Source organism: Ochotona princeps, chromosome X, assembly GCF_030435755.1.
Source record: "Ochotona princeps isolate mOchPri1 chromosome X, mOchPri1.hap1, whole genome shotgun sequence".
Lineage (NCBI taxonomy): Eukaryota > Metazoa > Chordata > Mammalia > Lagomorpha > Ochotonidae > Ochotona > Ochotona princeps.
The window spans coordinates 31,338,302-31,399,249 of NC_080865.1; the positions used below are offsets into that span (position 1 = coordinate 31,338,302).

Consider the following 60,948-nt stretch of genomic DNA (forward strand, 5'->3'; position numbering starts at 1 on the left):
GCCTAGTAGATGAGTGAAAGCACAGGTCCGAATTTGAAAAGAAAGGGAGCAGCTGAAAGTTACCAGTCTGGGAGTTCTCTGTGTAGAGGAATTGGTTGAAACTAGGAGTCAGTAAACTGTGGCCCAAGGGTCAAGTCTAACTCACCACCTGCTTTTGTTATTTAAAAAAAATTTTTTTTCAGATGCAGAGAGACAGACACAGACAGAAAGAGACAAATAGACACTTCTCATCTGCTGACTCACTCCCCAAAGCCCACGACAGCCAGGACTGTGCTAGACTGAAGCCAGGAACAAGAACTTAATGCAAGCCTCTCAAATGGCACATTAGAAGACCAATCCCTTTGGCCATCATTTATGCCTCCTTTGGTCTGTATCAGCTCTGGGGATGTCCCCTCCCTCCCTTCCCCATGGGATTCCCCTATTTATTTATTTATTTATTTATTTATTTGAAAAACAGAGAGAGTGAGTTAGAGATACTAGCTTTTTTAAGGATCTATTTATTTACGATGATGATTTTTACATAGTAAATTAGGATGGTAAGGGTCAAGGGCTACAGCAAGGTGGATGAGACCATTATTTTCACATTCTCTTTTTTCCTTCCTGTATCTTGGGGAAGGAGGAAATAAGGGGAAAACCCACACCCAGCCTCCCTAACACCTCTATATCCTGGGATGGAGGAAAGCCACCCAATGCCATCCCAGGGTCTCCAGTGTGGAGTGTGCTTCAAAGGTCCTGTTAAAGAGACTTTGATAGTTCAACAGTTATGAATTACTGCCGATCTAGTCACTCCAAGCACGATTTAATCTCTCCAGAATACACTAGTTGACACAGTCCAACTTAAGAGTCTCTGTTTGCCCATGTATTCACTGCCAACATTTGGCTGGGGCAGCTGATTGATTTGTTCTGTCCTCAATCCTCTGTTATGGTACCAGGTGTCCTCTGCAGGCTCCAATGTACTGCCATATCCTCCATGTGCAACTGGATATGCTGTCCACTGCTCTGTCTAAGCCACTGAGGAGGCCCAACTTTGACAAATGCATTCCAAAATCAGACCATGGAACCTGCAATTCTCTCCATGTTTGGAATTCTGAGTAAAAGCATTTCAGTTGGGAAAATCACCAAAGAAACTTCTTCTGAGGTGATCCCAGACCTGATTCTTGTGTGTGCTTGCCAACACAGGATCTGGCATAGTCCGTCGCCCAAATCCACCTTTGTGCACATGCTGGTGGTTGCAATTGCTTGGCCAGCCCTATCTTCTACACAAACCAATGAGTGTTGCAGTCCAGTCCAATCCTGTCCACCACATACTCATCCCTCACACAAACGAGTGGGAGATGTAAACTAGTCAGAGCGACCCACAGCCCCACCTCCTGCCCTGGTTCCTGTGCTTGCCAGTATGTACAGCAGACTGGTCCAGTCTGTCCCACATCCCATTCAGCTCTCGCATGTGACAATGGGCATTGAAGCTTAGTTCAACCCAACCAGCCCTGCTATTCAGCCCGCACATGTGCTGGCAGGTGCCACTCTCTGTCTAGTCATTTCTGTCCCAGTCCTGGTTCTCATGTTCACCAGTCAGAGTGGCAACCCAAGAGGAAGGTACCCACTGTTTCCCTAATGAGCCCACTCCTACTCCCGGATCATTCACTCACCAGGTGGTTCTGGAGTTTAACTTGACAGAATTAGACCCCAGTGCCAGCATCTGCCAGCTGATAATGTGGCAAAGCCCAACCAACCCACACCCACTCTGGCTTATGCATGCACCAGTGGGAACAATCTGCCCAGCCTGACTTTTCCCTGATCTAGCTCACATGTAGGCCAACAGGTGTTGTAGCCCTGCCCAGCCTGTTCTGCCCCCATTCCAACTCTCATGCTATTCAGTGGGAGTGGTGGTCCAGCAGCGGAACCCCATGCAGACCCCCTACTGGGTTCACCCTTTCTCCCCCCTCCCCTGGGTCTCACATGTGCTGGTTGGGTGCTGCAGTACAGTCTGGCATGGCCAGCCTCACTTTGGCATTTGTCAGTGGGTGCTGTAGCCTGGCCAAGTCTGGCCCTCCCCTAGTTCCAGCCCATGCTGGTAGGGGCGGCAGCCTAATCCACCCTAGTCAGGCCCCAGTCTTGGCCCTTATGTGAAGTGGCTTGTGCTGAGGCCCAACCCAGCCTTACCTACACTCTATTCTAGTGCTCAGAATTGCCAGCGGGTGATACAAACTGGTCCAGCCTGGTCTGCCCCTGACCTGTGCCAAATGTATGCCAGTGGGTACCTGTCTTAACCTGATCTGGGTTGCTCCCTGTCGTAGTTCTTGTGCTCACCTGCAGGAACTGTGTCCTGCCAGAGGAGTTGCCCAGTTGCCTCCATCAGAACCTCTCCCAGTGCCAGATCTTGCGCCCTTGGTGGGTCCATGGATCAGCTCTCCTTAATCCAACACCTCCTATCCTAGCAGGAACAGTGGCCTTCTTGACAGGCCTTAATCCATTCTGGTTTTTACTGTTGAGTGTTACAGCCCAGTCAAGCCTGATCCACACCCAGACACTGCTCACACATGGCTCAGCAGGGGCAGAGACCTAGCCCAGCCAGCCTTACATCTACCCTGGCTCTCACAATCACCAGCTGGTGCAGGAGTCTAGCCCAGTATAGCACACCCCAAACCCAGTACATACTTGTGCCGAGGGAGACTGAAGTCATGTCCAGACCAGATAGTAGGCCTCATTCCTGCCATTGCACTCACCAGTGGGACTCGCAACCCAGCAAGGGTGCCTCCTTAGCTCCCCAACCAGGCCTGTTCCCAGTCATAGATCCTGCGTGTACCAGTGGTGGTTCTGACCCAGTCGGTATAATCTCTCCCCTGTCTTGGCCTTTGGATGTGGTAGCCTGGCCTGACCCAACCTGCCCTCAGTCCCAACTCAGACTGGTGGGTGCTGGAACCTGGCCCTGCTCAGTCTGTTCCCATCCCTAGTTCATGAAAATCCGTAGGTGAGACAGCCTAGCCTGGCATGACCTGCGCTCCAGCCTGGTTTCTGCACTTGCTGGGGAGCTAAGGTTTGCTCAGCCCTGCCCAGTCTACCCCCTTCCAAAACCAACCCACACATTAGCCTACAGTTGGAGCTACCTTGCCCAGCTAGACCGACCCACTGGCCTGGACCCTGTACTCACCAGCAAGAGCTATGACCCACTACATGAGCTTCCCATGTTCCCCCACTTGGCCCACTCCCAGACCCAGATCTCATGCATGCCAGTGGGTGCTATGCCCTTGCTAAACTTAGCCTGCCGCTCCATTTTGGCCTTGTATGAGCTGATGAATGTTGGGGCCCAGCCCGCCCCACACCCTGTTTTAGGATGCACATTTGGGTGCTGCAGCTTGGACCTGCCCAGACCATTCTCTGTCCCTGTACCTGTGAGTGTTGGTAGGTTCCATGGTCACACCTAGTTCAGCCCATCACTGCCCCAACTCTTGAGCTGAGCAGCAGGACTTGTATTTCCACGTGGTTTGGCCCACATATCCTCCACAGAATCTACACCCCACACGACCCGGTTCTCATGGTGGTGGACAAAGCCATGGTCCTGAACATGCCCAGAGCCATCCGAGATTTTCCTACAGTATAATCTCTGTAGACTGTGGGAATTCTTGGATTCCGAGCTGGGGCAAGCCCAGGATTCTCTCACCACTTGGCCTTTGGATGTGGACAGGGAGCCAGAATCCCCAGCAGGAAGCCTGAACTGGCATAAATTAGAGATTTAGACATCCACACCTCTGAGAAGACGTATTTGGACTCCCGAGATACTAACTTTTCATCCACTGGTTAACTTCCTAAATGGCTACAGTAGCCAGGACAAAGCCAGGTTGGAACCAGGAACCTGGAACTCCATCTTGGTCTCCAACATGGGTGGCATAGACCCAATAATTTAGGCCATTCTCTGCTGCTTTCCAAGGCACATTAGCTGGGAGCTGTATCAAAAATGGGACATGGGCCAGTGCTGTGGTACAAGTTAATCCACCATCTGCAGGATCAGCATCCCATGTGGACACCAGTTCGCGTTCCAGTTGCTCCACTTTGGATCCAGCTCCCTACTTGTGCCCTGGGAAAGCAACAGAGGACGGTTCAAATGCTTGGGCCCTAACACCCAGATGGGAGACGAGGAAAAATTTCCTGGCTCCTGGCTTCAGTGAGGTCTAGCCCAGCCATTGCAACCATCTCTCTCTCTCTCTCTCTCTCTCTCTCTCTCTCTCTCTGGTTTTCAAATAAATAAGATTATTTAGAAGAAGAAGAATAAGAGGAGGAGGAGAGGCCAGCACTGTTCTGTAATGGGTTAAGTTACCATCTGCAGGACCAGCATCCCATATGGATGCAGGTTCAAGTCCCAGCTGCCCTGCTTCCAATGCAGCTCCTTGTTAATGCACCTGGTAAAGAGGTGAAGGATGCCAAGTGCTTAGGGCCCTGCCACCCATGTACAAAATCCAGAAGTAGCTTCTGGCTCTTGGGAGTGAACCAGCAGATGGAAGATCTCTTTCTCTCTACCCCACCCCACTGGCTTTCTGTCATGATGGCTTTCAAATGTTTATTTACTTAAATAAATATTTGAAATACAAAACAAATAAAAATTTAAAAACAAGTTAATCTCTCTACCTCATATTTATTTTTTTTTAGGATTCAATTATGTTTATTTTGGTGCAAAATAATTTCAGTTCCATGCATGTAAAGGATATTCAAAGTTCATGAAAAATACATATCATGAAAAAGGAAATACATACACTTCACAATTTTTGCACCAAAACTTTTATTTTAAATTTTATTTTTCCTGGAATGTTTCGAAGTACCAATATACATGTTCAAATTTTCCTGGCTGTTGCATATGCAAAATGTCTTTTACATATTAGCTGATTTCCCAGTGAATCAATATGGGACTACTGATTAGAAAAATAATAGATATACATTGTATAATCTCTAAAATATATAATGGGTAATATATGAATATAGATGAGTTCATGGTTCAGCATCTGAAATGTGATTCACATATCTGGTTCTGCATTTTCAAGAAATTGCAAAAATTAATGGCCACACAACCTCATATTTAAATCAAGAATATCATGAGTGGCAAGAGAGGAAAGCATCAGGATTGAGGAAGGGACTAGAAAAAGTTAAAGCCACATACAAATTTCCTCAGTTTACTACATACTGAGAAGAAGACACAGAAAGAACAACTGAAGAGGTGAATGCTATTGAGAACCACTGTGTTGCAGAAAGGTCTGGAAGACAAACAACGGACTGGGAATCACGGCACTGGTCAGAGGTGAACAAGCCTTGCTTAGCCATGGAAAAGCAGTCCAGGGAGGGACAGAGACTTTTTGATAATGAGGCTGCTCCCATAGCACGGAAGGGAAGCACTTTTTCATCTGCAAACTTGTATGTTTGGAAGCCATCAGAATAAGCAGAGAGTTATCCAGTCCTGGAAATCATCCAGGGGAAGATAGTGTAGAAATGTACATTGGCAGTGAGCGCATGGTGAAATGGCTCGCAGTGACTTCTGACTTGGTCGAGGCATGACTGAGACCAGACAAATATGGGATGGGAGAAGGATGATTTAGAGACAGAGTGAGTAATATTTAACCGAATTAGAAGTTACACTCAGAAAACAGAACTTCCAAGATTAAAATCTCGAAAATAAAACTGATTGAGTGAGGGCAGTGACATCCTAGGTGTGATTAAGTGTGTGGGAGGCTGAATGAGAGCACAGATGGAGATGACTGAAATTGAAAGGAACAGTTTCATGTGATCCTCATCACATACCTGGGAAATAGAAGGTGAAGAAACTGAGGCATTGAGAAGTTTAGTAACCAGTCCAAACACACACAGGTAGGAAATGGTAGAGGTGAAATTTGAATACATAGAGCTACAACTCAAATATCTGGTTAATCATGTCATTGAAGAAACTTGGTGCATTGCTGGCACTGACAATAATGGGGCTGGAGATGGGGCAGGTGACAACAGATGGCACTAAGAAAGGAGGTCAGTGTCCTACATGTGAAAGCTCGTTGAGGCAGAATTAAGCAGCAGGTTAGTTTATACACTGGGAAAAGGATGGGAGATTTTAATCTTTGTGGACCAGGTTCCTTTTTTATTATTTTATGATTTTTTGACAATGGGAATTCTGGGTTTCTTTTAAGAATTCATTTATACTTATTTGAAAAGCATAGTTACAGAGACAGAAGAGGAGAGAGAAAGGTCTTCTATCCACTAGCTCACATCCCAGATGGTCACAGCAATCTGGGCTGTGCCAGGCCGAAACTAAGATCCCGAAGCCCTACCCATGTCTCCTACATGAGTGCAGAAACTCAAGCACTTGGGCCTTCATCCACTGCTTACCCAAGAAAATTAACAGAGAATTGGGTTGGCAATTGAGTAACTAGAACATTAACTGTTGCCCATATAGGATGCCAGCATCGCAAGTAGCGGATCAATCCACCACACCATGACACTGGTCCCCCTTAATTTTTTTTTTTTTTTTTGTCTATGCTCTGAGCTACTTTTGACTAAAGTGGTTCGTTGGAGGTTCTTCATGTGCTGCAGAAAACCAATTACAGAATGCTTTAGCAACCTCTCTCAGAATCCTCACAACTACCTCTGAGAATGGCTATTATTAATTTGCACATTTTCCAGTGGAAGAAACAGAAGCTCAAACATTGTGATTTGTCCATGACCACACAGGAAGTGACAGAGACATGCAGTGCGGAAATCACACTTCTCTGTTCAGCCATCTGAGTGGAAGTAGGGGTTACTGCCCCTGCCACCCTTCTGCTCTGGTTCCAATACCTCCTGCCTAAGACCAGAGGGAAGTGGTTTACAAAAACAAGGAATCTCAACAGGGTTTTGCAAAGAACTTCCAAATCCTTGCAACAGAGATATCAGGTAGAGCCCCTCTCCTGGGAAAAGTTCTAGAAATGGAGGGTGGCAATAAGCGCTGAACAATGTGACGTAGTTAATGCCACTTCACTGTACACTTACAACAGGAAAGACGGTTAGTTTTAAGATATGTGTATTTTATCACACACAAAAAAATTGTTTGCTGGGGGCATAGTGGATAAAGCCACGCTGCCTGCAACACTAGCAGTTCATATGGGCACCAGATTGTGCCCCAGCTGCTTCACTTCTGATACAGCTCCCTACTATTACTCCTGGCAAAGCAACAGAAGATGGCCCAAGTTGGTGTCCCCTTTCACCTACACAGGAGACCTAGATGAAGCTCCTGGCTCCGGGCTTAAGTTTAGTCCAACCCTGTCACAGTCAATTAGGGAGTAAACCAAATTGTGAAAGACACACACTCTCTCTCTCTTTTTACCTCTCAACTTTTTGTTCTTTTTTGTTTAAGATTTATTTTATTTTTTTTTATTAGAAAGGCAGATTTCCAGAGAGGAATGACAGAGAGAAAGATCTTCCAGGCCCAGTGCAGTAGCCTAGCAGCTAAAGTCTTCATCTTGCTCACACTGGGGTCATTTATGGGCACCAGTTCATGTCCTGATGGCCCATTTCCCATCCAGCTCCCTGCTTGTGGCCTGGGAAAGCAGTAGAGGACGGCCCAAAGCCTTGGGACCCTGCACCAGCTTGAGAGACCTGGAAGAAACTTCTTGCTCCTTGCTTTGCATGGGCTCAGCTCTGGTCATTGCAGCTACTTGAGGGAGCGGACCAGCAGATGGAAGATTTTTTTTTTTAAGATTTATTTATTTTTACTTGAAAATCAGATATACAGAGAGGAAGAGAGACAGAAATATCTATCCACTGGTTCACTCCCCAAATGGCCAATCTGAACTGAGACAATCTGAAGCCAGGAGCCAGGAGTCTCTTCCAGGTCTCCCATGTGGGTGCAGGATCCTGAGGCTTTGGGCCGTCCTCTACTGCTTTCCCAGGCTACAAGCAGGGAGCTGGATGGGAAGTGGAGCAGCCAGGATTAGAACTGGTGACCAGATGGGATCCCCATGGATACAAGGTGAGGATTTATTTATTTCATTTATTTTCTAAATGAAAAAATGTTTCAAAAACAGTACATGTTGGCTGCCAAAGGAAAACCACTTGTCTTAATCTCAGTGTTTGAATTGTATGACTCAAAACAAATAATTCAATTCCGGATTAATATACAGTCCTTGACCCATTCCATAATTGTGGGGGAAGAAGGTAATGTCCTACACATAAATTTCATATGGTATGAAAATTAGCAGTATATGTTTCCTGTTATTTATCATGATCCAAAATAATTTCAAATTTTCTAAATTTTTATTTATTTTTTTTTTTTTTGAGAGATGGAGAGAGGGGAACAAAAACAAATCCTAGCAACTAGTTTACTCCCCAGATGTCGCAATAGCCAGTACTGGTCCAGGATGAACAGAGAAACCAAGAATTCAATCCAGGTCTCCCACATGGTCACAGAGACCTAAGTACTTGAGACATCACCTGTTACTTCCCACAGTGTGCATTAGCAGGAATCTCAAATCAGGAGAAAAACAAGTACTCAAATCCAGGCACTCCAATAGAAAATAGGGAGTCTCGGTTGGTTTGTTTACCACTAGGCAAATACCCCTAGAATTTTAAAGTTTATAAAGCAGCTTTAAAGCCATCATCCCAGTTTATCCTTTCAATGTACTGAAATGATTTGATTTGGAACTGGTATATTAAATGGGGTAAGCTGTATATAAAGAACACATTGTCTATCACTAAAATATGTCTGTGATCTCTTATCCAAATAAATTGCTTAAACTGCAAGTTTTGTCATCTGTATTTTATCACAATAAAAAGATAAAACGTAATAATAATGTCTTTCTGGCTTACTTCCTTTGATGTTTGCGGGATTTAGAGAGATAGTGGCTAGGACAGTTCTAGATAAAACCCAACAGAAGGGGCTGACCTAATGGCTCAGATGGCTAATCCTCCATCTCCAAGTGTCAGCATCTCATTTGGGTGCCAGATTTTCTCCTGCATTCTGCATTTCCCATCCATCTCCCTGCTTATAGACTGGGAGGGCAGCAGAGGATGACCCAAATCCTTAGGACCTTGTGCGCACATGGAAGGCCCAGAAGAAGCTCCTGGCTTCTGGCTCCTGGTTTTGGATCAGCTCAACTCCAAGTGTTGCAGCCATTTGGGGAGTGGATCAGTGGATGATAGATCTTTCTCTGTCTCTTCTATCTATAAGTCTGATCTGCCTTTCTAATAAAAACAGATAAATCTTCTTTAAAAATAGACTATAGAGAAAGGAAGAATTAAAGTAATCCCCCACTACAGTTTCCCTTTCTGTGATTTTAGTTGCCTGTAGTAAACTGAAGTCCAACAATATTAAATGGAAAATTCCTCAGATTTAATTGTGCCCCTTTATAAGTAGCATAATGAGCTCTCACACTGTCTTATTCCATCCTGTCACTGATATGAACCATTCCTTTGTCCAAAATATCTACACTGTGATGTTACCTGCCTGTTAGTCACTTAGTATCCATCTTAGCTATGTCTTTTCAAGTAACCTTTCTTTTTCTTAATAATGGCCTCAAAGCCCAAAAGCTAAATACTGGCAAATTGGATATGCCAAAGACATGCTGTAAAGTTCTTCCTTTAAGTGAAAAAATAAAAGTACCTTAAGATAGTTTCAGAGGGAGGGGGCAATCCTTTTAATTTTATTACAATATATTTTATACTTGTTGTATTTTATTATTAGTTATAGTAAATATTTTACCATACCTAAATCATAAACTTAATCATAGATATAGGGGAAAATATGAAGGGGAATATTTTAAAAAGTTTGTGGAGGGGCAGGCATCTGAGCTAGTGGTGAAGACATGGATTAATATATCCGTGTCCCCAGAACTTGCTGACAAGCACTGGGGACTGAGATCTGGTGGTTTGAAGGGGAGAGTCCATAAGATCTATTTGGGCCAGACTGATGCACCAGCCCACATGGGAATCCTGAGATGGGCTGTTAGTGTAGAGCATCACTGACTGCCACACACCAGTCCACATGAAAGCTATGACTGGGGGCCTGTCTGGCAGTGCTAGGTACCAGCACCTGACTGAGTGGTGGAACAGGGGACAGGTCACACTCAGCAGGGTCAAGACACTAACCAGCACACAAGAGAATGAAGTCTGAGGGTAGACTCTGTGGGATTGTGTGGGCCCAACCCTGTGAAAATACAAGTCCCGCTGGATAGCTCAAGAGTTGGGGTGGTAATGGGCTGAGCTAGGTGTGACCATGGAACCTGCCCTCACTTGCAGGTAAAGGAACTGACAACAGTCTATACCCAAGTACTTGAGCCAAGTCCGTAATACCTCCCAGGGTACGCATGAGCAAGAAAGCGGAGAAAGTCAAAACTCAAATCCAAGGACTCCAATATGGGATATAGATATCCCAAGCAGCATCTTAGCCAGTGGGTCAAATGTTCTCCCCTTCAAAAGATTTTAAACCAATCCTACATGGGGCTTCATTCCAATTACAACGAACTTCATTCACATGTCCATTTAATACTTTGGCACCATCCTAAGGGTCACCTTCTCTTTTGGGCTGATGGAGCATTGTTGTAGACTCCTAACCCCCGGCCTTGGCCATCGTTGCGACTGTGCTTGTTATCCTGGGTCAGAAGGTTGAATTGGCTCATGAGCATTGAGCCCTGACCAAGAACTTTCCTCTTGTCAAAAAACAGATAAGGAGAAATCTTCCTTTTTTATTTCCAAGGTAACTCTTGGCAGTTTTTGCTTCTACTGCTTCCCTGCATCCCTTCTCCCTGGCTCTGCCATGTGTCATCTGGAGGCTGAGGCAGCTTCAACGATGCATGTTCCAATGTGCTTTCTGCTGCACTCCAAGCTTGCTAAGAACCTTCTCCTGGGTAGCAGCCGCTATTCTCTGGCTCTTTCAAGTTCACCATTATCTCACTGAGAAGGTCAAGAGGACTAATTATTGATGTCAATGTTATGAACCCTGTTATTACTCTTACAGATAATATTCATTAACAGCTGTTTTGAAATCCTTGCCTCAACACCATTGTTTAGTGGTTTTCTACTCTTCATGTGCATTACAATTACCTGGAGAGCTCTTGAAAACCACCCATACCCAGGCACCCTTCCTGGCCTAATTAAATGAGAAGCACAGCTAGTCATTACTCTCCATCAAATGTAATTACCTCTCCACATCTTTGTGCATGGTGGGTCCCAGTACTTGACACATAAAAAGAATCAACAAAAGAGCATGGTCAGTATCCAGTCCCATCTCTTCCATTATGAGGCAGGCCTAAAAATGGTTGCATTCTGTTTTTTTAATGTGTTACTTGGCCACATGTTCATTTTAAAATCTTTTTCTTTATTTGAGAGCCAGAGAAAAGACAGCAAGAAAGCTTCCATCCCCCTGGTTCTTTATTCAGTAGCCCGTTACAGCCAAATTGGGCTGGAGCCAAGGCCAGGAACTCCATCCCGATCTCCTGTATGAGTGGTGAGGGCTCAGTTACTTCAGCTATCATAGCTACTCCCAGGATCTGCATTTCCAGAACCTGGAGTCATGAGCCAGAGCCAGGAATCAAATCCGAATACTCCAGTGTGGGACATTGTTATCTTAACCTCTACGCTAAATATATATTCCATGTAATATCCTTCCCAGTTTTTCAAAAACTCGTTTCTTCTTCTTCTTCTTCAAAAAAAGATTTCTTCATTTTTATTTGAAGGGCAGATCTTCCATCTGCTGCTTTGTTCCCCAAATGGCTGCAAAGGACAGAGCTGAGCCGATCCAAAGACAGGAGCCAGGAGTTTCTTCCAAGCCTCTCATGTGGGTGCAGGGTCCCAAACGCTTGAGCCATCCTCCACTGCTTTCCTAGTCCATAAGCGGAGAGCTGGATCAGAAGTGAAGCAGACAGGACTAGAACTGACACCCATAGGGATGCTGGCACTTACAGGTAGAGGATTAGACTGTTGAGCCACCAGGCTGGTACAAAGAAGTTATTTCTTCTATACTCAAATCTCTACTATTACTCTTTCTACAGGACAATTTTGGAAGTCATTTGACCTCACTAGGCTGCAATTGGGATGTCCACATTCCATATCAGAATGCCCAAATTTGAGTCCCAGCTCCACACACAATTCTGATTTTCTGTTAATGTACACCTTGAGAGATAGCAGATGATGGCTCAAGTAGTTGTGTCCCTGACAAATGTGTAGGAGACTTGGAATGAGTCCTCAGCTCCTGGCTTTGGCTTTGCCCAGTCCTGGCTATTGCTGATATAAAAGCCCATTTTCCTCAATTCACCATTTTTCAAAATATGGTCTGTACTAATAATAAAACAAATGTGAAAAACACAGAAGTAAGTGACTATGGGTGGCTGATAATGACATCTAAAGATAAGCAGTGACTTCAAAAACGTCATGGATAATTGAATTTAAAATAATTACATTTTGTTTAAAAAATTGAAATTCATGTACAAAAGTTCTTAAAAAGCTTGTGGAGATACGTGTTATTCAAATAAAAGTATTGTGAATTCCAACCTTTTGTGCCAAAACAAACATCTTTTTAATTCACTTTTCCATAAACTTTTTGAAGTACCTTATTTATTTAAAACATGTTTTCATTTTATTTGAAAGGCTAAAAAACAGAGACAGAGAGAGGGGGAGAGAGGGGAGAGAGACCTATCGCCCGCCTTACTCCTCAGATGTTCACAAAAGCCAGAGCTAGGTCAGGCTGACTCCAGGAGCCTGGAACTCAATCTGAATCTCCCACATAGGTGGAAGGACCCAAGTACTTGAACTACCATCTGCTACTTCCAAGTATGTACATTAGTAGAAAGCTGAATCAGAAGTGAAGCAGCTAGGACTCAACCCAGATACTCTGACTGGGATGGAGGTGTCCCAAGCAGCATCTTAACTGCTGTACCAAATGGCCACTCCCGAACTATTCTCTTAAGTCTAGTCCTGATCTTCATTACCTTATTTAGGAAGAAGTCTCTTCGGATGTAATTAAGTTAAGGATCTTTAAGGCCAGCACCGTGGTGGCTCAACAGGCTAATCCTCCACCTATAAGTGCCAGCATCCCATATGGGTTCTGGTTTGTGTCCCGGCAGCTCCGCTTCCCATCCAGCTCCCTTTGTGTTGCCTGGGAAATCAGTGAGGGATGGCCTAAGTCCTTGGGACCCTATATACCTACATGGGAGGCTTGGAAGAAGCTCCTGACACCTGGCTTCAGATCAACTCAGCTCCAACCCATTGTGGTCATTTGAGAAATGAACCAGCAAATGGAAGATCTTTCTCTCTGTCTCTCCTCTCTATAAATCTGCCTTTTTAATAAAAGTAGATAAATTTATTTATTTGAAGGTAAAAGCTATAGAAAAAAAGAGGGAGCAACACAGAAAGCCATCTTGCATCTACTGGGTCACTCCCCAAATGGCCAGGAGCTCAGAATTCCATCTGGATCTCCCTTGTGATTGGTAGGAGGCCTAAGTACTTGGGCCATCTTCCAGTGCTTTCCTAGATGCATGAGCAGCGAGCTGGAATGCAACCAGCATGTCTAGGACTCAAACCGGCTCTCCCATATGGAATGGCAGTGTTGCAGAAGGTAGCCTAATGTGCTAAAAAAAAAAAAACCAGCCCCCAGATGATTCTGTTAACTTCATTACAGAAAAATATCCTGAAATCTTTCAGTTAGTGGGCATTGTTTCCCAAACACAGGACCCAAATAATTGCCCCGCAGGGCCCACCTTCAAGTGGGTCCCATGCTAGCCAGCAACGCTTTATTTTTTCTTTTCCGTATTGTTTCCTTCATATATCTGATGTAAAAGGTGATTTTAAGGGAGAAGCCCCACCCAGTTTCCCACCCACCCCAAGTCCCAGATGTGGGGCATGCTCCGAGGATCTTTCTCAAGTGGTTTTAATAGTTCAACAGTTATGAATTGCTGCCAATCTCGCCACTCCAAGCACGATGAAGTCGTTGAAAAATCCACTGGTTGACATAGCCCATCTCAGAGTCTCCATTTGCCCAGTTTTTCGCTGCCAACATATAGCTGAAGTGGTTTACTTGTTCTGTCCTCTGTCTTTTCATGGTTAGGGTTCTGAGTCCAGCAGTTCAATTGGAGGGATCCCCAAAGAAACTTTATCTGAGGTGTTCCCAGACCAGATTCTCGTATGTACTAGCAAGCACAGGGCCCAGCACAGTCCATCTCCCCAATCAGCTGGTGATTGCAACTGCTGGGTTGGTTCTGTTTCCAGCCCTGTCTTCCACACGAACCAATGGGTGCTGCAGTCCAGCTTGGTTCTACCCAGCATACACTCGGCCCTCACGCAGACCAGTGTGGGCTAAAGCTTAGTCGGAGCGACCCACAATAACCCCCACCAGGCCCGCCCCCTACCCTGGTTTGCCAGTATGTGTCGCAGACTAGTCCAGTCTGTCCCCCATCCCATTTGGCTCTCGTACATGTCAATGGGTATTAAAGCTTAGTTCCATCTAACCAGCTCCACTACCCAGCCCACACGGATGTTGTTGACTGCCTCTGTCTAGCCACCCCAGCCCCTGTCCTAGTTTTCGTGCCCTTCCGTGGGGATGGTAACCCAAGAGGGAGGAGCCCTCTATTTCCCTCCCAGGCCTCTCCCACTCCCAAATTATGCACTGACCAGGTGGTTCTGTGGTTTAACTTGACAGAACTAGCCCCCGATGTCAGCTTCTGCTGAGGCTAAGCCCAAACAACCCTCGCCCACTCTAATTTTGTTTGCACCAACAGGAATAATAAGCCCAGCCTGGCTTTTCCCTGATCTAGTCCACATGAGGCGCACAGGTGTTGTAGCCCTGCTTAGTCTGGTCTGTCCCCATCCCAGTTCACACTCTCCATTGGGAGTAGCTGTCCAGCAAGGGAACCCCCCCCCCTTATTCCCCCTGCCGGCTCTGCACCCTCCCTTCCTGGCTCTCCCGTGTGCTGTTGGGCACTGCGGTCACATCTGGCACAGGCAGCCTCACCTTGACATTCCATATTGTGTACTGCTTTTGTCGCGACCGAACCTGGCCCGACCCACACTGCTTTGGAGTCCGGATTTGCCAGTGGATGACATGTACTGATTCAGCCTGGTCTGCCCCCAACCCTTGCCAAATGGATGCCAGTGGGACTCCCTCCATGACCTGTTCTGGGCTGTTTCCTTTCATGCTTCTTGCGCTTACCAGCAGGGTCTGTGTCCTGCCAGAGGAGTTGCCCAGGCTCCTCCATCAGAACCTCTCGAATGCCAGATTTCCCGCACACCAGTGGGTCCACGAGCCAGCACCACTCAGTTCACCTCCTGTCCTAGTAGGAGCAGTGGCTTTTCCTGACTTAGCCAGCAACCCTTAACCAAACTTCCCTACAGATTACATGTGTGCAAGACCTTTATTCCTGAGACAGACAGACATCAGTAGTTACAGCTCTATCCCATCAGAACCTACTATTCATTCATTTTCAAACTTAATACGGACTGGTTTACGGGATCTTTAAATAAATCTTTGTTTATTGAATGAGCACCTACTCTGTGTCAGGAGCAATTCAAGGCCCTGGAGATATAATTAATGAACTTTTTTGAAGTACTCTCTGATATTTCCACTTTGCAGATAAGTAATTTTGGGCTCAGAGAAGTCAAATGACTTGCTCAAGGGCAGGCGCCAGCACTGTGGTATAGTAGGCTAATCCTCTGCCTGCAATGCTGACATCCCATATGGGCACCAGTTCGAGTCCAGCCTGTTCAATTTCTGCTCCAGCTTCCTGCTAATGTGCTTCAGAAAGCAGCTGAAGAAAGACCAAGTGCTAGGGTCCCTGAACCAATATGGGAAACCCAAAAGAAACTCCTGGCTGCTGGGTTCAGATCTGCCATTGCAGCCATTTGAGAAGTGAACCAGTGGGTAGGAAATCTCTGTGTCCTCCCTCTCTATAACCCTGCTTTTCAAAAGAATAATAAAATAAACCTTTTTTTTTAATGACTTGCCAAAATTTCACTATTGGCTATTAAGGAGCCAATGTAGGATTGAAAAGCAGACCTTGAGACCAAACAAAGCCCACTGACCATGACCACACTACATGATTACTGCACCCGGTTGGATGCTAATTTAAGCCATCCAGAGCTTGCCTTGGCGTTTCTAGACTTGTTCACTGATTCCCAAGAGAAACAGTGATTCTGAGGATGAGAAACTTGGAGGCAGAAGGTCAGAGGGTAAATACGGACAGTTCTAGTCAGATTAGCCCTTCCTAAGTCCTTTCACCTATTTCTGGGTTTAGACTGTGAGCATGGGATACTGCGATCTTCCTCTTCCTCCCTGGATCTCTTCACCTATCCTTCCTGTCAGGGCTCTCAAGCAATGCCACTGAATCACAAAATGGGCTTTTTTAAAATTATTCATTCATAAAGGGTTCTGAGCTAGATCTCTACATCCCAGAAGATAGACGGGACCCATACAGAGAGCAGCTATACAGTGGAAACATGGCCCAAGTTTGCAAGAACACATGAACCAGGGCCCGGCGGCATGGCCTAGTGGCTAACGTCCTCGCCTTGAATGCCCTGGGATCCCGTATGGGCACCGGTTCTAATCCCGGCAGCTCCACTTCCCATCCAGCTCCCTGCTTGTGGCCTGGGAAAGCAGTTGAGGATGGCCCAAAGCTTTGGGACCCTGCACCTGTGTGGGAGACCCAGAAGAGGTTCCTGGTTCCCGGCATCGGATCGGTGTGCATCGGCCCGTTGCGGCTCACTTGGGGAGTGAATCATCGGACAGAAGATCTTCCTCTCTGTCTCTCCTCCTCTCTGTATATCCGGCTTTCCAATAATAATAAAATCTTTAAAAAAAAAAAAAAAGAACACATGATCCAGTTGGGAAGGCTATAAAGGTGCATAAAGTGGAGTTCAGAATCAGCTAGGGCACGCACACAGGGCAGATCATAGAAGGCCCTGAAGGCCAGGTCAATAGAAAAACTTCCATTCTCGGGATTGCTGTCGGCCAGAGGTTTTTCTGCAGCCAATTCATATTTTGGGGTTGCTATTACAGTAATAGCAACAGGTCTTATGTGAGAAAGTAAAAGTTCTTTGCCAGATAATCAAGATTATGAGGCTAGTCCCTCTTTTGACTATCGCCTGATTTCCCAGCCATGGCACAAGGGCCAGAGGGGCAAGACTATGGACTATAGCAGATGCCATTTTCCTGGATGGATGAGTGGGTAGAGATCTGAGAGAGGCAGATTCTGCTGGAAGGGGCCGACTGAAGCTGTGGACTTGCTCTAAATCACCTTTTCTCTCCCTTCGCTGTTACCACTGTCACCTCCACTTCAGCTCATACCATTGTGCTCTGTACTGTTCTTCCTGCACCTACCTACCCCAAATTGTCTCCCCTCTTCCAGAACTGCCTTCCTACCAACCCAATTACCCTGTACTTATTTATTTTGAAGTGCTGCCCTAGCTAGATTCCAAGCTACATAATTTATAAGTACCCAAGCAGTTATGTGAAAGACCACTATTCACTAACAAATATGCTAAAAATGTATCTGAGTTCCACAGGGGGGTTTTGCTAAGCCGTCCTTGAATGTTGTATTTTTAAAAATACTATTTGCCTGCCCCTTTCCCCCTACCCTGGGAGAAGCAAACAAACTCAGCTTTGAGCTGTACCATACTATTGGTTTCTATGGAAATACTTCCAGTTAGTGACTCTTAAGCCTCTTGTCTCTCACCCTCTATCCTGACCTCCAAGTGTGGAAGGCCCCACTGATCAGCTCCCTTGTTCCAGGAAGGGGCCCTGTCTTGGCTTCACTCCAGTTCCTGCACTGCCCTTTTCCAGAGCCATGGGGATTTGCATAATGAGCAGTGTCCCCTAACCAGGCCAAACCACAAGTCAGCTTCCAGGCCTTCTGCTCCACCTAAGTTCACATAACAACCTTTTTCAATCCTGCTAGGGGTAGGTAAGACATACACAAGGTAAAATGTGTTCCCAGAAACAGAAGACAGAGTGGCTTAGAGGGTGGACTTTGAAGCCAGATGATTTGGATTGAAATCCAGACTCTGTCACTTGTGAGTTATTTGACCTTGGGCAAGTTACTTAGCCTCATATTAAAAATAGAAATAAAAATAGAGCATGTCTCAGAGCAAGCATTTAATTGTGGTTAAGATACCAGTTTAGATGTCCACATTCCATATTGGAATACCCGGATTCAATCATATCTCTACTTCTTGATTCTAGCTTCGTGTTAATTCGCATTCTGGGTGGTAACAGAGATAACTCAACTTGTTCCACCTTGCCACTCCTATGGGAGACCTGGACTGAACTTTCAGCTACTAGGTTTGGCTTGGCCCAGACAAGGCTAATTTGTGCGCATTTGTAGAATAAACCAAAAGCTAGAAGTAGCCTCTCTCCTTATCTATTATCTATCTATCTATCTATCTATCTATCTATCTATCTATCTATCTATATCTTTATCTCTGTCACTCCAATTTCAAAACAAATAAGTACATTGGTTTTTAAAAAAATCACTCAGCACAGTCAGCACTGCCTAAGCCTTTCTGATTAATATTTTTGCTACCACCCATCTGTTTATTCATGTCCAGACACCCTCCTGGCTACATTAGCAAATAATCTGGTAATATAGTAGTGTGGAATTCATGAGTCCACAAGGAGAGCATATTTTCAATTCCAGTGTCTCCTTAAGCTCCTTTTTAGGTTTATTTTATTTACTTGAAAGGCAAAATGACAGGGACAGAGAGCGATTTCACATCCTCTGGTTCATTCCTCAAATGGCCACCATGGTCAGAGCTGGGTCAGGTCAAAGTGAGGAACAGAAAACTCCATATTCATATTTTCTAAGCCAAAGCCAGGAACACAAAATCTCATCCTCATATGTTCCAGGTCAAAGCCAGGAAGCCAAAACCCATCCTTATGGCTGACAGTGGCCCAAGTACTCGAACCATCTTCTACTGCTTTTTTTGAGTGCATTAATGAGAAATTAAACCAAAAGCAAAGCAGCTGGTCCTTGAACAGGCACTCACGTGTGATGCCAACTTTACAGGTGATGGGTTAACTCACTGTGCCACAACACGAACCTCATCAGGTTATTTTAAGTCCTGACTTCTACAGACAAGCCCAAGCTCCTGAGCCCAGTCCTGCTTCACCCCAGCTTCAAGTTGACAGACAGACAGCCAGGCACAGTCTGTCACCCCAATCAGCTTATGCACATGCTGGTGGTTGTAATTGCTGGTTTAGTTCTGTCTCCAGCCCTGTCTTCTACTCAAACCAATGGGTGTTGCCTGACCTGCGCTCCAGCCTGGTTTCTGCACTTGCTGGGGAGCTAAGGTTTGCTCAGACCTGCCCAGTCTACCCCCTTCCAAAACCAACCCACACATTAGCCTACAGTTGGAGCTACCTTGCCCAGCTAGACCGACCCACTGGCCTGGACCCTGTACTCACCAGCAAGAGCTATGACCCACTACATGAGCTTCCCATGTTCCCCCACTTGGCCCACTCCCAGACCCAGATCTCATGCATGCCAGTGGGTGCTATGCCCTTGCTAAACTTAGCCTGCCGCTCCATTTTGGCCTTGTATGAGCTGATGAATGTTGGGGCCCAGCCCGCCCCACACCCTGTTTTAGGATGCACATTTGGGTACTGCAGCTTGGACCTGCCCAGACCATTCTCTGTCCCTGTACCTGTGAGTGTTGGTAGGTTCCATGGTCACACCTAGTTCAGTCCATCACTGCCCAAACTCTTTTTTTTTTTTAAGACTGTATGTTTTATTATTTCTGATACTATGAAGTCTTATCTCTCACCCCATACCAGCCCAAAGAATAGGCAGGTCTAATTCTAGGGGACATCCGAAACATCTCCCTACAAGGCCAGAATTTAATCGCATATACAAGGGCACTTTGGAAATCTACACTAATCCATCACTTCTAACAAACACTTTTTTCATAACCCATACTTTCATGCATTTGTATTGTTCTTCCAGAGGTAATGTGAAATTGAACATAAACTATAATATCACCGTGTAATTTCACAAGTCTCTCAGAGGATATCCAAATTTGCTTGCTCTTTAAAAAAAACTATTTATTTTTACAACATAAGAATACCAACTTTGTTATAGAAAATTTGAAAAGGATAGGAAGATAGGAAGAAGAAAAAAAAACCAAGCACAGTCCTACAACCTAAAGAACCACTGCCATTAACAGTGTGGTCATGCCTCTTCCTTAAAACCTAGTTTAGGTCCCACTTCTGCTGTGACTTCTTCCTTGAACATCCTCCCTTGTATTTTCTTCTGCCCCTCCCCCCAGATCTTCCATATCAGGTTTTTACCACTCACTTGCACATATCATATACTCCTACATATAGTTAAGCAACTTGGTATATGTCTCGTATCTCCAACTAGATGATTACATCCTTGCAATCTGAAACCGTGACTTTTATTTCTTAACTTATCCCAGAACACTTAGTACACTGGACCCAGCATTTGCCAACTGTTTTAAGAACATGAACTATCTTAGAAAGGATATGAAACAGGCCAAGTATCTGGGTCTTCAAAATTAAACCTTCCATGTCACCTAGCTTTATGACTTTCTTTTCTGTTCCTAGACTCTTTAAAGTGTATTTAAACATCTTTCTCCACACCAAAACTGAGTAAGAAGCAAATTGATTAAGAGCCAGGATGTTTTCAAAGATTCTTTACATAAGGCATACAAGTGGTAGAGACAGAAAGAGGCAAGGGGGAAGGAGAAGAACAAGAAGAGAAGGTAGAAGATTGAAATAAGAGGGTAGGAGAGAGAGAGCGAGAGCGAGCGAGAGAGAGAGAGAGAGAGAGAGAGAGAGAAAGGGAGAGAGAAAAGGAGAGAGAGAAAGTCCGGGGCTCAGTCCAGTATGTGATTTGCCTCCAGCACCGTGTACAGGATCCCATCTACTTGTTCTGAGTCATACCCGATCTCACGAAGCTCCAAGTGAGGGAGGACAGAAATAAGGAGATAGCTGACGTGGATACGTAGCCGCGTAAGCTTTGCCAAAGCCCTGTATGATGGAGTGAAGGGCAGGAGAAGAGATGACATGAAGTCATTAGCCAACAGAATACAATGGAGCCCCTTCAAAATGGGCCTACACTTCTCAACAATTAGGTTTCCATTAGCTAGAGAGAAAGAAGAATGCACAGTGCCACCAGGCACAGGGAAAGCTGGCTCAGGTTTTCTAAAAAGTAATTACTCGGGCCCGGCAGCGTGGCCTAGAGGCTAAAGTCCTCGCCTTGAAAGCCCCGGGATCCCATATGGGCGCCGGTTCTAATCCCGACAGCTCCACTTCCCATCCAGCTCCCTGCTTGTGGCCTGGGAAAGCAGTCAAGGACGGCCCAAAGCTTTGGAACCCTGCACCCGCGTGGGAGACCCGGAAGAGGTTCCTGGTCCCGGCATCGGATTGGCGCGTACCGGCCCGTTGCGGCTCACTTGGGGAGTGAAACATCGGATGGAAGATCTTCCCCTCTGTCTCTCCTCCTCTCTGTATTTCCGGCTTTCCAATAATAATAATAATAATAATAATAATAATAATAATAAAGTAATTACTCAATCCTTGGTGGCCTGTGAATTAAGGCTTTGCTTTTCCCCTTGTCTAAGGCCACTAACTGTGGCCCCTGAGGAATGCTCCCCATTAGCACTCACAAGCTGATAACTAAACCCTAGGAATTAACCTTTCTAGGTCATCTCCCTCTTGGCTCCGGTAGGAGACCTGAGCCTTCTGCAACACTTCCAGATGTGTCTCTGTCTCCTTCAGTTTCTCTTTTAATTCTTGCTTTTCCTCTTTGGTTCTCTCCAGTTCAGCTTTTAGAATCTGGAACTCAGCTTGACGATAACCCATGTGTTTCTTGCTCCAGTACAAGCCTTCTGACTCCTGGGTACTGTACGTCACCAATTCATGTTGAACTTTCTTGAATTCAGAATGCCAGTGATTTCTCTACTGTTCCAGCTCCTCCACCTTTTGCTGGAACAAATTCCTTTCAGCCAAAACACGTTCCAATTTTTCTGTGGTTCTCTTCAATTCTTCCAGCTCTCTTTGGTTCTTTGTCTTTGGTGTACTACAACGTCTGCTCTCCTCATAGCCTCTTCCTTTCTCCCTAGTGGCTGAGCAGGAATTGTGGCAGAAGCCAAAGAATAAGGCATTAAGTTCCAGGATTCACCTGCTTTTATTCTCTCAGCCAGCTCCTCTCTGTTAAAAGGGATTAACTGAATGGGAGCCCCTGAATCTTTGACACCTTTTGCAACACCTACAACAGCTACAAAAGGTCCCTTGTTCACTTCTTCTTTGTTTACGCTTGTGCTACTTCGGTTTGATTCTTCTGCTACCAATTTGGGCATCTGATCTTCTGATTCTTCAGGAAGCAGGGACCCCTGGTGCTGGTCTTGGGTCCCTGGAGATAGACTGGAAGCATCCCTACTTGGACCTGTATTCTTGCTTGCCTCTGGGTATTCTGGGTAAAGGCACGGTGGTGTGCTTCTCTCAGAACTGGATTTGTCAAGGCTGTTCTCGCCTTCTGGGTAGCCAACAGATGCCTCTGCCCTCAGGTAAGAGCCAGACATGGAATAATCTAGAGGAGCTGTTGTCATCTCATTCTGGAGTCTTCTTCGTTTCTCCACAGGCTCCTCACCTAGGATCCATTTGTACTTACTGGAAAACGTAAGAGCACTGGAATCCAGAGGCTTCAGTTGAAGAGAAGGTGATCTGCTTTCTAGAGACCGAAGTAGGCTAGGACTATGAATTATTTCACATCCAACTGTCTTGTCTTTCAATCCAGCCACATCTTGAATAGGAGGTATCTTTGGTGGATCACCGAATGCCTGATGGTCTACATCCTCCACAGGCATCTTCTTCTCAACAGTTTGATCTTGTTTCTTAGCTTTGCTCAAGCACAGCTCTTCATCAATGAATTCTTGTTCCTCTGGAACAGAGCACCTCCTGTACTTTGGGTGGGAATTATAGTAACAAAACCATCTGGCAGGTAGTATAGATGGATCCACCTTGCCAGGAAGCTTCCTCCATTAAGGCATTCATCACACTGCACCCAAGTCTGGTCAGGAATCTTCGGTATTGGTCTAGCTAGGTATGAGGTCTCAAAATTTTCTTGAGATGCCTTTTCCTTCCAATAAGCATTGAGCTTCTGACTGCCCCAACTCTTGAACTAAGCAGCAGGACTTGTATTTCCACAGGGTTAGGCCCACATATCCCCCACAGAATCCATTCGCAGGACCTGGTTCTCTTGCGTGCTGGTTAGTGTCATGACCCTACCTAACATGGCCCATTTCCTGTTCTGACATTCAGTCAGGTACTAAGATCTAGTCCTGCCAAACAAGTACCCAGCCATAGCATGCATATTGACTGGCATGGGGTGGTCATCAATGTTTCATGCTAACAAGCCCAACCCAGGACTCCCATGTGGGCTGGTGCAATGGTTTGACCCCTACAGATCTTCCAGCTTCTCCCCTTCAAACCACCAGGTCTCAGTTCCCTTGCTTAACTGCAAGTATGATGGCCCTGTCATTGGGTGTCCGTCAGGATTAATTCCTCACCTACACACACGTACAGTGATCTTATCCATGGATGTCCCTAGGCAATAATCCCACACCCCAAGATCCCAGAGCTTACCACCGGGCGACCAGCAGACAAAGCTCAATGCTGTTAGTGTTCTGGCCACTAGCAAGCCCAAGATTCACCCACCACTTGGCAGTGGTGGACTGCGAGCAAGGTTCTCCAGCAGGAAGGCTGGCCTGTCATGGATTCTCCCAGATACAGCCACATGGCTGGTAGATCCAGACATTTGCACTTCTGCCCAGACTTACATGGACTCCACCTGATTGAGTTTTTAACTCAGAACCCAAGCTTATGCATGCTATTTTGGGGCATGAGGTACTTCAATGCAAATAAATCTGCTTCTACAACAGGACCTCAGTCAAGAGAGCAGCTAGTAATTCAACCACAACACTACCAGGTGGCAGGCATTGTTCCAAGCACCCTCATGTGTAGAGGGGATTTTAAGCCAGTCATAGGAAAATGTGAAATAATAACTGTGTACAAAATTGAAATCTTGGGACTATCATTGTTGCACAATGACTTAAACCTCCAACAGCTATACTGCATCTAATAGAAGCATTGATTGAATCCTGGATGATGTATTTCCAAACCAGCTCCCTGATAATAAGCCTTGGAAAGCAGTGAAAGATGGCCCAGGTGCATGGGATCCCTGTACCCATGTAAGAGATCCAGATGGAGTTTCAGGCTCATTCCAGCCATTTTAGGAGTGAGTCAGTAGATGGAAGAGATCTCTCCCTTTTCTTCTCCCTTTCTCTATGTCACTCAACTTTCAAATAAATAATAAATCTTTTTGAAAATTTGAAGTCCAAGGCTGGCACTGTGGTGTAAGGAAGTAAATCTGCTGCCTGTGACACCATCACTTCGTATGGGAGCTTGTTTGAGTCCTTGCTGCCCCACTTCAGATCCAGCTCCTCATTAATGTGCCTGGGACAGCAGTGGAGGATGGCCTAAATCATTGGGCTGTTGCACAAATGTTGAAGACCTGGAAGAAGCTCCTGCCTCCTGGCTTCTGATCAACCCCAGCTTCTGCTGTTGTGGCACACATTCTCTCTCTCCATAGCTTTCCATCCCATCTCTCTGTAACTACATCTTTCTTTTTTTTAAGATTTATTTATTTTTATTGGAAAGTCAAATATACAGAGAGGAGAAGACACAGAGAGAAAGATCTTCCACCCGATGATTCACTCCCCAAGTGACCACAATGGCCAGTGCTATGCCGATCTGAAACCAGTAGCCAGGAGCTTCTTCTAGGTCTCACACTTAGATACAGGGTCCCAAAGCTTTGGGCCGTCCTCGACTGCTTTCCCAGGCCACAAGCAGGGAGCAGGATGGAAAGGGGAGCTTCTGGGATTGGAACCAGCACCCATATGGGATCCCAGCGCGTTCAAGGTGAGGACTTTAGCCACCGGGCCCTAACTACATCTTTAAAATAAGCAAATAAATGTTTTTAAAAAATATATTGAAATCTACACAATATTTTTATAATACATGTTTTCCAATGAACTTTTTAAAAATCCATTTGAGGAGAAAGAGACAGAAACAAAGACAAAAAACAAGAGGACTCATCCACTGACTCACTCCCAAAATGCCTACAATAGCCCCATGTGATGGGCAAGAGACAGGAATCCAATCCATGACTCTCACATGGATGACAGGGACCCAACTACTAGATCAGCTGCTAATGTCTCCCAAGATATGCACCAGCAGGAAGCTGGAGTTATGAGTGGAGCTGGTCATTGAACTCAAGCACTCTGATATAAGGCACAAGCATGTCAATCAGCCTCCCAACTGATAGATCAAAAGCCTCACCCATGGTGAACATTTTGTAAATCACTTACATAGTGTATTTTCCTCCTCTTTTAATTTGTAGTAGGAAATGGAAGCACAAAAAGGTGAAATAAGCTTTCTGAGGCCACATAGCTAGTACATGGTAAAACCAGGAACCATTTCTAGACAGACTGCTCCAGAGTTCATGTCAATATCCCACACAAGGCCAGCTCAGGCCTCACATATACCTGTCCAGGGCTTAAAAACCTTTCTGATTATTGTGAAGTCCAAATATCCCTGCCAGTCAGTTCTTACTTCTTTTAAATAAGTTAGAAAATGGCCATGAAGCAAGAGTTAACAGGAACAGTACTGCCACAAGGATTTAAAGACAGTTCTGCACCTATTTGAGCTTGCTCTCGTGGAGAACCTAAACTATCTAACTCGAATGTAGATAACTTGCTCATCTGTCCCCCACCCCCATATGAGACTCTGACATTGAAGTAACACTATTACCTTTCTAGCAAAATATGGCTACCAGGTATATAAGGAGAATGCATGGTTAGTCTGCCAGGGAGTTAATTATTTAGTGCTTGTAGAGACTAACCTCAGAGAGGATAAGGTCCTATAGCAGATTCCTAATCCTATAACCTTAAGACTGCTTCAGCATTTCTCAGATAAGGTTACAGAGAATGAGCAAAGCTTCTGTATCAGGTTCTTAAGAGCAAGCTGGAACAGAGCATTCTCCTTTAGAATAGAAGCTGGAACAGATGTTGATCAGTTTTTTTTTTTCAAAAAAAAAAAAAGAAAGTCATTTCTAGGACCCCTGTGTTAGGGTTGTTAAGCCCATTGTTCCAAAATAGGCAGGCACTAGACATGCTAGTAGAAGTTCCAGAAGATGTCCGTGCCATACTCCAAGGATGATTTTTAAGTCAATCAAACTACGGTCCCATGGGTCTGGCTTGTGCTCCCCCACACATCCTGAACCGCCTTCCTATTGGAAGCCCTCCCAACTGCCACCCATAGTCCACTGTGGCCCAGTGAATGGGGCCTCATCCCAGTAAGGCCATGGCGATGCACCTGTGCCTGCCTGGGACAGCACTAAATATAATCATCTGCAGCAGTTTTTAACCCCTGGCACAGAACCCTGGGCAGCACAGACAGGGGCATATCTCTGGGCAAAGTCAAGGGGCCATGTGCTGTTAGCATCAGTAACAGCCAGAGACAGCAGAGATCCTGAAGTCCCATCATGAGCCTGAATAAATAGGACATTTGAGCATGATCTGTTCATACATGTCTCCAACATGGGGCAGCAAATAATGCACAGAGACCAGAAACCTCCCAGGATGGGCTTTCATGTCATTTTTTGAGGAAGAAACCTGGTGGTTTGGAGGGGAAAGACTGGAAGATCTGTAGGGGTCAGACCAATGCACCAGCCCACATGGGAGTCCTGGGTTGGGCTTGTTAGCATGGAACATGGCTGACTACCACACGCTAGTGCACATGAAGCTGTGGTTGGTGGCCTGTCTGGCAGGGCTAGATACGAGTACCTGACAATGAGTGTAAGATCAGGGAATGGGTCACATCAGACTAGGCCATGACACCAACTAGCAAGAAGGAGAACCAGGTCATGGGGATGGATTCTGTGGGGGACAAGTGGGCCCAACCCTATGGAACTACAAGTCCTGCTGGTTAGCTTGAGAATTGGGATGGTGATGGGCTGAGCTAGGTGTGATCATGTACCTCACCAATGCTCCCTGTTGCTGGGACTGGGTCAACTGGGGCAGGTCCAGGCTGCAGCACCCGCATGAGCACCCTAAAACAGGGTGTGGGGCAGGCCAGGCCACACCAACTCATACAAAGACAGCGATGGATGGGGCAGGCTAAGCTGAGCAAGGGCCTAGCAACCACTGGCATGCATGAGATCTGAATCTGGGAGTGGGCCAAGTGGGGGGAACCTGGGAAACTCCTCTAGTGGATCACAGCTTCTGCTGATGAGCATGTTGGGAAGGCTGGGCAAGGTAGCTGCATCCGTCAGCAAGTGTGTGAGTTGGTTTTGGAAGGGGCGGACCAGGCAGGGCCTGGCAAACCAAAGCCCACTGGCAAGTGCAAAAACCAGTATGGAGTGCAGGTCGTACTGGGCTAGGCTGCCATACCTATGGGCTTGCATGAACCAGGGATGAGAACAGACTGAGCAGGGCCAGGTTCCAGTACCTGTCAGTGAGAGCTGGGACTTGGGGCTAGATGGGCGAGGCCAGGCTGCATCTTCCAAAGGTAAGGGCCAAGACAGGGGAGGGGCTATGCCAAGCTGAGTCAGAGCTACTACCACTGGCACATGTGTGATGTGTGGCTGGGAACAGGTCTGGTTGGGGAGCTAAGAGGCTGGGTTGTGGATCCCACTGATGAGCACGGGGACAGAGTGGGGCTGCAGTTTGGTCTGGACATGGCTGCAGTCTCCCTCAGTACAAGTATGTACTGGGTCTGGGATATGCTATACTGGGCTAGACTCCAGCACCAACTGGTGTTCATGAAAGCCAGAGTGGGTGTAGGATGGGCTGGGCTAGGCATCTGCCCCTGCTGAGCCATATGTGAGCTGTGTGTGGGTGTGGACTAGGTTTGGCTGGGCTGTAACACCCAAAAATAAGAACCAGAATAGGTTGAAGGCCAGCAAGGAAAGGCCACTGCTCCTGCTAGGACAGGAGGTGGACTAAGTAGAGCTGGCCCATGGACTCACCAGTGTGCATGAGATCTGGCATTAGGAGAGGCTCCCTAGCTTGGGAAACTCCTCTGTCGGGACACAGTCCCTACAGATGAGTTCAAGAACCAATAAAGGGAGCACACCCATACCAAGCCAGGTTATAGTACCCACAGGCTTACCTTTGGCTCAGCTCGGTGCCGGGACAGGCTGGGCCAGTTCACATCACCCACTGGCAAATCTGAGAGCCAGAATGGTGTGTGGGTCATGCCAGATCAGGCCAAAATTTTATCCAGTTCGCATTAGGACCAGGACCATGGACTGGCTGGGGTGGGCTAGGTTGTAGTCCCCACCAGCGTGAACTACAACTGAGGATGGGATGGGCCCAGCCAGGCTACAGCACCCACTGGCAAATGCTGAAGTGAGGCAAGCCATGCCAGACTGGGCCACAGTGTCCAACCAGCACACGTGAGACCAACGGGGAGAGTGGGAGAACCCGGTAGGGAGGCTACAGCAAGCTCCGCTGCTGGGCCATTATTCCCACTGGTGAGCATGAGAGCTGGGATTGGGGCAGACCAGGCTGGACATGGCTACAACACCTGTTGGCCTGCATATAAGCTGGATCGGAGACAAGCCAGGCTGGGCAGACTGTTCCAACTGGTGCATGCATACACCAGAGTAAGTGTGGGTTGGTTGGGCTTTGCCACAGCATCAGATAGCAGATGCTGGCACTGGGGTCTAATTCTGTCAAGCTCAGAGCTGCAGGACTACCTGTAGAATGCATGATCTGGGAGTGAGAGTGGACCCATTAGCGAAACAGTGGATACCTTCCTCTTGGGTTGCCACTCTGGCTGGTGAACATGAGAACCAGGACTGGGACAGAAATGACTAGACAGAGAGTGGCACCTGCCAGCACATGTGTGGGCTGAATAGCAGGGCTGGTTGGGTTGAACTAAGCTTCAATGCCCATTGACACATGCGAGAGCTGAATGGCATGTGGGACAGACTGGACCAGTCTGCTGTACATACTGGCGAGCACAGGAACCAGGGCAGGAGGTGGACCTGGTGGGGTTTTTTTTGGGTCACTCCTACTACATTACAACTCCCACTAGTTTGTGTGGGTACCAAGTGTGTGGTGGGCAGAATTAGACTGGACTGCAACACTCATTAGTTTATGTAGAAGACAGGGCTGGAGACAACTAACCCAGCAATTGCAACTAACGGTGTGCACAAAGGCGGATTTGGGCGACGGACTATGCCAGATCCTGTGTTGGCAAGCACACACAAGAATCAGGTCTGGGATCACCTCAGAAGAAGTTTCTTTGGTGATTCCCCCAACTGAAATGCTTTTACTCAGAATTCCAAACATGGAGAGAATTGCAGGTTCCATGGTCTGAGTTTGGAATGCATTTGTCAAAGTTGGGCCTCCTCAGTGGCTTAGACAGAGCAGTGGACAGCATATCCAGTTGCACATGGAGGATATGGCAGTACACTGGAGCCTGCAGAGGACACCTGGTACCATAACAGAGGACAAAGAGGACAGAACAAATTGATCAACTACCCCAGCCAAGAGCTGGCAGTGAATACCTGGGCAAACAGAGACTCTCTAAGTTGCATTATATCAGCCAGTGGTTTCTGGAGAGACTTCATCGTGATTGGAGTGGCAAGATCGGCAACAATACAGAACTGTTGAACCATCAAAACCACTTGAGCAGGACCCTCGAAGTATGCCCCACATCGGGAACCATGGGATGGTTGGAAAGCTGGGTGTGGCTTTTTCCCTTATCTCTGCCCTTCTCCCAAGTACAGAAATGAAAGGGACGATAATATAGGAAAAACAGTGGTCTCATCCTCTTTCTTCTAGCCCTTGACCCTTTGCACCCTAATCAAATATGTATATTGGTTACTCATTACTATGTCAATTAATTCCATAATGATGTAAATTTTTGCTGATGGTATGTTGGAGCTTTCAATTGACTGGGATGATACTCTGCTGGCTCTGTCTTCAGACCAGAGAGGGTATACCTAAGAAGCCGTTGAACTTGACGGGACAATAAGATACTGGACTCTATGTTTGGTATACGCTTGCAATGGGGAAATCTCAACTGAACTTGAGCTGTGGTTATGCAACAAGGTGGAGGAATCCACCATGGTGGGAGGGTTTGGGGAGGGGTGGGGAGAACCCAAGTATCTATGTAACTGTGTCACATAATACAATGTAATTACTGAAGTTAAATAATAAATAATTTTTAAAAAAAACTAATCAGAAATAAAATTTATACAACAAAAAAATTTTTAGAAAATAAAAAAGCTGTATTTTCCATTGCTTGAATCAGGCCAGACAACTCCAGTTGGACTTTCTGGCCCAGCACTGAGTCATGAAAATTTTGACCACTGTGTCTCCTTGACCCAATATCTCCAACACACTTAGTGCTTATCTTTGGACCATGGATGTGTCTTTTAATCTCTGGTTCATTCTGTCTCTAACAAGCCATCCAGCTCCAGATGGTCATGAGACAAGGCTTCCAGCCTATCCCATTGGATACTGAGATCAACCTCCGAACAATATAGGACAAGCTTTTCAAATACCATCAAATACCATAAGACAGATAAGCAAGATAGGAAGATCAATAACCAGCTCTACATCCACCTGCCAGCTTGAAATAAATATACAAGATGGACTTTAATCCATGCTACCCCCATTACTTCTCTTGAGGGTACAATGTTAAGATAGCTAGGCAGACATTAGACTGAGTGTGTAAGAAGAGCCAAAGAAAATATGAATTTTTGTGGATGGATGAGGGATCTTGGTGGCTTGGAGATGGAGCCTTTGGGTTGCTAATGCTTTCCAGCTGGTGATCAGGCAGCTCTTCCCTCCTTGGTTCAAAGGCTGTAAGAGAAGGTGATTGACAGGGCTAAGAGGATGAACAGAGCCAGATAAGGTAAAGGAAAGATACCCCAGAGCTTTGAAGGACAAAGTGAGGGGGCAGAAAGAAGAGGTGAGAATTCAGTTGAGGGAGGGAGCCACGCTTTCCCCAGATGAGAACATGGCATCCACCAGGGAACACTGGTTCCTAGGTAGATCTGACCCTGTCTCCCTCTCATAAGCCTGTAAACTTATCTTGATTATAGCACTGACTCCAAATACATCCTGCATAACAGAGGTTCTGTGTGTGGGTAACTTTTATTTTGACATGATTCAAACTTACAGAAAAGATGCAAGAACAGGATGCGACCCTTTATTTCCCTTCAGCCCTTGCCTCATACCCCTCCTACCAACTCACTGCCGTCTCATGTGCTTTACCCTTTCACTCTGTATTTGAATTGCAGGTCCCGAGACACTAAGTTACATACATGAGAAGCATTTACTTACTCCTAAATATTTCAATGCATGCTTCCTACAAACAAGGACATCCTTTAACATTTACATAAGCAAAATATCAGGGATACAGATTCTTTTCTAATTTCCAGACTATATACAAATGTCACCAATTGTCACAATATTTTGGTTTAATCTTATGCTCCTCTATGATTATTTAATCACACAGCTAGTACATGAAAACAGCCTCTGGATAAATCATTACAAATAAGGGCAAGGGAGTTCTTTCTGAACCTCACACTTAATCTAGGTTCCCTTTAACCAAAAAGAATTATAATGCAAATAATAGTAGCATGGAGTCTCTGCCACTTACCATTTGTGTGATTTTAAGCAAGTTCCTTAAACTTTCTGTGTTTCTGTCATCTGTAAAATTATGGTGATAATAATATAATTATAGATATTAAATTAATTCATCCCAATAAAGCACTAAGAACAGCACCTGCACAGTTAAGACATCAAATATGAGGACACTTTAAAAAGTCATGGAAATAAAACTAAAAGATAAGTTGGGAGGCATATATTTGAGACATTAATAAGCAGAGAAATATAACTCAAAACCACAATTAAAAGGGCCAGCATGGTGGCATTTCAGGCTAATTCTCTGCCTGAAATGCCAGCATCCCATATGGTTTGTGTCCTGGCTGCTCCACCTCCCATCCAGCTCACTGCTTACGGCCTGAAAAAGCAGTGGAGGACAGTAAAAAGCCTTGGGACCCTGTACTTGTGTGGCAGATCCAGAAGAGGCTCCTGGCTCCTGGCTTCGATTTAGCTCAGCTCCAGCTGTTGTGGGCATTTGGAGAATGAGTCAGCAGATAGAAGATCTCTGTCTCTCTTTCTCCCTGTATAGCTATGCCTTTAAAAGAAAAATTAAACTAAATCTTAAAAAAAACACAATGAAATATCAGCTCACATACATGGTGATGGCAACCATTAAAATAAAAATACAGAACACTGGGATGAGTATTTAGCACAGCAAGTAAGACACTATTTGGGATGCTTACATCTTATACCAGTGTGCTTGGATTTGATGCCAACCTTTGGTTCTTGATACCAGCTTCCTGTTGATGCACATATTGAAAGGCATTTGTGATGGCTCAAGTAATTGAGCCCCTACTGTCCACATCAGATATCTCCACTGAGTCCCTGGCTGCTGGTTTCAGCCTGGCACAGACATGGCTGTTTTTTACATTTGAGAAGTGGACCAGAGGATGAAAGATCTGTCCATTTCTCTTTCTTTCAAATAAAAGTAAAAATATAAAAATGGGAAGCTAGGATTATGGCACAGTAGGTTAAACCACTATCTGCAATGTCAGTATTCCATATCAGAGTTCCAGTTCAAGTTCTGACTGCTAGACTTCTAATTCAGCTCACTACTGATGCACCTGGAAAGGCAGCAGGAAATGGCTTAAGTGTTTGGGCCCCTTCCACCTACAGGGGCGACCCAGATAGAGTTGATAGTTTCTGGCCTTGGCCTGGCGCAGCTCCAATCATCATGACAATTTGGAAAGTGAACAGATAGAAGACCTCTTTCTCTCTATCTCCAACCCTCTCATGTATTTCTGTAGCTCTACCTGCTAAATAAGTACATCTTTTTTAAAAAAAAAAAGTTTTTGCAGATTTATTTTTAAAGACTGTATAGGATTTATTTATTTTTATTGGAAAGGCAGATATAAAAAGAGAAGGAAAAAGAGGAAGATCTTCCATCTGGTAATTCACTCCCCAAGTGGCTGCAACAGCCAGAGCTGAGCCAATCTAAAACCAGGAGCCAGGAGCCTCTTCTAGGTCTCCCGCATGGGTGCAGGGTCCCAAGGCCTTGGGCCATGATCAACTGCGTTTTCAGGCCACATGCAGGGAATTGGATGAGAAGTGGGGCCACCGGGAAATAGCCAGCGCCCAAATGGGATCCTGGCTCATGCAAGGCAAGGACCTTACTCACTAGGCTACCACGCTGGGCCCAGCATATTTATTTACTTATTTTGAAAGGCAAGTGATAGAGAGATCTTAGACCTGCTGATTCACTCTCCAGTTGACCTTAGCAGCCAGATCTGGACTGGGTTAAAGCCAGAGAAGCATGCTGACCTCCCATGTGGTTGGCAAGAGTCCAAGCACCTGGACCATAATGTGCTGCCTTCCCTATGATCATTAGTGGAAAGCTGGATCTAAAACAGAGCATCCAGGACACAAACCAAAACTTTGGTATGATATGCTGGTGTTACAAGTGGCCATTTGACTCACTACACCATGCCAGCCCCACAAATAAAATTTTTTTTCTACAAGTTATTTTAAAATTTTAGCTTGGGTAATGATGTGGTGCTTCAAGCTAAGCCGCAGCTGGCAACATTCTCATTGCATATGGACACATGTTCAAGCCCTGGCTGTTCCGTTTCTTGATCCAGCTCTTTGCTAATGCACCTGGAAAAACAACAGAAGATGATCCAAGTATTTGAGCAGCTTCCACCCATATGGGATACCCAGAAGAAGTTTCTGGTTCCTGGCTTTGGCCTGGCCCAGCCCCAACCATTGTGACCATTTGGAGAGTGAATCAATGGTTGAAAGATCTCTGTCTCTGCTTCTCTCTCTGTAACTTTCAAATAAATAGATAAATTTTTAGGAAGGAAAGAAAAAAAAAAAAGCAACCTGTGAGGCCAGTGTTGTGGTGCATCAGGTTAAATTGTCACTTACAAGACTGGCAGCATGTATTGGTGAAACACCTGTTTGAGTTCCAGCTGCTCTGCTTCTAACCCAACTTCCTTTCTGCTGATGCACCTGTGAAGGCAGAAGGTAACTGCCCAAGTGCTTGGGCCCCTGCCACTAGCGTGAGAGACCCAAAGTCTTAGGCTCCTGACCTTAGCCTGGCCCAGAAAGCAGTCTTGATTGGAATCTTCTGACAAATCCTCTTGGCTAACTTTGCACAATTCACTTTACTTCTCTGAACTTCCATCTCCCTTTTGCAAAACGGGTATTGTAAACCTCTGCCTCATTAGGGAGGTGAAAAGATTATGAGCTCATGTGTATGGCGGGAAGGGCTTGCAGAATAGAAGCCATTTCTATTTAACTGTTTCCAAATAATGCTGGCGACAGCCTGGCAGGTACGTAATTGTGCTTGGTGATGGGTCTTGGGTCCAGAATTACTCTCCAGCCACCTCTCCCTCTCCCTCTGTTCCACCCAGACTGACTGCACCTGCAGTAACAAGCTCTTGCCTATTTCCTGGTCTCAGCAGCTGGTGTTCCCAGGCTCTGAATTCCTTTGTCTCCTTTTGCTGCCTAAAAAAAAACATCAGCATCATGCTGAAAGACCCACCTCTACCTTCACCTCCGGTTGGATCCCATCTGGTTCCCAAAAAGAGAACACCACCAATAGCTTCCCGGAACTCTCATGGGCCAGGACTGCGTGTCTCCACCCAAGACTTCTGAGGCCACAATCATGGCCCCAGCACTTAGAAAACACTTGCCTCCTAGTAGGACTTGGAACTTCAGGAAATCTGGACATCAGGCACTGGAAGGGGATAATCCCCAGTGCCTGAGATTCCCTGTGATTTAAACTCTCCTTCCCATGGAGAGTTCAGAGCCAGCAAAAGGAAGCCAGGAGTCCCAGCACTGTCAGACAAATGTGTTCCCCATGCGTGGGGCTGTGACTTCCTAACTCCAGGTAATAAGGCTCAATGCCAGCCTGAGCCTCAGAGGGAAATTCTGATTTGACTGAACCTGCTCCTCTGACAGCCTGGAGCTGGCAGCTGAGTGCAGAAGATTTGGAAACAGGGTTCCAAGACACTTAAAAGACCTGTGAGAGAGAGCCCTTGAAGGAACTGAGAGAGAAAAGGAAGAGGGAGAAATTGCCCCTGTTCCCAGCCAGCTGGTCCGACAGACAGCTGTAGGGGCCCTCCTTCCTGTGAGGGACCTGGCTCAGGGCTCAGAACTCTGAGCCTCCCATCTCCCTAGACCACAGCCCAGAGGTGTGAAAGAATGAAAAATAACATGGGGAGGGGCAGCTGAAAAAAGCCAGGTGCACATTTCACACCTTGACCACAGGCTGGGCCCCGAGCAGCTTCGCTCTGACTAACTTCCTCCTTGGGCTTCCCCACTGGATGTTCTGGAGGGCCAGAGCACAGGGCACATGAATTAGAAGGCGATGATGAACTCTTGGCTAGGTGGCTCTCCCCAAGGGTTAGGTCTGGCCCTAATCTGGTCTGGAAGATTCTTGGGACTAGAAAAGACCAAATTGAAGGACTGGATAAGGACTTGGCTCAGCCCCGTGACACAGAACTCATCCAAGGCTTTTTCGTTTTGAAGGACAAAGGAAGCCAGCCACAGATCTACCGCTGTAGGACTTGGGAGGGGTTGATTTAGAGACTCTCTGCAGGGGGCAGAGACTGGTATTCACTAGGCACTGGTATTCACCTGTGCTAGACACTTTCGACACGTATCTTTTGCAGTTCACAGAGCAACCCTATCAAATGTGATAGATCCAGTTTTCAGATGAGAAAACAGAGAGATCAAATGATCTGCCCAGAATTACACAACAGGGCAAGGGGTGGCCTTTCTGGAAGAACCAGCCCTCTGGCCAACTTCACACTAACACATCACTCTCTCGCGGACTCCCTTGATATGACAGGTTCCTGGTGGCTCGAACTGTGACATAGCTCCAACAGAGTACAGCCCAGAGAAGTTCTTCCCTGCTTTTCATGGTACAAAGGTCACCTGTGTGTAGCATGAGCTGTCCATTCCCACAGCCGCAGGTGGTCTATCAGGAGCCAGCCCTGATATCAGGATGCTGGAATGTTTCATCTTCACAAAGCTCTTGCCCAAACCTCTCCTCAGCTATGCTTCCCAGCAGCCTGAGAAGGTGGGAGCTCATTATCCCCATGTAACAAAGACACAGAGAATCAAAGAGGAGACCAGGATTCCTGAAACCATTCTTTTACACATCACATGGGCCAGTAACACTCCAACAGAGGGATCTTCAAAAAGTTCATGGAAAACACATATTATGTAAAGGCTATGCATATAATTCAGTTTTTTTGCACCAAAAACAACTGACCTTTTAATTCCATTTTCCATAAACCTTTTGAAATACCCTCCTGTATTTTACAAACACGTGCTGAATTATCAACTTCTTATAACACAAGATACTTCCAAAACTACCTACTTTCACCAAAACGAGAAAGAAAACTTTCTGCTACTCTGTGCTGTACAGTGACTGATGGTATGGACCAGAACCATCAGTCAGGAGGCCCCTATATATTCCTCCTTTCTAACCCCAAAAGCATCTGCTCTGAATGATCTTGTGGTGTCTTCAGTCTGTTTTAAGTTTTTAAGACAAACATCCATATCCAAGACAATAGGGTATTACTGTTTGGTGGTGTTTAGAATTTACCTAGGTGATGTCAACCTCACCACAGTATTGTGTAATCTGTCTCTTCCACCATGTGGCCATTGAGTTTTCTAGATGCATCCGTGGTCAAACATGTGGCTGCAGTTTGTTTGTTTTTAACTACATGATAATGTCACTTTATTTCAAAGAAATCAAAGGCAGCATAATAAGTGGTAAAACAAGAACCAGACGGCCACAAAATCAATCCTGGCACCCACTGTTACTTGCTGCAGCTGGTGAAGGCTTCCCTCATTTCTTAGTCACCCAGGAAGACAACCCACAAAGGATTTGTGTGGTTGGAAGGAGGCAGATGATACTTAAAGTAACGTGTAGTATAGAGCAAGTAGCACATCACAGTAGTTCCTTTTCCTTTCCTTTGTTGATTTGCACGGAGGGTGATGACAAAGAACTGGCCTTCACGCGCTGAATTTCTTTTAACCATTTTAATTAGGGAAGAAAAACAGTATTCGCTATAGATGCAATCCATTGCACAATACAGTCTTTGCGAACAAGCCAAGAACAACTCCAGCCCCGCACAGAGGAAGCACAAGTTCCCATTTACTGGGCACTGATCACAGCAGTACTGGAGAAGCAGTTCTTGCCCCTGGCACCAAGGCAGCCTTTCCCTCACAGCTGTGGCAGCTTCTCTTTCAGATCTCTACCCTCAAAAGACCTGTCCCCACCCACCATCCTGTGTTCTGCTCAAGGACATGGCCTTTCTGGTCCCAGGAGTGTGGCTGACTCATCCGGAGTGGCTTTGCTTGGTTCCCTGGAATGGCTGAGATAATAACTATTTGGTGTGGCTGCTGAGCAAGTCTGGACTAGGTAACCTCCTGGAAGAGGTTGCTACGAAAACCGTGTGAAACCCTCACTTCCTCTGTGCAGCGCAGGTTCCCAACTACAAGCAGCAAAGCAGAGAAGCAAGCAGCACACAGCCCAGCAGCTGGAGCAGCAGGTAACATGGTCTCTGAGGTAAGTACTGCTGCCCAGCCAGGCTAGGCTACAGCCTCTGGTAGACAGCCAAGGGTAGCAGGCTACTCCAGAGTTGGCCCACTGCTCAGTCAGTGGAGGACTGGGGTGAGCAGGTAGGTGGAGGTGTCGGGGTTATGATAGAAGCACTAAATGGGGAATTGGGAACCCAGCTTGGTCAGACCATGGGTGAGTCTCTTCCCCTGACTCCAGTGCCTCAGCTGAAAACTGCAGAGGATGATGGCTTAACTACAAGGACCTCTAAGGCTCCCTCCAGCCCTGGCTTGGACTTTGAGTCCTGCCTACTGAACTGAGTTGGCTCTAGGAAACCTGGCAGCTCTAGGGTCGTTTGGGGGCAGCTGTGAGGGGACAAAGATTGCTCCTTGAGTTTGGGGTGGGGGGAGACCCAGTGGACAGCTAAAAAAATGGGTGCACAAACCTATATACAGGGGAGGGGAAGAAACAGACAGAAAGCGGGGCTGGGAGAGGGGTGCCTACACTGAGTTACACAAAGGCCCTGCGGTGGGCAGGAAGCTGGGGACCTCAGACGAGCTGAGGAGAGAAAAGCAGAGCCATGAGTAGGAGACAGCATGGAGCAGCAGGCTAAGGAAGCAGCTAAGGAAGGTGCCTGAACTAGGCATGGCCGTGAAAGGAGAAAGGAGACAGCAGCAGGAGAGCTCTGGACACTAGTGGGAGGCCTTTTCTCCAGCCCAACACCCACCCCCCAGCATCCACAGGATGGCGCAAAAGGATGAGAAAAGCAGCCTCTGAGAACGGCAGTCACTCTCCCGGTACCTAGGAAGGTAGCTGGAGTTCAGGTGTAGCCTGAAGAAAGTTGAGGCCGGTGCAGGGTCTCCCCAGGCCTGGGGGCAGGGGACACTGCTCATCAGCTAATTACATGAGAAAGGAGTGTCCACCAAACCTCAAAGGGGCTCCCCCTCCATCTCTTCCTCGGCAGGTGAGCGGACGCCAGGTACTGGATGCCTCAGATTTTGCCATCCTCCTGGAAAACAGTAGTTGTTCCTACGACTATGCAGATAATGAGAGTGGCACCTGCTGCACCTCCCCACCCTGCCTGCAGGACTTCAGCTTGAACTTCGACAAAGCCTTCCTGCCAGCCCTCTACAGTCTCCTTTTTCTGCTGGGTCTGCTGGGCAATGGTGCCGTGGCAGCTGTGCTGCTGAGCCAGCGGGCAGCCCTGAGCAGCACCGACACCTTCCTACTCAACCTGGCCGTGGCTGACACCCTACTGGTGCTGACCCTCCCACTCTGGGCAGTGGATGCTGCTGACCAGTGGGTCTTTGGGTCCTGCCTCTGCAAATTGGCAGGCGCCCTCTTCAACATCAACTTCTATGCAGGGGCCCTCCTGCTGGCCTGCATCAGCTTTGACCGCTACCTGAGCATAGTGCATGCAACCCAGCTCTACCGCCGGGGCCCCCGGGCCCGCGTGGTCCTTACCTGTGTAGTTGTGTGGGGTCTCTGCCTGCTCTTTGCCCTACCGGACTTCATCTTCCTGTCAGCTCAACACGACGAGAGGCTTAACGCCACCCACTGCCAATACAGCTTCCCGCAGGCAGGTCACACAGCTCTGCGCCTACTGCAACTAGTGGCTGGCTTCCTGCTGCCTCTGCTGGTTATGGCCTATTGCTATGCCCGCATCCTGGCAGTGCTGCTGCTCTCCAGGAGCCAGAGACGCCTGAGGGCCATGCGGCTGGTGGTGGTCGTAGTGGTGGCCTTTGCCCTCTGCTGGACTCCCTACCACCTGGTGGTGCTGGTGGATATCCTCATGGACCTGGGTACCTTGGCCCGCAACTGTGGCCAAGAAAGCCGTGTGGACGTGGCCAAGTCAGTCACTTCAGGGCTGGGCTTCATGCACTGTTGCCTCAACCCTCTGCTCTATGCTTTCATGGGCATCAAGTTCCGTGAGTGGATGTGGATGCTGTTGGTGCGTCTGGGATGCTTTGGCCAGAGAGTGCTCCAACGACAGCAGCCATATTCTTCCCGCAAAGACTCATCCTGGTCTGAGACCACAGAGGCCTCCTTCTCAGGTTTGTGAAGCTGGAATGGGGCCTCCTCTTCTACCCACACAGCTTGACAATCTGACTGCCTTCACACACACACACACATTTCTCCCTCTGCTAAGCCTGCCCTGGATCTCTCCAACAGCCTTGTTCCTGGAACTCATTGGCAATCGCAAAACCACCCAGTCTCTCAAGGAGCCACCCTCCTGGCTCTGGAAAACTGGCCTAGGCCTCTAGCTCAGGTGTGACTCTCCAAGCCCTCTGAATTTGCTTACTTTCATGTCTAAAATCAATAAACAAGATGATCAGGACCAGGGTGTGTTAGTAGTGGATCACTGACTCAAAGATGCATTTCCTGCTTCTCCCTACCTGGCCCTGGGCCTGTGGCAGCCCATTCTGCCCTTGTTAATATCTCTCTGCTCTAGTGGACACTCCTATTATTCTCAGAGCACCACCCAAGTCCATAGGTACAAGGTGGGCAGTTAAGTAGTTAGCTGCCTGGACACTGTCTGAATCTAATATGGGGAAGGGACCATCAGACACAAGACGGTCACTGGGTTCTGAAAGTTCAGACCAGCATGGAGGATGTGGTGAGAGCAAGCAATACCAAGCAGTAAGCAACACAAAGCAGAGGACTCATATGTAGTGAAGCCAGGGCTCAGAATACCAGAGGTTTCCTTAAAATTCAAAGGGAAAGTGGTGTTTCCAAGAGTAGAGAGAATGAAAAGGTAGTTTTCCACGCAGAAGGCAGCAGCAAATACACAAAGAAATTCTCAAAACAGAATTTCTTACTGGAGGAATTAGTAGTACCAACTAGCTAGAGCTAAGGATTTGGAGGTGAAAATAAGAGTAAGACTGACAGGTACCTTGCTATCAGGTGATGGGACCACAGAAAATAATCAGAAAGCTGTATTGATTATTCACGTGGGAAATGATTCAGGCACTTACTAGGGAAATGGGCTGAAAGAACATCAACAAAGTCAGATGACTTTCCTAGCCACTGGCACATAGCCCTCTGCAGGTACACTATAGCAAACACGTTCTCATAGCTACTGCTAGGGTGGATTTGATGGAGGTAATAGCCAGGGCTTCTAAGGACAGGTGTCAAGATAACTGAGTTAAGCAAAGGGTGATGGGTTGGATCTACTGCACTTTCAGTTCCCCCTAATGATGTGCCAGATGTGCCAAGGTCTAGTTTCATGGGCCAGCTGGGTCCCTCGTGAGCCTACTCTTGGGATGGGGACAAAGAGGTGAATCTGGGGATTTGGCTAGGGAAGCCTTTTCTGTTCTCTTCACACATCCAATTCTATCCAACCTCATGGTTAGGAGTCTGTGGCTGCTAGAACTTTCTAAACTTAGGCAAAATAAAACACATCCTGCCTATAAAAGCTGTCAATGATGTTAGATCAGGAAAGATGCTTGTGGTACATCCAAAAATACCCCCCCATGATGTTTACACTGTAATCCCTAGAACTTGTAAATCTGTTGTCTTACATGACAAAGAGGAATTAAGGTTGCTAATAAGCAACTTAAAATAAGGAGAGTCTCTTAGATTATTTTGGTGGGTTCACAAGGATCCTCGGGAGTGGAAGAGGGAGAAAGAGTAAGTCAGGCAGAGATGTCGCTGGTATGGAAGGGAAGCAGGAGCCATGAACCAAGGAATGTGATGGCCTCTAGAATCTGGAAAAGACAAAGAAAGAAATTCTCCCCCCTAGAGCCTCCAAAAAGAAATGCAGCCCTGTTAACACCTTGATTTGAGTAGACCGGACTTCTGGTCTCCAGAACAGATAATACCTGTGTGTTGTGTTAATCCACAGTTTGTGCTCATTTGTTGTGGCAGCCTTAGGAAACAAACTGAATGTTAACTCCAGTTCTGCTATCTTCCAGAAGCAGGGAGGTGGCTAAAGTAGTTGTGGGCAGCCACCAAAGTCAGAGAAACACAAAATGGGGAGTATTCTCCTAGACACATCCTGGAGGGCTTCTAATACCCAGAGTCTTGCACAAAAGATCTGAGTTTTTCCACTCTAGGCACAAGGGTTCAAAGAACAGATTGAGCCACTATGTGAGATTCAGAGAAAAACAAAAACATTAAACTTTATTTCATGAACAATTACATAATTCAAGCAACTTTATGTATTATCACCAGCAATTAAGTTCATGAAACAGTAAACAGTTTGTCTTTTACACATAAGATTTTAAGATTACATCTGACAGCAGCATGATTTTGAAGTGTTCTGCATTTCAAAGCTGTTCTCTTCCCAGACTATTTTACTCTCGATCTACCAATCTCAAAATCTTATTTTTCTTTTGCACTTTGTTACACGTGTTAAGGCAACACAGTTAAAGTGAGGCCCAAGTGAATCCACAGGGTCTCAGATTACCATGAGGCGTACAAACTGACCAGCAATGCACCGCTGGTTATGAACACTCCTCACAACATGAATATTTTTAATGTATTAAAATGCACAATTTCACAGAAGCAGACCTTTTTTCTAAAACTTTTATCAATAAAGAATTCAAGTTACAAAAACACACTTTTTTGGATGACCTTAAATATTTCCTTTTTGTTTCTTAGCAACATAATCCTTGCTGAGCCTTTTCATTATTTCCCCATGGGTAATCCCTTCTTTTGACTTAGAAATAATTCCATAATTCTCCTTCACGTATTTGGCAAATGGCCTCACATGGGGCCGGATGGGGGTTCCATCTTTCTGGGTTAACGGCAGCAGGACAAGCTTTCCCCTGCATTTGGCACAGGTAAAGAGATTGGTGTTCAGTGATCTGGTGTAGCGGCCAACCCTGGTAAGAAAGAGACAGCACACAACAAAGCAATCAGTCACTGTGCCTCCAGATTAGCTCTCAGATGTTGGACACAAAGCAAGGATGTTCTGTGGTTTCTCAAGGACTAGAGGCATGCAGCAGCAACAATGGACAAGCCAACTCAAATGAGAGAACAGAAAGGAGAAAGGGTCAAGGCAGAGGGGCCATTTTCCTTGCTCATTGAAATTACTATAAAGTTAACTGGAGGTCACAATAAAGTCATGATTGGAAAATCTCAGAAGAGACGGGACTTACCTGTTCTTGCACTTAGTACATTCATAAAGGATCTTGTAGTTAATTTGGTAGTTATGGCAACGGGTGACCTTAGGCAGCTCTGGGTGTATCATATTGCATTTTCTGGCATAATTCTGCCACATATCACCATGAGAATCGCGGACACCATCAAGCAGCCAGGAGGCTGCATGGCATAGTTCATGGATCAAAGTATCACGGAGTCGGTCTTGGAAGAGAAATGAAAAGAAATCAAGAGTAGGGAAAAAAATGATTCTCTTCTGGTCTGCTATCCAACAACCCTTCAACTTTCAACCCCCACCACCCTTACACACACACACACACACACACACACACACACACACCGGTCACAGAGCTGCCTTACAGAAGCATAGACAGGCAGGCCCTTACCTTCCCAGGATTCTGACAGTGAAATTTCCACTCACTCCAACTTAGTTTTGCTCAAGGCACAGGGCCCCAACGTGAGCAGCTTTATAGAGCACCTCCCATGTGCTCATCTTTTTACAGGGTACTAGAAATACTCTGGGCGAGGTCCAGCTTCTGTCCTCCAGAAACAGGAGTGGACAGGAGATACTCTAGGAGAATGGGATCTGAGCTGGACCCTGAACAAATGACTGGATTCACAGTTTGAGGAAGACCACTCTGGGGGTGATGGAAAATGTGAGCAAAAGGAAGGTCCAATGTAAAAGAGCACCTTGCTCAAGTACAGCTTGGTAGTGGGACAGTGAGAGGTGCAGAGTTCAGGGAGCAATCACAGTGACCCTTGAAAGTCAGGCTTTCGGCTTTGAAAAACCCTCAGTTTCTCATGAGGACAGCAATGCAGTGACCTGCAGGAGACTAAATGGAACAGGGAGATGGGTGAGATGATGAAGTCCAATATCCAGGCAGAGAGGGAGAAGTGGAGAAGGAATGACAGGAGTGTCACTGTGAATGGAGAGTTGGTGATTGACTACATATAGGTAACCTTGAATCTTGGCTACTAAGATAATGAAGATTTTGCTGTTGGCAAGGGAAAAATGCAGAGAGCAAGGGAAGCTTCGTAAACAAACAAACAAAATCTGTAACTTGGATTCACAACAATGCTGAGACATCCAATAATCTTATGTCTAAGCAACATCCCCCCTCCATCAGAAATGACAGTTCTAGCTGTAACACAGGCTACCATTAAGGAGAATTTAACAGGCAGTTTCATAAGAAAACAACGCCAGGCAGGACTGTCACACCATTGCAATCACCTGCAGAGTCGCAGACTTTCAGAGAAATCTCAATCTTAGCAAAGCGTTGCTTCTCTGGGGACTGTAGCTCACCACTGCTGCATAGGCCAGCAGTTTTCAGCATCTTCTTGTTCCAGCCAATCTCAATTTTCTCAGGCATCTGAGAGTGAAGAGCAAATTGAAGGAATCAGAAAGCAGTTTCAGGCAATCCAGAAAAGAGTCGCGCAAAAGTTTGTTTTCCCCCTCTAATAAAAAAGTAAGAGGACCCTTCTCCCCTAAGTTCTTGACTCAGAGCAAGTTGGAGAAAAAAATTTTACTCACAGGGCAAAACAAATCAAAACAGTCCTAGGGGAGAATAAAAGTCATGCTGAAAGTCACATAAAGGCAATTAACAGTTTATCAGGATGTGGGGGAGACTGTTAAGACTCCGTGAATGTAGCATTTGTGCTTCAGTGCATAGAGACAGAAAGTCAGTGGCCGAGATGAGAGAAGTACAAGCGTGCTGAAACAGATGAGATGAAACTTCTGCCTGAGACCAACAAGGCTTCAGGTGCTACTCATCTGATGTAACACGACTGTCATCATGGAGGGCACTGAAGCCTGGGGAATCTTTACAAAGATATGAGAACTTCCTTCCAGAAAGTCTTGTGATCAGAGCTGATGAAGCCTGAAAACCCTGATAACCAAAAAGGTCTCTCTGCCCGCGTTTCGTGCCCCCAGCTTACTGTCAAATTCATTTCTTTCAGCCACTAGTGCATGTCACATCACATTTCAACCAGTAGTGCTTGCCAACTTAATTTTAACCTCCTCCGACATGATTCCCAAGGAACTCTTTTATCTAGTCCTATGCTATCAAAACATGGTCAGAGCTGCCTATTCCCTAGACTCTGTTCTAGGCACGTTATGTGTAACAACTTACAGACCCTGTCAAGAGTGCTGAGGTAGTAAGTACAGCTGGCCTCCGTACTACAAATTTCACATTCACAGACTCAACCAACCATAGATAGGGAAAAATGCATCTGTACTGAATATGTAGACTTTTCGTGGCATCATTTCTTAAATACAGTATAACAACTACTTACACAGTATTTGCCTTGTATTAGACATTATACACAATCAATAGATGATTTAAATGTCCAAGGACACATGTAAGCTATATACAAATACTACACCATTTTATATAAGGGTCTTCAGTGTCCATGGATTTTGGGTTCTGGCAGTGGGGAGGAGCAGATCCTGGAACCAGTCCTTCTTGGATACTATGGGAAGACTGAACAGTTATTGCTCCCATTGTACAGACAATAAAAGCAAACTGAGGTTAAATAACCTGCCCCAAAGCATATCACGCTTTCCTTCTACCCTTCAACATTAACCCTCTTTTCCAGACAGTCAAGCCTCAACACATGTCCTCTCCCCTCTCCGTTCTGTTCTCGCCACTCACCACCTTCAAGGGCCAGAGAAAATCTCACTTTCTAGAGATAACCTTAATCCCTGATCACTCAGGCTCTCCGGTATTTCTCCTTCTGCTGGATCTCCTCTGGTAATACAATCTGCCCCACACACCATAACCCACAAACATTCTCTGCTCTTTTCACACATGCATCCCTTTCCCTACCTACACTGACATCACACAAGGGCAATAGTACTTGATTAGCACACCACACAGTACTCTAGAGTTCTGACATTTAGCAGGTGCTCAATAGACAATTTACTGATTAACTATACCTTTTGATCAAAGACAGTGCGGTTAATCAGTTTGTAGATTTTCTGTGCCAATTCATCCCTGTTATGCTTGAAATTCTTCCCAGTGTATCGTTTGGAAGTCTCAAGTTCAAGCAAGAAACATCCAGGTATGTTGCACTTGGATTTTCTGAAAAAGTGAATTCAATTGACTCAGTTTTGTATAGCTGTAGAAATGTGTGCATATAAAGGTCATGCCAAGAGAAACTAAGCACCTGATCACCCCCCACTTCCTTCCAACTCTTTAAATGAGTACATTTCCCAAGCTTCTATTCACACACAGTCATTTGTCTTTACTCTACAAATTCTTGGAGGTATAAGGCCCATGGTTTCAACTTCAAAAGAACTGATATTCACACCTGTATACAGTTATAATCTCAAGTTCTTTCTCAAGAACTGGTTCTCATTGTTGAATTTATCTGGACAATAAGATGCTGGACTCTATGCTTGGTATACGCTTGCAATGAAAGAATCTTGACTGAATTTGAAATGTAATACAGCAACAAGGTGGAGGAATCCACCATGGGGGGAGGGTACGAGGAGGGGGTGGGGGGATTCCCAGAGCCTATGAAACTGTGTCACATAATGCAATGTAATTAATAATATATATATATATATATATATATATATATTTAAAAAAAGAACTGGTTCTCAATTTACAACTGCATAAGGCAAATTTCCAACTAATATATCTCTAGTACAACATGTTCAATGATCAAACTTCTATTACAACTGGCCACAAACCTCAGAGGCATTTTAAATTCAATTCTCCCTTATCCCATATTCATCTGGGCACAAATAAAGTGATAATTCCCCCACATCAGCTCTTCTTTCCAGATCTTGTCTGTTCTCATTGTCAGCACCCTACTTCAAGGTCCTGTCTTCCCCAGACCTGGCCCTCATATATGCCAACAGGGGCCACTGCCTTGTCCAGCATGACCCGCCCCCAGCCCGGATTCTTATGCTCAGCAGCAATAGGTACAGCCTAGCAAGGGAGTGCCCACATTTGCCCTGCAAGGCATATTGCCAGTTCCAGATCTTGCACAGTCCAGCCTAACATGACTCACATGTCCCCACAGGTAACATACCTAGAAATTCTCCTTCAACCAGAGCAAAAGTCACTTACAGGAGACAAAACCCAAGAACTCCAACCACCAACAGATGCAGACTCCATATTCTCATTTTTAGGACTGGTGAGATTTTTCAGAAACCGGATACCTAATTTTGCAGTTTTGGACAGACCCCTCCATCAGGCCGCCAAAGACACTCCCAAAGGGCCTCTGACAATACCAGAGGAGATAAAACGGGCCTTTATTCACCTATGGGATCTACTGATTTCATCACCTGTCTTATCCCTCTCAGACCCCCAGCGACCATTCCTCCTCTTTATAGATGAGGGACGGCTGGCCCACACCCATTCCGGCTCTCATGCACACCAGCAGTTGCAGCAGCCTAGCTCAGCCTGGCCTGCCCCCAGATCAGCCCAACCGCCACTCCCAGCTCTCATGCTCACCAGTGGAAGCAGCAGCAAAGTTCCCCTAACAGGCCACTCACAGCCCCAGTCTTGCATGTGCCAGCAGATGCTGCGGCCCAGTCTGAGATGGCCTGACCCCAGTCTGGGCACTCGCTGCCAGGTGCTATGGCCTGGCTCAGCCCAGCCTATCCCCAGTCTCAGCTCTCACAGGTAGGTGCAACAACCTAGCTCAGCCTGGCCTACCCTGAAGCCCTCATGTGAACTGGCGGGTATTGGAGTCCAATCCTGACCTGACTCTCACTAGTACCCATTGTGCTGTGGACTGATAATACCTGGTCCGCCCCCAGATCCATTTCAAACATGTGCCAAAGGGTATGGTAACCCAGCCTGGTCTAGCCTGCTACCAGCCCTGACTTTCATGCTCACCAAAAGCAACTATACCTAGCAGGGTAATTTCCCAAGTTTCACCACCAGGCCTGCTCCCAGCCTTGGATCTCATGTGTGCCATTGGATGCTGCTACCCAGACTGACATGGCCAGTCTCCAGTCCTAGCACTTACTGGTGGGTATTATGGTTTAGCTTGACTGCCCCACACCCATTCTGGCTCTCACCAATAGGTACTACAGCCTAGCCCAACCTGGTCCATTCCCAGAATCAGCTCTCACATGACCTGGCAGATGCCACGGCCTAGCCTGGCCTGTCTCACACCCATTCTGGCTCTTGCAAACAAAAGCGGGTGCTGGACCCAGGCCAGGTGATGGGAGCTTGGATAGGGTTGACTCTTGCACTTACCAGTAGGTGTTGCAGCCAAGCAGGGGAGTTCCCAGAGTTCCCCTACCAGACCCAGATCTTGCATGTGCTGGTGAGTGATTTGACCCAGCCTGGCTGTGGCCTACCTGCAGTCTCAGCTCTTGCTGGCAGGTGTTACAGCCCAACCCAGCTGGGTACAGCCCATACCCTGTCCAAGCTCCCATCCTTATCAGCAGGTGCTAAGACCTGGCGTGGCCTGGCCTGGCCCCAGATCCAGCCAACACAAATGTTGACAAGTGCTGCAGATTAGCCTGGCCTGGCCCTCCCCCAGCTCTGGTCCCCACGCTCCCAGAGGGAGCTGTGAATTAGCAGGAGAGTTCCCCCAAGTTCCCCCTATCAGGCCTATTCCCAGACACATATCTCATGCATTCCAAGGGGGGCAATGGCCCTGCTTGGTATTATCTGCCCTCAGTTCCAGTCCTTACATATGTTGGCAGGTGTTGCAGCCTGGCCCTGCCCAAGCCTTCTCCCAGCCCTAGTACTGACGAGTGTCAAGTGGATTTCCTGTCAGGTGAGTTCTGTGGTTCAGTCTGGCTCGGCCTGACATTACCCCAGCCCTCCATATAAACCATTTGGTGCTACAGTCCCACAGAGGTGAGCTCACAATTCCCCTGCAGAATCTGCCCCCAGTTCCTATTCTCTTGCATCCTGGTGGGTGCTGCAGCCCAGCCTGACACAGCCCACCTCCTGCACCAACACTCACGGGCTGGTACTGCAGTCTAGTCCAGCTCCTAGCTCCAGCTTTTGCAAGCACCGATGTTTGGCTTGTGACACTATTTAGCCCAGCCCAGGTGTGTCACATGGGCAGGTACCTTGGCCTGACCCAAACATGTCCTCTGGTTTCTCCTTTCTAAACCACTCTGTCTCAGTCCCTTTGCCTATTTGCGAGAACAGTGGTCCAATCCATGGAAGACCACAGAAGTCATTCTTTCCCTGTCAAACATGCCCTCAGCTGTTCCCTTTCCAATGTGCAAGGAAGGAAGGAAAGAAAGAAGGAAGGAATGGATGGGAAGGACTGGAACTGAAGGAAGGAAGGAGGGATGGAGGGAGGGAGGGAGGGAGGGAGGGTGAGAGGAAGGATAAGCTATGCTGGCACACTGGTGTAGCTAACACATAGTTGGCACACAGCAGGTCCAGAATGCCTGCCAGCTACTGGCTGCTTTTCACCCAGCAGTGTAACACTTGCTTAGGTACAAGACAACCTAGGCAGTTGCCTACGGTTGTAGAAGGTTCTTTTTCTTGTAAACCACAAACCCTCTCCAGATTCATTTTCCTAGTCTGTATATTCCAAGGCTTAGCTCCTACGGAGAACGACAATCTGTGTAGCACTTCACCATTTGCAAATAACTTCCTTTGCATTAGCACGTTAAATCCTTACAATCACCCTTCAAAGAATTTGTTATCACTTTGACCATCTCCACTTTGCAACTGAGGGAACTGAGTGAGGCTAGGTGACTTGCTTAAAGGTCTCAGAGACAAAAAAAGAAAAAAAAACAAAAACAAAAACCTTCTGTCCTGAATCTCATGGTCTCACCACTAAACCACAATGCTACCCCTCTTTCAAAGCCTGATTCAAACAGCACAGAATATAGCACTGACCACATAAAGGACCCGTCCTGGCAAAAGAATGACTTATGTAACACAGCATTTCTATCTTGGCTGAAACGATCCCTAAGTCCAGAAAGATGATAAAAACAAGAACAAATGCAGTGACTCTCTGACCTCACTGCTGAGACTAAAGGCTATGCCAAAACGAATACTAATTCTTCAAATCACAAAATAACCTCTGCGAAGAGACTGGGTTAGGGCTAAAAGAAAATAACAGATAAGGCAAAGGAGATGAACACCAGGGTCTTCATCTCAAAGCCTAATTCACACTTCTCTGCCTCCACTCACAGAGCTTTAGAAGACAAAGTGGTATCAAAAAGGTGGCAGATGAAATCCTGAACTATGAGGAGGCTTCAGCAAAGAGTGTGAGCCCTGTGAGTGCACTCAGGGAAAGATGGCCTTGGGGCTCAATATACCTGCACCTGGAGGCCTGCGTAACTTTACTGCAAGCTGAGTGCCCTCACATCAGAGGAACTAACAATACCCCAAACTGGTTACATCAGACACCATGACCAGAAAACAGCCTACACAGGAATAGTGCTAAGCACAACAGGAAGCCTCCAAATTGACACAGGAAGAACCAAGGCAACAGCTTTAAGAGTCTTAGCAGGGTAGACTTCTTTGGATGTACAGACTGCAAAAAAAAAAAAAAAAAAAAAAACAAAAAAAAACACCAAAAGACAACTTCTCCCTTTCATCACACTCTCCAGCAAAGCCACCTGGATGCTACACAAGAACATGTCCCTAAAGACCTCCCCGTAAAAAGATCTAAGAGAGCACACAAAAAGGTGCTTCTGGCTGCAAAAGGCAGAGACATGGAGACACAGAGAGCCTTCCTGCTCAAGTCAAAGGTGTTCTCTTAGAGCCTGGCACCCCAACCTTTCGCCCCTACCTTAACATGCATTTCTTGTCTCAAAGCACAAGCTTTAAAAAAAAGCACAGTATTTCACACACATTAGCTCTCTCATAAGATAATTCAAATGTAAATATATATATTACTCATGAATGAAAGTGAAAGCAAAGAAAATTATGCTTACTATTCTATAGTTTTAAGGGGAAAAGTGCAAACTTTCTAGAATCTAAATGAGAAAACAGGTTAATTTCTTTCTTCAGGTATTAACACGTCTCTGGTTTAAATGTTCAACTTGTTCTCAGTGTCAGCTATTTATAGCATGATGAAATAGAAATAACCAATATATTGCATCCTTAAGTACCATTAACTTAACTGTAATAGTCACAAGGACATACACGAATAAGAGCAATTGCTAATTCAAAGCAGTGGGACTCTTTAAAAAAAAAAAAAAAAAAAAAAACCTTGTTTAAAAAAATTCTCTAAAAGACTTTCACCCCCTCTTCTCAAGTACCCAATAGACTATGTGACAACTTCTCAGATCACTTCCTGTTCAACTGAGCCCCGGAAGTACCTACCCAGTGTCACATGTTCCAGCTTTCTGGTCACTGAGTTTCCTCTTTAAACGCCTGCATTTCTTTCGTCCAGAAACATCTGAAAAGAGAGTAGCTCATTTGTACCCTAAAAATCAGTATTAAACAACTGACAGAAATACATACCCCAAAGGAGCTCCGACAGCCAAAACCTGAGCAACACCTATAAATAAAGCTGTCTGAAACCTGCTAACTCTTGCCTTGGTCATTTGGCATGATGTTACCATGTCAATCACACAGCTGCCAATACAGCAAACTAGACAGCATGCTATCATGAGCAAACGATGAGGGTACCTGGGTGTGCTACCAGAGGCTGGGCTGTATGGATAACAGAGGCACACACAGTCCAAGGAACAAGAGGATGGCGGAGCTCATTCACTTGCCCTATCGAGTGTCTCCCATCCAGGTAGTACTTTGAGCCAATATGCAAGCCAAATGCATTTTCTCACTCAGACCCATGCTGCTGGCTTTTCTACCCAAAGACTCAGGAATCAATAGTTCGAGTCATCCATTCATTAAAAAAAAAGTTAGGAGCCCGGCGGCGTGGCCTAGTGCTAAAGTCCTCGCCTTGGACGCGAAGGGATCCCATATGGGCGCCGGTTCTAATCCCGGCAGCTCCACTTCCCATCCAGCTCCCTGCTTGTGGCCTGGGAAAGCAGTCAAGGATGGCCCAAAGACTTGGGACCCTGCAGCCGTGTGCAGCCGTGTGGGAGACCCGGAAGAGGTTCCAGGTTCCCGGCTTCGGATCGGTGCGCATCGGCCCATTGCAGCTCACTTGGGGAGTGAATCATCGGACGGAAGATCCTCCTCTCTGTCTCTCCTCCTCTGTGTATATCTGGCTGTAATAAAATGAATAAATCTTTAAAAAAAAAAAAAAAAGAGGGCCCGGCACGATGGCCTAGTGGCTAAAGTCCTCGCCTTGAACACCCCAGGATCCCATATGGGGGCCAGTTCTAATCCCAGCTGTTCCACTTCCCATCCAGCTCCCTGCCTGTGGCCTGGGAAAGCAGTCGAGGACGGCCCAATGCATTGGGACCCTGCACCCGTGTGGGAGACCTGGAAGAGGTTCCTGGTTCCCAGCTTCGGAAAAAAAAAAAAATTAAAAAAATAAAAAATAAAAAAAAAGTTAGAGGTGGGCATGTGGCACAGCAACTAAGATGCCACTTGGGATGCCCACTTTCCATATTGGATGGCATGGTTATCAATCTTGGCTCCTCTATTCCTGCTTCCTGTAAAATACCCACCCTAGGAAGCCGTGGTGATGGCTCAAGTTCATGCCACACACACGGGAGTTCCAGGCTCCTGGGTTTTTGGGGAGTGAGTCAGCAGATGAAAGGTCTCTCTCTGGTTCTCAAAGGAAAATAACTAAAAATTTTATTAAAGTTTTGATATAGGCCAGGCACAAGGCTAAATCCTGAGAGAAAAACAATGAATAAGAGTCCTCCCAAGAAAAGGCTTACTGGAGATTCAGGCAACAGAATCAGAAGCATGTTAAAAGGATGTGATTAGTGTTCTAGTAGAGACAAGTTCTAGAACCTTGGAAACTCAGGAAAAATAAGTCACCTGATTCATGGCTTCAAAGCAAAGTGACAGTTTAGTTTAGTTCTATGAAAAAGAGATGTAGGGACCCGGCGCGGTAGCCTAGCAGCTAAAATCCTCGCCAGGATCCCTTGTGGGTGCCAGTTTGTGTTCTGGTGGCCCCGCTTCCCATCCAGCTTCCTGCTCGTGGCCTGGGAAAGCAGTCGAAGACGGCCCAACATCTTGGGACCCCGCACCCACATGGGAGACCCGGAAGAAGCTCCTGGCTCCTGGCTTCGGATCAACTCAGCTCCAGCCGTTGCGGCCACTTGGGGAGTGAATCAATGGATGGAAGATCTTCCTCTCTGTCTCTCCTCCTCTCTGTGTATCTGACTTTCCAATAAAAATAAATAAAATCTGTAAAAATAAAAGAAAGAAAAAGAGGTGTAGGAAATAAGCATTCTAGGTGAGTGGAACAGAGAAAAACTAAGATACAGGAACATAGAAAAACCCTGAACATTTCTCCCCACATTTCCAAAAGGGAGAGCAGCCTTTCTCGGCCACTAGGAGGTTGTTTAGATGGCACAAGGTTTGCAGGAAGGATAGGCAGACTTGACAGACAAGCAAAGGCACAGAAGGCACAATTGGTTGGCCAGGACATTTGGTGGGACAGGTATACTGCGTGTGACTGTCTTACCAGATTTCATGAATACTCTTTTAGTTGTCTTTTCCCGTGGTTTTTCCACAGTCATGATGGGTTCATCACCTGGCATCCTCATATTAATAGCCTCTAGGCTACTCTCAGAATCACTTGACAGCACAAAAATACTTTCATTAGATGTTTCCTCATCATTAATTTCAAATGAATTGCGCTGTGGGCCAGCAGACTTATGCATATACTTGTCACTTGAAAATATCTTGTATGAATTTTCTTCCATCAGCACAGGACTCCCTTTATCATCTCCATTTTTACTCTCTTCTTTAACTTCCATCTCCTCCTCCCTACATTCCTTATTCTGTATTTTCTCATCTTCCTGTTCTTCAGCTCTCACAGCATCTTCTCCTTCTTCTTCATCATCAGTAATAACTATTGGAGGCTCCAGGATGAAACGCCGCTTCTTCTTCTCAGTAACAATGATCTCTTGCAGAGTACCACCTAAAATTCAAGAAATCCAATCATACAGAAATACGCACTCCTTCTAAGAACGAACTTCAAAAAGTCCATGGGAAAAAAATGAACATCTTTTAATTCTATTGTCCTCTAAACTTTCTGAAGTTCATATGCTTCAGCAGATGACCCAACACAAATGCAGAGGCTGGGTACTGTGGACCACAGGTAACAATCAGTCGTTTTAGATCGTTTTCTCTATTATTTTGCCATTTCATTATTTTACTGAGAGCAGTGACATTCAAGTACAAAAGGATTTCAAATAGTTTGTAGAAAATGTAGTGGGGGGGATAATACACATTTTCCATGAAACTTTTGAAGCCACCTCCTAACAAAGTCCAACTGCAAGTTTTTGAATCACATTCTCTCTGCAGCCTGACATGGTTGCTAGCTGGTTTCCAAACAGCTCTGGATGCTTCTATCATTTCACTGGTCTACAGCAAATAAGAAAAATTGGAGTAATAAAGTGCTGTTTCCTATCTAGCTAAATGTCAATAATTGAAAAGGACTGTCCCTTATTAGTGATTATGTCCTAGCTGCACTTCTGGTGCTCTTTGCTTTGTAACTATAGAGCTAATAGATGGTAGTTGAAATTTTTTAAATGGCCTTTATTAAACAATGAAAAAATTTCCAATTCAATATTGATCACCAAATTGCATTTTCAAAAACCAGTCCAGGGGCAGGCATTGTGGCGCAGTGAGTTAAGCCATGTTTGCAATTGACATATCCCATACAGAAGTGCCAGTATGAGTCCCAGCTACTCCACTTCCCACCCGTAAGTAGGATACTTACCGTCACTATTAATTTCATGGATCTTCGGTTTCTTAGCCGCAGATAAGTATTCATGATTAAAGTCAGAGTTAGAGTTTTTCACCACACAGCTGAGTGATGAGATGAGGAAGAAAGAAGAATGAATATATGAATACAACCTTCTTCCTTTTCATGGCATTTTTGCCTTTCCTAGAATGAACATGATTACTTTCCAATTTTCTGTCTTTTCTCCACAGTAACTCCACTCCCCTTCTCTGGAATTCCCCCAATCTTTCCATCATTCCTGAGCCACCATCTCTGCCATCTTTTTACTATTTCTTTCCATCTGTCTCACATTTTTCAAAAGGAGGTACCTATTACATAATGAAAATGAAATTAGCTGTCACAGTGTATATATTCTAACAGTTTTGGTGCAAGACAGGCAGTTTATCATGGAAATGTCCAGGGATTGTCATCTTGCTTTATCAGTGGTGAGGTACAATTGTCTGCAAGAAAAGAGGGACACAGATGGGAAGTGGCAGCCCCAGAGTAGGCAGGTTTCTGCTGAACACCACTCTGCAACTAAAGCCAGCACCTCCTCACTCCATGGGGACAGACTGCTCTGACAGAAGTCACACTCAGCAGTGGCCCTGCACTAGCCAGTGTGCCTATGGGGCACACCCCTTGAAATCCTCATTCTTCAGTGGTCCACTACTATGTGCTGCCACCCTCCTGTATTTTCCACTGTCTGATCTCTACTGCCTATGATGTCAGAGAAAAATACTTAAATCATTGCCACAGGACTTGTCTGCACCTGTTGCAGCTACAAATATTAATCCAGTTTCACCTTGTTCACCACTTACCGAATTGTTGGGTCTCTGTAAACCTGCTGACTACCCTACCCTTAAAAATTCTCTTTTTTCTTGATCTCCAGCATATAGTTGTCTTCAAGTTCTTGTCTCAGTTTCTTCTAACTTATGTCCACTCCGGCTCACTCTTTTTCCTCCACAACTCACCTTGAGATCTATCCAAAGCCCTTTCATGCCAACCCACTCAATTTCTAAGAATTGGATTACCAAGCCTGCTATATAAATCTCCTATACATTGCATATAGATTTCAAATTTCTGACACAAAAAGCCTTACCATTATATTCCATTTCCACAAGATTTTCAGTCTCCTTATGCAGAATTAATTCACAGTATGGAATGAAAAATCAGTGTTTCGTGAAAAAAAAAAATTAGATTTGGGCATTTGGTAAAGCAGTTTAGATGATACATAGCCCATACTGAAATGTCCGGGTACAAATCCCAGCTCCACACCTGCTTTTAACGTCCTTCTAATTCGTGCCCTGGAAGGCAACAGGTGATAGCTGACATAATCAGGTCACTGCCATCAATATGGGAGACCTAGGTTGAGTTTCTGGTTCCTGGTTTCAGCCTGGTACAGCTTAGGCTGTTACAATCATCTGGGCAATGAACCAGCAGATGTGAGATCCATCTTACTGCTTGAGGTCTATTTCTATCTCTGCATTTGCAATTTTTTTTAAAATTTTGAAATCCAAACCTAGTATGTAATAGGCATTTTTATGAACATTTTGAAGACTCCTTGGCTTAAATTCAATATGCAACTCCAAACATTTTTGCACCAAAATAAACATGTTTTCATTCCACTGCTTTTTCAGTTTCACTTGAAAGGCAGAGACAAGATCGATCAGCCAGGACTAGGCCAGACCAAAACCAGGAATCAAGAAGCTCATCCAGGTCTCCCACACGGATAACAGAAGACTACCCACTTCTGCCTCCCAGGGTGCACATTAACAGGAAGCCGGATAGGAACTGAAGGAGCTAAGATTTGAAACAGGCACTCCTATAAGGAATATCTCAAGCAGCATCTTAAACTGTTGCGCCCAGTGTTAATTCCTTCTCATTCTTTTTTTATGAGCTTTTTGAAATGTATTTCTCAACCTAAACTATTATGGATAATCTAAATTCTCACCTGGGTAACCTGTGGGAGAGGCTAACAGTCTACACCGATATTTCCTTACCAAGTGTTTACTGACAGTATCTGTTTCAACTGCTCAGCCATCCACTCTCACTGATCCCTGTTGTGTTCCACTGCTTGTAAGACATTTTGAATAACAGCCCTACCCACAGGCCTAAGCTTCAACATGCCGAAAACTGAACTCATCACATCACTCTCCAAATCCACCTTCTTATAGCACCCCATACATAAAGTCACCTGGCATTGGACCAAAGCACAGTCCCTTAAAATAATTGTTTAAATAATTGGGGCCAGCACAGAGGTCTAAGAGACTAATCCTCTGTCTGCTGCACGGGCATCCTATAGGAGCATGTGTTGGAATGCCAGCTGCTCTACTTCCTATCCAGTTCTCTGTTTGCGGCCTGGAAAAGCAGTGGAGAATGGCCCAAAGCCTTGGGATCTGCACCCATGAGGAAGACTCAGAGGAAGCTCCTGGCTCCCAGCCAACTTTGGCAGTTGCAGCCATTTGGAAAGTGAACCAGCAGATGGACGATCTCTCTCCTCTCTCTCTTTCTCTCTCTCCTTCCCTCTCTACAAATCTGCCTCTTAAATAAAAATAAAAATAAAGAAATCTTGTAAATTAGTAAATAAACACCCAACATCTATCCAATGAAAGTCAGAAGTAGCACATTTTTCTATTTAACCTTCATATATATTTTTACTACAAAATAAGGATTTAATATATGCATTGTTATACACCAGAGTACTTCTTAGTAGCCTTGATAAACCATTTAAAATGTACACAACCATTTCAAATGTAAAGATTCTGTAAATACTAAAGAGGCAAAAGTAAATACCACATTTGTCAAAATGCTTCAAACTGTAAACCTTTCAAAAAAAGTGATGTTTCTGTATGTAAATCATCCCTCATTGAGTTTGACCTTAAATTAAAACACCATTTTCTTTTTTTAATACCATTTTCAACATAATATCTTTTTGGGTTCTAGAATTTCGAGTGACTACAACTGCTGATTTCACACACTGGTGCCAAGCCTGATGATTTATGTGTTCCAAAAATGATCAGCAGACATAAATCATGGCTAGCCAGAAATTGTTCCACTCGACAGAACTATTTGGTTTGATGAGAGAAGTAGAAATGATCAATTCATGTTTCTAACTCAGTCAACAGAGTAACCAGTTATTTTAATTTTTCATCACCTCCTATAGCAACTGGACAATGTTTTCATTTATTTCTCGCTAGAGCAGCTAAGAACTGTAACTGTAAGAGAGCCAGATTATAGAGCTCTTTATGTACTGGGATAAACAAGTTGAGTTATATAAAGTTATGTTTGAACTCGGGATCAATATGACAAAGCACTACCTAAGAACAATCATGTGGGAGGAGCACGCAGACTAAATCAAAAACACAGAGAAGGGAGTGGCTTTGTGGCACTGCAGGTTAAGCCGTTGCCTATGCAGCTGTTGCTGGAACATAACAGTCTAAGTCCTGGCTGCTTCATTCCCAATCCAGCTCCCTGCTAACACTCCTGGGAACGCAATAGAAAATGGCCGCCTGTCTGTGCCTTTGCCACCCATATGGAAGATCAAGAAGGAATTCCAAGTGTCTGGCTGCAGCCTGGCCTAGCCCTCACCATAATGGCCTTTTGAAGAGTGAACCAACAGATGGAAGATGGTTCTCTCTCTCATACTCTCTCCACCCCCTTCAAAATTCTCTGTATTTCAAATAAATGAACAATTTTTAAAACACAGAACAGAAAAAAGTGAAGAATCCACTTTAAAAGGAGTTAAAGTTCTGTTTTCTGTGTATCTCAATTTTTTTTAACTTTAATAAAATTAAAAAGGTGTGGTTGGACATTTGGTCTAGCAAGTTAACAGGCTGATTGGGACTCCCACCTTTCATTAAACTAGAGTGTCTGGCTTCAAGTCCTAGCTCCATACCTAGTTGCAGTTTTCTGCTTCCCGTGGTGCACACCCTGAAAGGAAGCAAGTAGCTGAGTCCCCATCACCCACATAGGAGACCTACACGGACTTCTAGGCTCCTGGCTACAGTTTGGCCTAGACCCAGATGATAGCATGGACATTTGTGGAGGGAACCAGTAGATAGGAGATGTCTGTTTCTCTTTGTCTCTTAAATAAAACAAGATGAAATTTTCAAAAGAAATGTAAAAGAATGAAAAAAATGGTAGAGTTTGGACTATTAGAGACTGGCAGGTAATGCCTGGTTCATATACACATTCTTTTTATTTTTTGTTTTGATTTAAAAAAACCAAAAAATAAATTTTAAAAATCTTTGTTGTTGTTGGAAAGCCAAATTTACATAGAGAAGGAGAGACAGACAAAATTCTTCTGTATACTGGTTCACTCCCCAAGTGGCCACAATAGCCGGAGCTGCATTGATCCAAAGCCAGGAGCCAGGAGCTTACTCCAGGTCTCCTATGTGGGTGCAGGGTCCCAAGTCTTTGGGCCATCTTTTACTGATTTCCCAGACTACAGGCAGGGAGCTATTTGGGAAGTGGAGCAGCCAGGACACAAATGGGCACACATATGGTGCCCATATGGCCAAGAAAAGGATTTAACCACTGAGCCATCACTCTGGGCCCTATATACATCCTGAATTTCTGAAAATCTAATATTTTGAACTTAGTTGTGCAAAGTCCATTATGGTTCTGCTGAGGATCACATTGTACTTCAAAGAGAATAGTGATGTTTACTCTTAAGTTTTCTTCTTCAAAATTGCAGTTCTTTCCTTTGGGAAAAACATCAAGTCAATAATTCCACTACTCACGTGTAATTTCTCTTTAGTCGTTCCGCTCTGATAATAACTAAATTGGAGAAAGAGAGAGGGTATCATAAAGCATCTGACACGTGACAAAGCATGGCTGCCCTTGTCAACCTACCTAAAGACGGTGTCCATAAAGAACAGCTGGTCAAATTTGTACCTCCCGTGACAGAGTGAAAAGAAATAAAGCTGAAGAGACCCAGAGCCAGAAAACAATAAAGCAAGTACATGAGAAAAGAAGCACAGAGGATTTCTGTGTTTCCGAGAGCAAGGAAATCAGCTGTATTTCACAAACTTAGATCCAGCCCTAGAGAGCAGACAGAGAACTTGTCCTTACCAAACATCCCGATGACATTTCAATCATCTCTACAAAAACACTTTAAAATACCGCTTTGGGGGTATACTCTACTTACCAACATCATTTTTATCACCAGTGTTGATATCTGCACTGACAATGTAACTGTAAAGATAACAAATATTTTTTTGAAAGGGTCCAATCTACCATCTTAAGCAACGAAACACCGAAAATCTCAAATAAAGGACAGTACAATCAGTTTCTGAAACACAAAGAGGCTTGAAGGGCTTTAAGCCTTTATGAAATTAGGATTGGGGGGGGGGGGCAACCCAGTGGCTCAACTGGCTAACCATCTACCATCTACCTGCAGGAGCTGAGATCCTATGTAGGCGCCAGATCATGTCCCAACTGCTGCACTTTCCTTCTAGCTCCCTGCTTGTGGCCTGGGAAAGCAGTAGAGGATGGCCCCAAAGCCGTGGGACTCTGCAACCACATGGAAGACCCGGAGGAAGCTTCTGCCTCCTGTATTCAGATTAGCTCAGATACGGCCATTGCAGCCACTGGGAAAAAGAAGCAGCAGGCAGAAGTTCTCTCTCTCTCTCTCTCTCTCTCTCTCTCTCTCTCTCTCTCTCCTTCTGTCTATAAATCTGACTTTCCAATAAAAATAAAATAAATCTTTTTTAAAAAAAAGTTCACTGACATGCAGGGCTGGCACAGTGGTGTACCAAGCTTAGCCCTCTGACTGTGGTGTTGGCATCTCGTATGGCCACCTGTTTGGGCCCCAGATGTTCCACTTCCCATCCAGTCCCCTGCTTCTGGCCTGGGAAAGCAGTAGAGGACGGCCCAAAGCCTCTCTGCCTCCGTGTGGGAGACTGGGAGGAGGTTTCTGGCTCCCGGCTCCGGACTGGCTCATTTCCTGACATTGTGGCCACATTCTCAGTGAGCTAGCAGATGGAAGATTTTCCTGTGTTCTCTCCTCTCTGTAAATCTGACTTGTAATAAAAATAAAAATCGTTAAAAACAGTCACAAAGATTCCAGAAGAATATATCTTTTAAATAGAGGCTCTAAACCATCTAAACCATAAACATTATATATGCTTTCCTATAACTATAGAAAAACCTGAAAGAACTAGCACCAAATTATCCATAATTATTACCTTAGAAAATGTGTGTATGTGTATGTGTATGTGTGAATGTGTGTAGACATGTAACAGGTACAGATTTCCATTTTATTTTGTGTGCTTTTACATTATTTGCATATCGTTGCCATGGCACTTTATGGTCTTGGCAATTTTTGCAATTCAATTGACATAATCAAATATGATGAAAATATCTGTGAT

At 45.5% G+C, this 60,948-nt stretch overlaps 2 protein-coding genes and 1 pseudogene across 2 annotated transcripts; 1 reads left to right on the top strand and 2 right to left on the bottom strand.

The window, feature by feature from the left end:
- Positions 1-21,622: 21,622 nt before the first annotated feature.
- Positions 21,623-29,645, bottom strand: LOC131478558 (MORC family CW-type zinc finger protein 4-like; annotated as a pseudogene).
- Positions 29,646-36,770: 7,125 nt separating this feature from the next.
- On the top strand, positions 36,771-40,040 carry CXCR3 (C-X-C motif chemokine receptor 3). The gene is made up of 2 exons (XM_004595275.2): positions 36,771-37,717; positions 38,673-40,040. The coding sequence occupies exons 1-2, from the start codon at positions 37,706-37,708 to the stop codon at positions 39,768-39,770; spliced, it is 1,110 nt and encodes a 369-aa protein (XP_004595332.2). The 5' UTR covers positions 36,771-37,705; the 3' UTR covers positions 39,771-40,040.
- A 1,855-nt stretch (positions 40,041-41,895) lies between these two features.
- GCNA (germ cell nuclear acidic peptidase) lies at positions 41,896-53,520 on the bottom strand. Its single transcript, XM_012929826.3, has 6 exons — positions 53,312-53,520; positions 51,082-51,157; positions 45,747-45,891; positions 44,043-44,181; positions 42,811-43,015; positions 41,896-42,534 (listed from the first exon to the last, which is right to left on the bottom strand). Exons 1-6 carry the CDS (start codon positions 53,508-53,510, stop codon positions 42,285-42,287), a joined length of 1,014 nt encoding a protein of 337 aa, XP_012785280.2. The 5' UTR covers positions 53,511-53,520; the 3' UTR covers positions 41,896-42,284.
- Positions 53,521-60,948: the final 7,428 nt, after the last annotated feature.

Coding starts and splice junctions, on each gene's coding strand:
- GCNA (XM_012929826.3), bottom strand. CDS start 53,510: ATGCATAAGTCTGCTGGCCCACAGCGCAATTCATTTGAAATTAATGAT. Junction 44,182..45,746: donor GCACTGTCTTTGATCAAAAG/GTATAGTTAATC, acceptor CTTCACTCTCAG/ATGCCTGAGAAAATTGAGAT. Junction 43,016..44,042: donor GAAAGTCTGCGACTCTGCAG/GTGATTGCAATG, acceptor TTCTCTTCCAAG/ACCGACTCCGTGATACTTTG.